General features: G+C 37.3%; 1 long non-coding RNA gene and 2 pseudogenes across 1 annotated transcript; 1 reads left to right on the top strand and 2 right to left on the bottom strand.

Annotated features, from left to right (window-relative positions):
- The first annotated feature begins 18,351 nt into the window (after positions 1-18,351).
- On the top strand, positions 18,352-18,756 carry LOC122292884 (annotated as a pseudogene).
- Positions 18,757-30,725: 11,969 nt separating this feature from the next.
- On the bottom strand, positions 30,726-50,711 carry LOC122291066 (annotated as a pseudogene).
- A 14,640-nt stretch (positions 50,712-65,351) lies between these two features.
- Positions 65,352-67,671, bottom strand: LOC122292689. Its single transcript, XR_006236989.1, has 3 exons — positions 67,232-67,671; positions 65,685-65,772; positions 65,352-65,535 (listed from the first exon to the last, which is right to left on the bottom strand). It is a non-coding gene; the product is annotated as an uncharacterized LOC122292689 (long non-coding RNA).
- Between the last annotated feature and the right edge of the window lie 4,418 nt (positions 67,672-72,089).

The raw sequence follows: 72,089 nt of genomic DNA, 5'->3' as shown, positions 1-72,089 counted from the left end.
AAGCCGGGATGGGGTATTATCCCGGTGGAGCTCCTCTGGTCACTCGGGAGCGGAATAAACTGAGTGATGTCCCCTGAGTTTTCGCTAGACGACGGGAGCGGGGGCTAGGGGTTGCTTGGCTACAAATGCGCCGGGCGCGGAACCGGGCATCGCTCTACGCACCGACTCCGTGGCCCTTCGCTGGTGAGGGCTAGAGGATGCTTGGCTACGAACGTGCGGGGCACGGAACTGGGCATCGCTCGTTAGGTGTCACATGCGTGGTGGTACTCTGCGGTGTGGCACTGGAGCCAGGGTGTGCGGATGACCCCTAGGGGAGGTCATGGTGCATACGGTTAATATGGATAATGGTTTGAGTCGGATAAAGGCCAAATGTGACTTGTGGCGTGTTTTTCGGAAAGGATGTGTTTTTGGGCCAAATGAGTTTTTGGCGTGTGTGGAAAATTATGTTTTTTGGGTTTTGTGCATCGGGCATGCTTCATGCATTTTGTTTGAGTTTTATATATTTTTATCTGGTAGTGTTTGGGTTTTACTTACCTGCGGTACCATTTTTGGTTCCGTAGCTTTTGGTGCAGAGTTGGAGGACGAAGAGGAGGAGGCTGAGCCCGAGGATGCGGCTCCGCCGGGTTGCTGATGCTATGCTTATTATTTGGTTTAAAACTGTACTTGTGTTTTTGTAATATTTTATCTATGTATGTTTTAAACAGATTGTATTATGTTGAGAAAAATTCTGGTACTTAGTTATGACTTTCGTTATCTGCTGCGTGTTTCTTTGTACACTTATGTTGCCTTGCACACACTTGGCACCCGTCGTTAGGGTGGTGACCCGGGTTGTCACCATCCGGACGTCTCGATTTCCCCGTGTCAGTGCGTGGGGATTTGGGGGCGTCACAACAATTCCCACCAAATCACACGTGTGGGTCGAGGCTGCCACAAAGCCAGTGAAGTTTTTTCTTTTCCTTTTTCTTCCTCCACCAGTACGACTGCCATTAACTCTAATTGGTGGCATAGTGTAGCAGGGAGCTTAAAACTGCTCATTGCATATGTTGGAATAGATAAGACCATAGCTTTAATTAAGACCTCCTTACCAAATTGAGAAAAAACATTTTCCATACTCTATGCCTTATCTTACAGAAAGCTTGTATTTTTTATTTCCCAATCATAGGAGGTGCCCTAGGTACTTTGCATACTGAGTTGCTTGATTGACTCCCCATAAGGACATAATATCCTTTTGCATCTTCTTACTAAACACCATTGATGTCTTGTCCATATTAATCATTCGGCCTGAAGCCATCTCATCCTAGTGCAGTAGGCCTTGTAAACTTCTGCTTATCTCTGGATTAGCACGATGAAAAATCTCTCGACAATCATCAGTAAATAGCAGGTGATTAATTCTAGCAGCACCCCTACACACTTGAATGCCTGATATGGTTCTTGACATCTCAGCCTTTTTTAGTAATCCAATAAAGCCCTTAGTGCATATTAGAAATAAATAGGGGGACAAATGGTTACCTTGTCTTAACCCACGAGTTAGAATAATATTTCCTATTGGTTCTCCATTAATCAAAATAGAAAAGCATGACCAACCTTACCCAACTGGAATCAAACCATATTCTATCTATCACAACTTTAGTAAAACCCCCATTCAAAAATATCATAAGCCTTACTCATATCCAGTTTTAGAGACATGAACCTCTTTTTCCCCTTCCTTTTGTTCTCATATAATGAATCAATTCATAAGAGATCAATACATTGTCATAAATTAATCGACCAGGTACAAAAGCACTTCGAGAAATAGAAATCACATGAGGCAACATCATCTTCAATCTATTGGCAATCACCTTTGAGATAAGCTTATAGATAATATTACACAAGCTAATTGGTCTATAATTAGTCACTCGTAATGGTGTTTTCTTCTTTGGAACTAAAATGATAAATGTATGATTAATACCTCAAGGCAACTAACCAGAATTTAAAGCTTTAAGGACAATAACTGAAATAGACCTTCCAATAATTGTCCAATATTTCTGAAAGAACACAGGAGACATACCATCTAGGCCCGGGGCTTTGGTGGGGTGCATCTACATTAAAGCCTTGTAAACCTCCTCCTCAGTATATACTTTTGTTAGGCCTTCATTCATAGTCTCAGTAACCCTCCTTTCTACATTTTGAAGAACATCCATTGAGTTCCTCTGAGTTGAGCCTGAACAAAGATATCAGAAATAATACAAGATAAGGGATAAATGTATGATTAATACTCATAGGCAACTCACCAAAATTTAGAGCTTTTAGGAAAACATATGAAATAGACCTTCCAATAATTGTCCAATATTTTTGAAAGAACACAGGAGACATACCATCTAGGCTTGGGGCTTTGGTGGGGTGGATCTACATTAAAACCCTGTAAACCTCCTCATTATATACTTTTGTTAGGCCTTCATTCATAGTCTCAGTAACCCTTCTTTCTACATTTTGAAGAAACTCCATCGAGTCCCTCTGAGTTGAGCCTGAACAGAGATCTTTGAAATAATACAAGTCTATGGATACTGTTCCCCCCCTCCCCACTTTCCACCTGTTCTTGCCAAACACCTCTGTCATCTTGCAACTTATGGATATTGTTCTTTCTCCTTCTCTGAGATGCTTTTGAATGAAATAACTTTGTATTCTGGTCACACTTAGCTATTAGAGAAGAATTTTGTATTCGATTAGTGGTATTAGAGAAGAACTTATCGAATGATTAGTGGTATTATATATGTGTGTCAGGTGTTAGGGTACTCTCATTGAATTACCTATAGTCCAACTTTAGCTAAAATTGAGCGAATATGCCCCTTAAAACTCGCACATTGAATTAGGCATATGTATAAAAATTTGACAATTAACTACAGTAGCTAAACAAATATGTTGAACTACAGTAACTTAGCTAAAGGCTTATATTATTTCTCACTCCTTTCAAATTCGTAGGAAAAAACTCCCTATTTTTCCTCCCATTTCACTCAACCTTCTCCCCATTCTCTCTCTCACTCCTGTAACTGTCTCCCCATTTTGATCTCTCACTCTCAAAATCGCTCTCCCGATTCTCTCTCTCACTCCCGAAATCACTCTTCCAATTTTTATTTTAATTCTCGAAACCCCTCCCTACCGAACCATCTTCACCATGCCCTCTCCACTACTGAGCCCTCGTGAAGCCTCTCTTTCTCGATGATAACTCTCCCCCTTGATGATAGCTTGCTTGTTAATTTCTGTACTTTATCTCTTCTCCTAACTGTCTTCCCTTTTCTGTCATCATTTGCTCTTATTCAGATGGTTATTTTCTTAATTATTTTCTGTAAAATTTGTTGATTTTTCTTAGTGTTGAGCATAGTTATTTTTTTTATTTGTGATTTAATGGAGACAAGCATGCTGATTTGGTTATTGTTGATTTTTTTTTTGTTTGAAAAAATAGTAAGAGATTTTATTGTTGATTTGGATTTTGTTGATTTTTTATTTTTTTTCTTCATTTCGTTTGTGATTTTATTATTGAATCATTTGTTGTTATTTAAGTGTTCCAGAGCTCGTTAGAACTAGGAAATGAACTACAAATGTTAATGAACAGATTCACCATTTACACATGGAGTAGATGTATGCATTAGAAAAGTAAAAATAGATGGTTGGAAAGAGGGATAGTGATATGATTTATTGGAGATAACAAGCAATGTAAGTATAGAGAGCATGAACCGATAATTCGAAGCATATAGGGCCATGGTTTTAGAAAATGGGATGTTGACCATTCAGAAAACAAGTATTTTTGGTCGGTTTGCAAATTCCATTAAGCCTTACAAACTATATACCTTGGATTCATCCTTGCATATTAGCACAGTTTGGTTGGCCTCCTAGCTCTAGGATTGATATAGACCTTACTTAAGCTTCTCAACAATCTTAAGTTGATTGTCTTGCTTTCTTGATCATAGCTTGGACATCTACACTTCCTAGAAACAAAAATAATTGAATCATTTCGTGACATTCTACAGAGAATTTGTCTGCATAATTTTATCCTCTGAGTATTACATTTTTTTTTTTTTTGAAATGGCATACCTGGTAGGGTCATCAACAGTGATCACCATCTCAATCTTAATATATTTCTCTTGGTTGCTTTTGTATAGTGGTTGGGGTTACTTGCTATTTTTCACCATATACTTTGTTTTGCTGTTTTGATGAACCTATACTTCGTTGGACACCTTTTGAACTTTTTATGAACTTTTGATGGCTGGATAGATTATGTAGTGACTAGACAAATTATGAACTTTTGTTTGATAGATAATGTAGTATCTGGGCAAATTATGTAGTGGCTAGACACATGTATGAACTTTTGATGAACATATTATATGATGGCTTGACAAATGTATGAACTTTTGATGGCTGGACAGATTAAGAGTGCAAGGTTGTAATGATTTGCTACTGATAAATTATGAAAATGAGTTGGTGTTGAGAAATTATGCAAGGCGTCTAATGTTTTGTATTTGAATATGAAGTTAATTTTGGTTGATAGATGGATTTTTTGTATTTTGACATAGAGATGGTTGGAAATTATGAAAATGAAAATAAAAAGTATTTTAAAAATAATTAAATAATGCATTAAAAAGTATATACAAAATTTTTAAAAAATAATATTATTTTTTTGTTATAGAGAGTAAGATAACTAGTCCAATGTGAAATACAAGTTTTGAGTGATTAGGCATAAGGCAGAAATAGCATATTAGCCATACTTTGCGTAACTTTCGAGTTACACGATCGAGAGATCTCCCGTTACACCTCTCGCCAAGAGTTGTGTAGTTGAAAGATTCCCCCACCACACTTTTCTTGCCAAGGTAATGTGGTCGAGGGATTCTCCCACTACCTTAACTTTAAAGTTACATGCTTGTGGTGATCTTCTATTACACCTGTTGCTAAGAGTTGCATAGTCGAGGAACTCTCTTCCCATGCTCTTCTCACCAAGGTAATTTGGTTGAGGGACTCTCCAATGGACCTAATTCTAAGGTTACATGGTTGAGGGACCTCCCACATAACCTCACACCATCCTAATCAAAAGAAGGAAATAAGTAAAGGACGAGAGAAGGAACAATATATTTCAATAGGAAATAAGTATTTCACATAGCAATTTGTTCATTGTTCTTTTGTTAGCCATGGGAACAAACAAACTACTACCTTACTTCCAAAAAAAGGGAACCATGCGTACTCCATGTTGTGTAGTGATGCACTGTGAGGCATGCATTGTAGTGATGTGTGTCTTAGTGTCGATGGAAGAGAGACTTCACGTGAGTGTACTCTGTGCAATGTCATGATACACCAGATGGCATGTCACGAAGGGTTGGATGGCTTAGCGGAGAAGCATGGATTGTATGGTGTAGCGTCGAAATTGTATAATAGTGTCCCAGAGCAGTAGTGATGTGGCCTTTGGTCCGAGGTAACAGGTGTTACCTTGTGGTTGAATTGTGGTTGAAAATATGTGTGAAGTGGTGAAAGGGTATCAGAAAGTGCAACGGAAGCATGATAGGTGTTGTGCCGTAACTTGAGAATTTATCTCGAGCTACGTGAAGTGACAGAGGTGCATTCTGGATGCAATCCTCTTGTTAAGTATTGTGATGAACTTGTATAGGGCTAAGAAGTAGGAAGAGTCCCATCGACCGAGTCTGAGCAAGTTGGTATCGAAGTATAGAGTTCGTTTATATAAGCGGGCGTCCATTGGAATTATAAGTTATTCTTAGGTGATAAAAGGGGATGAGATATAGGTGTCTTTGGTGAGACACGTGTACCAGACTCGTTCACCATATATAATGGGTAAGCTTTCCTCATCATGGTTACATGGTGTTTTAGCCCCAGAGTTAGCTTAAAGTCATGTAGCCGAACTGGTTGGTAATAAGAATTTAGTATGTGCTAGGATACGTGAAGGTAGTAACGGGGAAGTTGTCTAAAGTTAGAACGCATGAATCTGTTAGTTGGAATCATGCGTCAGAATGTGGAAATAGAAGAATGAAACAAAGGTCTTAGTGTCTTAACACTACAAAAAAAGGCTAAATTGGCGGCGTTTATAAGCACGGCGTTTGTTTATGCGCCAGTAGATATATAAATTTTCCGGCGAATAATTTTTCCGCCAGTAAATTATTGAACTTCCTGGCGTTTAAATTTTTACGTCGGTAATAATTTATGGTGTTGGCGGCGTATATAACAACGCCGCCAATATAGTAATGATGCGCCGGGACATTAATGGCGTTGGCGGCGTTTATATTGTTACGCTGGAAATAATATTTTTTTTTGTTGGCGTTTAAACAAATGCCAATAATTTATTAATTATACGCCGTTATATTAACCGTGTTTGTCGGCGTTTCTAATATACCGGCGGTAATAACATATAACATCAGCGGCGTTTCACAAAATGCCTACAATTGATAGAGTTTACGCCGACAAAGTATTGAGTTTTTCAACGTTTATATCGTTTAAATAAATGCTGGCCATTGGTTAATTTTACGCCGGCGTTTATATTGTTACGCCGGAAATAATTATATACATTGGTGGCGCTTATAAAATGTCAAAATTTGATCAATGAAACGCCGGTAAAACTATTATAGATTTATTGGTAATAAAATAAATAAAATAAAATAAAATAAAATAACTTATTTAAATGATACGAAAATACACCCAAAAATTGTGCAAGTCTCGTACAATATTTCTTTTGAAAACAATAGAGTCTATTATTTAAAATTTAATCTTTTAATATGGATCTTATATTTATTCTTTTTTTAAAAAAAGTGTGTGTTGCTTGCAAACTTTATGACAAGATATGTTAAACATCATACTAAGATTCACAACTTCCAACAAGAGTAGTAAAAATAATGCATAATCCAACACTTCTCCTTTAATTTCATAATTCATCCTAATTCCAACTTAACAAAACATAGCAAACGTCGATATATGGCATAACCATAAATATAGTCTCAATTAAGGAAAGTTGTGAATACCACCAAAACAAAGCAAATGTCGATATATTGCAAATACCATAAATATAGTCTCAATTATAGTCTCACTTATAATCCCGACCCTCAATCATCGTCCTCTTCATTCTCTTCCTCTTCTTCATCTTCCTCTTGATCTTCTTCCTCTTCAGAATTTTCCTCTTCTTCATCTTTCTCTTCCTCTTCATTCTCTTTTCGATTTTGTCCTGAAGCCTGAATATAAATTCAAATGAGGGTCCAAAAATTTCAATAGAAGGTTGATTTATATCGACTAAACATATGTGAGGTGCTCACCTGTGCATGCACGAATGTGTTTACTAAGTTCCGTAATTCAGCTAATTCGTTACGCATTTTCTCAAACTCTTCCTTTGATACACCATCTTCTTGGTTTGAAGTCGGTAGTGAATGTTGACAAGTTTGCTTTGTAGGGGTTGGCCCAAAACCCAAACCACGCACACGTCCAGGCCGTTCTGGTCCCATGACTTTTGAATAAACATCATCTGATGCCCAAGTCATGGTTCCTCCAGACCCCATGTCTATAGAATTCGTGTCCTGTGTTAAAAGTTCCTCCATCTCAACCTGTAATAGATAATAAAAAATACACATTATTCTTCATTTATAAATCCTTTAAAATTAAAAAAGTTATAAATTTGAAAATAAACATACCACTTTCTTCCTCGTGTTATCATTGTAGTGTGTGCCATCCTTTTTCTTATGGGTCTTGACAAACAATTGGGCTCGACTTGGCATTGCCCCAGTTGATTTTTTCTACGTCCAATATTTTAGATTAAACACATATATCGAAAACAAAGAACTAACAAATATTCAACAATAAATAAATATTAAATAAATAAATACCATATCATGGGCATATCTTGCTAAACTTTTTGATCCTCCACTATGAACAACCACCTGCTTCTTACGACACTCTTTGTTTTTATTACATTTGGACTGCAACATGTAAAATATTATGAGAATTATAATTAAAATAACTAGTTGGTTGACTTTATAAATCTATAATAGAAATACACGCATTGTTACCATATATTCTGGATCAAACCAGAGATTGGCCAACTCTGCTAGTTGCTCTAAGTCCACCATATCGGGACTTGCCCTTGCCACAACTTGTGCTGCAGAGGTGTCTTTTTCATTAAGTAGCTTTTTCTTCAATTCATGCTTATAGTCTTTCCATTTCTTTCCCAAGTCCTTTAGTATCCATTTTTTGAATACATCCAATTTGTCATCAGGAACTTTAAACTTGCCCTACAGTCAAAATAAATTTACACGAGTAACTAGCTTTCTAACAAAATTTTCAGAATATACCTATTTAAATAATAATAATATTTAAATATGAAAAATCATATATACCTTTATAAGACCCCACGCTTCCTCCTTTATGGTTTTAGGTACTGACCTCCAATCTTTGTAAATTATCGGAACCAACTTATTACTTCTCGCTATCAGACCACCAAACCTTACCACCTTTGAGTCTTGCTTTTTGATGGGCTGACCAAGATTGTTGAGCTCCATTTCAATTCTCTCCCCTTCTGGAAGATGCCAAATGTCATGAATAGAGTGCAATAATCTCTTTACTCGATCTCCATTACTATCTGCAAAAATAGATTTAGTTACAGTGTTAGTATTTCGTAAATCTGCAGTCATTGTGAAATAAATAATAAGTAAGAAAAACAAAAACATACCGACGATGATGAGAAAGCGATCTCCATTGTCAAAACACATATCGACATTTTCTGCTTCCGAACTAGGTGCTATTGGTACAGATGTGCATGGCTCGGTCTCTCTGCTCATCTCCATGTGTGTGGATAGTTGGCCTCCCATTTGACTCGATGTGGAAGGTTGGGTCCCTTGCTGGTAAGATGGTAATGGTTGGGAAGGACAATCTATAGAAGGTTGGGTCCCTTGCTGTGAAGATAATGATGGTTCTATAGGAGATTGGGTCCCTTGCTGTGAAGATAATGATGGTTGGGAAGGACAATCTATAGAAGGTGGTGACTCCACCATCCTATCAACGGAAAGGGGTGGCCCATCGACAGAGGGTAATGAATGGGCTGCCCTATCAGATTGTGGCTCACTATGGACAGCTTGTAGTCTTGTAGATTGTCTTCGCAACTGTGGTATGGACATCTTTGCCTTCTTTTTTGGACCCATTGTACCTATACAAAAACAAATTTACATATATGCAAATCAAACGAAATAATAATATTTAGAGCATGATAATAACATAATAATATATTTCTTACTCAACACTATTGGGGAGTTTCGATCGTCATTCCGTCTATATCATTTCGTGTCCACACAACATCGTCAATACCGGGTTCAATAGCTTCATGGTTGGAAGTGTTAATACAATATTCGTTGACTAAATATTCATCCTCATCATCGTCAGTCACTTCCTCTTCACCAGTGTCATACACGTCTCTTGGTTTTGTCTTAACAACCACAACCCAATTTGGGCATCTTTCATCTGCCACATAAAATACTTGAGATACTTGGGAAGATAAAACAAACGGATCATCAGTTATCCGACTACCAGTGTGTACTAAATGAGAAAAATTTACAAGAGTAAAGCCAAACTCGTCCACCTTCAAACCTCTACCCCGAGCAACGTCTGCCCAATCACATTTGAATAACACATATCGAGACCCATCATAATACATAACCTCAATTATGCGTGTTAATTGGCCATACCAAGCAGGGCCATCTTGATCATTACATACACTAACACCACAATTCTGAGTTTTCTTCCCATTTTCATAATTCCTAGTGCGAAATTTTGTGCCATTAATGACAAATCGCTTAAATTCTTTGGCAACTTGCATGGGACCTTTAGAATGCATTACGACTTTATGGCCCAATTCACTTCTTCCATTGTCATCCATTTTCATTACCTGAAAGGTTGGATTATTAGCATTGATTAAAATGACGAAAAAAAGCTACAGAGGCATAATAAAATTGGTCTTAGGTGTAATCCTTACATAGTCTTGGAACCAATTACAAAATTGGTCTTCGTGCCTCTTCTGTAATTCATCATTCGATAAATGATTCCCATCAACTGTATTCCGTATTATTTCCAAGTGCATCCTATATATGTTCATGACATCACAAATGTATGTTATAATTACACAATATGAATGAAACATAATTTGATTCGTACGTATTAAGCATTGCAACTCACATGCGGAATGGAGTGAAATCGTCAGAGTTGAAGAGAATATAGCGATGTGCTTGGGTCCACGATGTAAAATCGAGTCGGACGTCAATTACTTTCCCTTTAGAATCATCCAGGTTTCTAGACGGTCTATTGAAAACCGTTTGAGCGGATTCTAAATAACGAGAACAAAACGTCAATAATTCCTCCAACAAATACCCTTCAGCAATGGAACCTTCTGGTGCAGCTTTGTTACGCACATGAAAAGTGTAGGTACCTACCACATAAATCATTAGATGACTTTTACTATTTTTTTTTTTAAAAACAAATCTCATTCAACTGATATTTATGTGTTTTTAATTCAATAACTATAGCATACCTTTCAACGGGATACATCCATCGATAATGAACAGGTCCTCCAAGCTTACATTCTGCAACTAAATGTATAGTCAAGTGCACCATAACCGTGAAAAATGATGGCGGAAACATCATTTCTAATTGGCACAATATGTAAGGTATTCTAGATTCCAATCGGTCCAAATCTTCAAGCCGCAATGTTTTGGAACAAATTCCCCTGAAGAATCCAGATAGCTCGATTAATGGTTCTATTACCTTCTTAGATAATGACCCACGTAATGCAATTGGCAGGAGTTGTTGCATCAGTATGTGGCAATCATGACTCTTCATGCCCACTATAGTACGGTGTTAAAGCTTGACACAACGTGAAACATTTGAAGAATAACCATCTGGTACTTTTACATTTTGTATAACCTTCAACAAGTCTTCTTTCTCTTTGTTACTCATTGTGAAAATAGCTGGAGGCAAATATGTCTTCTCTGCAGCTGTTATAACCGGATGAAGTTGTGGTCTCAAACCCATCTCTTGTAAGTCAAGGCGTGCCTTTATGCCATCCTTTGATTTTGTATCAATATTCAACAGTGTGCCGACAATGTTATCCACCACATTTTTTTCTATGTGCATCACATCAAGATTATGACGCAATAAATTATCTTTCCAGTAAGGCAAACTAAAGAAAATACTACATTTCTTCCATGAGTGTTCCTTAACATTAGTCGACCCCACAACTCTTTTTCTTTTACGATCTGTTCTATCATTGCAATTTAAATCATCTAACTGTTCCAAAATTTCATCAGGTGTTGGCATAGTAGGTGAAGGATCAATTTCTCGTGTCCCATCAAATGTTTTTGCCATCATTCTCCACCTATGATCACTTGGCAAGAATCGTCTATGCCCCATATAGGAAAACTTTTTTCCATGTTTCAGCCATCTAGATCGTGTGTTACCCATACAACAAGGACATGCTAAACGACCTTTCGTACTCCACCCAGACAAATCACCATACGCAGGGAAATCATTTATCGTCCACATTAAAACCGCCCGCATTGTGAAGATCTCTTTGGAGCAAACATCATAGGTTGGAGCTCCAACCTCCCATAATTCCTTTAATTCTGATATTAGAGGCTATAAGTATACATCTATATTCATTGAAGGTGATGATGGTCCCGGTATAATCAACGATAGCATGAAACTTGATCGTTTCATGCACATCCAAGGAGGTAAATTGTAAGGTACCAACATAACCGGCCAAGTACTATAGGAAATGCTCATGTTTCCAAAAGGATTAAAGCCATCTGCAGATAAACCAAGCCTAACATTGCGGGGGTCAGACGCAAAATCATCATGTTGTGAATCAAACGTCTTCCAAGCCATGCCATCTGCTAGATGCCTTAGTACCCCATCATTACTGCGGCCTATAGCATGCCATTTCATTTGTGAAGAAGTCTTCGATGACATAAAAAGCCTTTGCAACCTTGTCTTTAACGGAAACCACCGTAATATTTTAGCTGGACTTCTTTTACCTTTTCTAGACCTATCATCCATAGACTCTTTTTGCTTCCATTTTGACGCTCCGCATACCACGCATGTTTCCAGATTCTCATTGTCCTTCCAAAATAACATACAACCATTGGGACATACTAAGATCTTCTCGTATCCAAGACCTAACTCATTCATGTACTTCTTCGCCTCGTACGTATTTTTAGGAAATGATGCTCCTGGTGGGAGCAACTCATTCACAAATTCAAGTAGTTCTGTGAATATGCTATTACTCAATCCACCCAAACACTTCATATTCCAGAGACGTACAATAGCACTAAACTTAGTATGTTTTGTGCACCCTTCATATAATGGTTCATCAGCATCTTTCAACATATTGTAAAATTTATTAACTCTTTCGCTAGAACCTTGTCGATTTTCATTTTGCACTCCAGCCTCTCCAGCATCCACACCTATTTCAGGCCCACCCTCCACTATTTCAGGATCAAACATGGGGAAAACATCATGTAACATGGTTGTCATCCCACCAGAGCCTTCATTTATTTGCTCATTATTATTTTGGGCATCAGTAGCATGGTAAGATGCCTCCCCTATTCTCTCCCCATGAGCATGCCAAATGGTGTAACCTTGAGAAATTCCATAGCTAATCAAATGATCATATACCATGTGGGGCATGAACATCTTACGTAATCCACATTTTCTACATGGGCAACAAATCGGCGAATCTGTATCACAATGCTCGCATGCAAACTTCAAAAAGTCATTGACACCATCGACATACTCTTGTGTATGTCGAGGTTTTTTCATCCAACTTCTATCCATAGCTTAACTATATAATAAATATGAAAACAAAATAGAATCAAAATGCAAGATCATCAATAATTTTAAACTTCGATTATAAATAGAATAAATTATAATACATGTTGAGATACGGATTGGGAGATGGTTTAATTAAACGATGGTGATGGTTTAAAGGCCTATAATAATTTCCTTCTAGAAGTAAGGTGTACTACATGGAGCCGACAACAAACAAATTAACAAGCACCAAAAGTTAACAATTTGAGAGACAAAGATTTCTCCCTCAACATGTATTAATGTTCTACTGTATTAAGACAAGAATATTATAAACATAATTTCTTTGGATTTTTCAGTTGCTTTCTTTGGATTTGGAGTCTCTAATTAATCAAGGCATGGTGGGCTTATCACATAAGCAGAAATTAGTAGAGGAAGCTCTTATTCACTCATATGAAATTGCACTTGGTGGTGGGCGTTTTATATCTATGGTATTGCAAATGATGTTAAATCTATAAATCTCATTAAAGTGACAAACTTTCATCTTTACAATTCCAACATGAGCAAATGTTATTCATGTTGAAATTCGAAGTAAGATGCTTTCTCTCCTCTACTCCCCAAACCCTCACATAAATAACCTTATAAGATGGTTAATCTTATGGTTGGCACTGGAGCAGTGTCTGTATACCAAACTCTGTTATTACCATTAGCAATGAAATAAGTCCCACTTTAAAAAGTGCCTTGTGGAACCCCCCATCTCCATAAATCAGACATTTTTTACAACTACACAACAAAGACAACAACTCATGTCCGAAAGAAAGCAGATTCATGAAACAAATACGAAAATCTAAAACTTAGAATATAGACATTATTGCTTTGTGCCCAATTGTGCTATGTCCTTGATCTAATCGCTAAAGCTAAAAAAAAGCCATTAAGGATTAAACCATTAGCATTAACACAAGAAGACAGGCCGCCCCGACAACCATTTGCTCTTACTCGTTCTATTCCTCTGTTTTCATGGAAACCAAACAAAAGAAAATCTACCAATCATACTTAAATAACTATATCAGTGATAATAGTTTGTAGCTAGGGAACTTGTAAATAAAATGGGAAACCATCAACTGTGTTGAGAAACCATCAACTTCTAAATAAAAACGCAATAAATTTGGTACTGACCTGTACGTATATGGCGCCCTCTACTACAGCCTCTGTATTACCGTGTACCATGGCTTTCGATATGCACAATATGGAGTGCTCTGTTTTGAACCTACAAAACAGAGCCTGTCTTCTATCAATCGATGGACACTGTGACAGAGAAATTGCACTTGGTTTGAGCGGGTTTCCGTGTGGGGACGTTGTTCTGTGGAGGATAAGATGTGATCAGGCCGGGCGATGTGAAGGGACGCTCTGTTGAGCCGTTGCTCTGTCGGAACGTAATGCACGAGAGAAGTGTACGTGTGGCGGCAACCCTAGCCATGTTAATTATGGGGAAGATCAAACGGCAAGATATTCCAGCGCTGGTGGTGGAAAAAAATAATAATCAACATGCAATAAATTAAATACCCGACATGGCTATAAATAATTATTGAGAAAATACTTTGATCATTGGAATGTGACGTTTATGGGTGCAGATCCTTGAAGATTTAAGTATGCGTGAGATAATTAACTATGGAATGTTAAATCTATTTAAGAATCTCTTTATTTTCTATAAGTAGAGCTTAGTTGACTTTATTATAAGGATTTATTTCCTGTCATTAGTTATTGGCTTAATTTAGTTTTAGACAAATAAATGGTTCTAGTAAATTTGAGTGAATTATATTTCATATATTAAGGTTTAGTGGTCAAGTTGTTTCAAGAAAGATTTCAATCGAACTACATTTTATTATTTAAAACTAGGAGTTAAGAGTTTCTTTAAGGTCTAGTGATCAAGTTCTATATATTTGTTGTCGAAGATCTTAAGCAATTTCTTAATCATTTGATTTTCAAGCATTAGCCTTGTACAAGCATTTTCATAAGTGATATAGTATTAGTATAGTGATTTATATAATAATTTATATATAGACTTAAATTATATTACTAATAGAATTAGAGTACGTATTAGTATAAGACCGTAAAGTATAAATTGTAATTAATATACATTATATACTAATGTATATTAGTATTACTAATGTACTAATATAGTCATTAAAATGAATATATTGAGAATTTATTAATTAAGGGATAAAATGTTATTAATATATATATTATATTTGCTGTCGAAGATCTTAAGAAATTTCTTGATCATTCGATCTACAAGCGTTAGCCTTGTACTCTGGCTAGGCTGCCACAATTTGATTGGCATTATAGTATCGTGTTGAAAAGTTTGTGTTGGTAGTATGTTTATATCATTAATAGTTTAGTATTACTATATCACTATAATTAATAGTATCATAGTTATTGAGGGAAAAATGAGCGTGTTGGCATATTCTTGTGAAAACCTGTGTAAAATAGTGTTGTAACAAGTGTTGTTGCGGAAGGCTTGAAGTGGGCTGGAAGTGTGCTCATTATTGGTCAAAAGAAGCGACTTCGCTCGACCCTCGCTCGACAGAGCGCTCGAGCGAACTCAGGCAGATTCAACCGCTCGACCATTGCTCGACATACGGCTCGAGCAAACTCTGGCAGATTCAACCGCTCGACCATCGCTCGACATACGGCTCGAGCGAACTCAGGCAGATTCAACTGCTCGACCCTCGCTCGACACTGAGCTCAAGCGAACCCAGGCAGAGTGTGTCGCTCGACCCTCGCTCGACACTGAGCTCGAGCGAACTCAGGCAGAGTCGACCGCTCGATACTCGCTCGACATGGCGCTCGAGTGAACTCAGGCAGATTTCGGCGCTCGACCTTCGCTCGACACTTCGCTCGAGCCAATGTTCCAGATCACTTACAATGTAGGGTTTTGAACGCCTCATTTGATGGGAACTATAAATAGAACATGTTAGCTTCTGTTCTATGTGTAGAGAATCAGAGCAAAAACCCTAAGGGCCTCCAAGAACATCTTAGAGCAATCTCTCCCCCATTTGATTGATTCTTTCTTGGAAAAACATTTCTCCACCACAACATACACAAAAATCAACTTTTACTTGAGTCCATTGAAGTGGACATTTTTGTTGGCCGGAAGAGTCCGGAGCTGCCGTTGATGCAGAGATCGAGAGGTTCTCGTGGGAAGCTATAGGAAGGTCGGAGTTCCGACACTACATGCGTGTAGAGATCGAGTGGGTCACTCGTGGTGTTGCAAGCCAAGTTTAGCTACTACAAAGGTTTTGTGAGTGTTCTAAATTGGTTGTAACAAACTAAAGTTTCTATAGTGGATTTGAGGTGGTGTCTTACACCCGGAGTGGTTTTAGATTTTGAAGAGGTTCTTCAAATGAGTTTCCACTCCGTGAACAAAATCATGTGTTGATTATTTGTGTTATTTGTTTCATTTATTATCTGCTTGTTTGATTAATTTTCAAAAGGCCATAAAAATTAGACTACACCTATTCACCCCCCCTCTAGGTGTAGTGTTGTGTAGAACCACTGCTTTTTCAATAGTGATATAGTATTAGCACTACAAAGAATATGGCTTTTTACATCGATTTTTTATATGTGGCAAAGAATTGGATGCAAATGTGTAGTAATTGCTTCGAGTTCCGGATGGATGCACATTAACAGCATGAGTTTTATAAAACCATGTGAGATGTTTTCGCTCGACCCTCGCTCAACAGGGCGCTCGAGTGAACTCAGACAGAGTTGAACGCTCGACCCTCGCTCGACATGGCGCTCGAGCGAACTCAGACAGAGTTGAACGCTCGACACTCGCTCAACACTGCGCTCGAGCGAAATCAGACAGAGTTGAACGCTCGACACTCGCTCGACACTGCGCTCGAGCGAAATCAAACAGAGTTGAACGCTCGACACTCGCTCGACACTGCGCTCGAGCTAACTTAGGCAGATTGGAATGCTCGACTTTCGCTCGACACTGAGCTCGAGCGAACTCAAGCAGAATGTCTAATATAAGCATAAAGTATATTACTTATAATGGTATTAGATTGTTAGTATAAGGCCATACAGTATAAATTGTAATTAATATACATTATATACTAATTAATATACATTAGTAACTAATATAATTATCAAGAAGAATATATTGAAAATTTATTAAACAATAAAATGTTATTAATATATATGTTATATTTAAAGCATATGATTAAATAAATATTCATGTTTAAGATTATAATAAATTAATAATTGTCTTATATATATTTTTTATATTAACATAAAATTATAATAACATTATCTTTTATATAACATAATTATATATATTATATAATATAATTTATAAAAAATATTATATTAACATCTCAATTATACATAAGATTGGAATATTTAGATCAAAGAGTAATAAGCAAGCATAATATTATAAGTTGGCGCCTTCAGCCCACCTCAAATATTCGTACATACCCACACATATAATTTCCCTCAAAATATGGTCAAAACAAAAACTAAGTTGGCGCCCTAAACGTTCCTCAAATTTTCATAAAATTTAAATTTCCCTCCCACGGCTTACACACTGCAGACGTTCTGCTTTCCAACTTATAAGTACATCTTATTCCTTCTTTTTGCTTCTAGGGCTTCAGAGTATCAACCAACAATTTTACCATCACCACACACACGCCGTCAACCAAGGAGATGCAGCCCAATGTAGTCGAGTCCTCTCCTGCACAACGGAAGTCCCTCCAACCAACGCCACCACCTTTCGCACTTGGAAAGATGCATCGGAAGCCACAGAGATGCCAATTCAAGAACCAGCAACCACCTACATATAAGTACCGAACCAGCCTCTGTTTTAAGCAAGAAGAACAGAGCATTATTCTCCAAACCGAGGGCCATGTCTTGCTGCAGTTGGGCCATGTGTTTCTGCATATAAGCATAAAAAATCTTCTTTGTTATTCTCATGGCATTGTTTCTGTGTATGCTTTCTCTATTTCAAAAGCTATGGAACATTTTAAAAAATTTAACCGTTTTAACTTACAGAGAGCAATGAGTATTACTCCATCCATGGCACATCAAGTGATACAGGTACCAGGTTGCCATATTTCTATTAGTCTATGCATCTTGATCTAGTTCTAGATAGCGAGTTCATTTCCATCAACACTTTTTTTTTTAAAGATTTTTTTTTTTTTTTCCGTTTGGACCTAGATTCACTGCTAACAAATGTCTCCGTAGTGACTTTTCAGGTTCTTAGATCTGGGATATATTACGAATATGTGGTGGCTCCATATAAGGCTGGTGCACGGTTGGCATATCTGTGCAGACTTGAAGCTGAAAAGGGTGGTATCATTTCTGTGATTACCAAATATAGTGATCTAATAGCATATGGTTTCCAAGCTGTAAGAACTACCCATAAATTTTTTGACATTATGCAGATGGAGGTCTACTGCGCGCTTCCTGAAAACATTAGTGAATATGGTGTTTTAAGCAATGTGCACAGATTGGTAAGGGTTTGAAGAAGTAGTTTACACAGAAGCCAAGATGTAGAACGAAGAGGGGCTTATTACCGAGCTTTACATTCCTAGGAAATGCATATTTACAAACAGGTTGATTACTTCAAAGGACCATGCTTCCGTTTAGATCAACGTCGGGCATTTGGATGAGAATGGCGTGTACAACGGCCATTTTTCCACCTTTGTTCTCTGTGGATTTGTTCGAGCTCAGGGAGATGTTGACAGTGGGCTTGATCGCCTTTGGCAGAAAAAGAAAGTTGAAGTTCGTCAACAGTAGAGTAATGGAGAGAGAATCTAGTTCATTATCGTGTTTGAAATACTGTTCTTAGGTCGATGCAATGTGGTCTAAGGATTTTGACTCCTTTCATTAGTTTTATGAATATTGAAATTACTTTATGATCTTTCACGTGTGGCTGTTTGAATTGTGGATATGGCATAAAATCTAATATACCTTTTACAAAAAAAAAAAAGCAATGTGCACATTGTACTAATTTTTAAATACTGTTAATTAATGCAATGCGGCTGTAACGTATTCGTAATGGCGTTTATATTGATGTCGTTAATTTAAAAAATATGTCGGCAATGAATTAGTGGCAGCGTTTAAAAACTTTATGGTGGCGTTTAGATAAACGCCGTTAATAAATTCAATATGCTGTCAATGTACTATTAGTGACATTTAAATAAATGCCACTAATTTATATGATGCGTTGGCAACGTAATGGGGCGGCGTTTAAATAAATGCCATTAATAAATTCGCCAAATTACTAGTAGCGGCATTTATCGTAACGCTGCTATTTTAAAAAAGTGGTGGCGATCATATAAACGCCGTTAACAAATTTAATGTGCCACTGCCAATGTACTATTAGTGGCATTTAAATAAATGCCAGTAATTTATATGACTCGTTGGCAACGTAATGGGGCGGCGTTTAAATAAATGCCGTTAATAAATTCGCCAAATTACTAGTAGCGGCATTTATCGTAACGCTACTATTTTAAAAAGTGGTGGCGGTCATATAAACGCCGTTAACAAATTCAATGTTCCGCCGCTAATGTACTATTAGTGGCATTTAAATAAATGCCGCCAAAGTTGCATGCTGCGTCGGTAATGTAGTAGCAGCGGCGTTTAAGGTAACGCCGCTAGTATATGCAAGGGATGGCAACGATAAATTGGCGGCGTTTCCAGAAACGCTGTTAATGTGGGTATTGTGGTGGCGTTTCAAAAAATGACGCTAAATTGATACAAACGCCACTAATGGGATTTACAAATACTGGCGTTTGCGCAAACGCCGGAACAATGAAAATAGCGACCCTCCAGTACTGGCGGACAGTTATGCCGTTAGAAAAACGCCGCGAATTAAGTAGCGGCGTTTTTTGGGATAGTTGCCGGCGTATAACCAACGCCGCCAATTTAGCCTTTTTTTGTAGTGTAACCCTAAGGTGAATCATAGAGGTTCACTTTAAGGAATAAGACCCCGAAAGTTTTAGAATAGTAAATGGCACGTAAGAGCCCAGGAATGGATGGAGAGTGTTCCAAGTGAAGCATAGTTCTATTTTAGAATAGTTACTTATGCATTAGATAGATGATGACATAAGGTTATATGTATGCATGTAGGTTGCCATATGACATGCACACGAATGGACTACATGGATTGAGTATGGCATGAAGCTCAGGTAAGTATTGCGTTCATACTATTCTAGAATTTTCTTATATGTAAACAAAGATGAAAATGAAATATTTTCTCTAAAAGGAAGACAAAACTTTTTCTCCACAAGATGCACTTTAAGAAGAAAAAGAAAATGAAGCTTAAGTTTTCAAGTATAAGTATGTAGCGGTCCTCCTTGGCAGTCCCTTTTCATACACCCAAAGTATGTACAATTATGCAGGTGAATGGATGCTATAAGCGGTGTGTATTGTATGTATGTTTACGAAAGGAAAACGAATTGAAGGTTTAAAAGATGCAAGAATGGACGCTTATAAAATGAAAAGAAAGACTTTTAGGAAAATAACTATTTCTAAAACAAGTTTTATAAAAAGAAAGGAAACTATTTTCTTTTGAAGAAACTTGTTTTAAAACTACTTTTACAAAAAGAAAGAAAACTATTTCTTTTAAATGACTCTATGAACTGAAGAACTGTAAGGACCATAAGAACAACAAAGAATTGTAAGAACCGTAAGAAAGGACTATAAAGGACTGAATGGACTGAGAAAGAAAGAAAATAACTGTAAAGGAATGAATGGACTAAATGGATGATGTATGAAAATATGTAATGTCCATATGAATGGAAAAGGAAAAGGTACCAATGGACTGGACTGAGTAGAGTGTAATGCCTTGTAAGTAGTACTGGTAGTGCACCCAGTGCTGCACCCTAACAGAATGGATTCTCAACCCATGCCACATGCGGAATCATGTCCAAAAGACTGATAACCCCAGCACACGGGGCGTAATAGCGTGCTACACAGCCAATGAAAGTGATAAAAAAGAAACAATGCATGTTAAGAAAGAATGCATGTATGTATGAAAAGACGTATGCATGAATGTACGTAGGTAAGAAAAGATGAATGCATGAATGTATGTAAAAAGATGTATGTATGAAAAGACTCTTTAAGAAAAGAAGGTAGCGATGCGTGGGGAATTTTTTTAAGAAAAGAAAGCATGTTTTTAAAGAAAAACCCTACCTCGCAACATTTTAAAATGAAAAGAATGTCTATACATGCTATGTGTGATATGTATGTATGGAATGATAAATGCATAACCGAAAACCTATGTTATTATATTTTAACTGTATGAAGTAATGCTCACGAGTCATCGACTCATTTTAGTTTTTGTGTGTGCCCTACCAAGGACAAGATGAGCATGACAAGTCAGGATGGGTATAGCCCAAGGGGAAGAGCACGAAAGCCTAGTCAAGATATTTTGTAAGAAAAACTTTAATTATAAAATTTAATGTTTTCCGTTGTAATCTTTTAATTAAGAAAAATTAATTTTATTTATAACATGTAGTGTTTTGTATCTTGGCATGAAAGGAAAAGAAATTTTAAAATGAACTGTAATTCTAGTCGAATTTTATTAAAATCATTTCGAAAAGGACCCACCACAAGGATAGGCGTTACACAGGTTGTTGAAGAAAATAAGGAGATAAAGAACCATGTATCCAAGATGATGAGCTACGAGTGTGAATGAGCATGGCAAGTTCCCTTCTCAAACTCAATCCACACTCCAAGGTCAACAAATGGCACAAGAAAATTTGAAGGATGTCAATCCATTATGACACAAAGTGGCAAATCCTTACACATCCCAACAACTGATAAGTTAGGGGAGGTTGAAGAGGATCAAAGCAATAGTGATGCAGAGCTGACCAAGGAAGCAGAGGTAATAAAGAGCCCAGTTAAGGTGCCATTTCCTCAAGCTTTAAAACTAAATAAGCGAACTGTGGATCCTAGCAATGAAATCTTGGAGAACCTCAAGCAGGTAAAAACTACCCTCGCTCTTTTGCATGTTATTAAGTAAGTTCCTATTTATGCAAAAGTTCTTAAAGATTTGTGTACATTTAAGAGGAAGCACCATGTTGAGAAAACAACATTTCTGACAGAGCAAGTTAGTGGTCTAATTGAGTAGCGAATTCCTCCTAAGTATAAGGATCCTGGTTGTTCAACAATTGCATGTAGTAATGGAAATCGTGAGTTTGGGCAAGCCTTGGTAAATTTAGGAGCTAGTGTTAATTTGATGTCTTATTTCATTTATTTGCAGCTTGGTTTAGGTGAAATTAAGCCTACTTTTGTTGTACTTCAGTTGACTAATCTTTCAGTTAAGAAACTGAGAGGGATAGTCGAGGATGTTTTGATCCAAATTGACAAATTTTGTTATCCTATTGATTTCTTAATTTTGGACGCTAAGTCAATTGTTGAGTCTAACTCTAAGGTTCCTCTCATATTTGGTAGACCTTTCCTTGCTACGACTAATGCACTTATAAATTGAAGGAATGAGTTGATGAAACTATCTTTTAGAAACATGACCATAGAGGTCAACATTTTCCATATTGAGAAACAGTCAATAGATTATGAGTGCCGCTAAACATACATGATTGACGCACTCATAGACAAGGGAGTTCACACAACTCATGATTTTGATCCCCTTGAATATTCCCTTATTAATTCTAAGTTTCATATTATTAGTGATTAATCTGATATTGTTGATATTTGTTCTATTTTTTATAAAACTCAAGATTATGGAACATGGGTATGGCAATAGAAATTTAAGGAGTTGTCTAAGAAAGGTGAAAAACAGATTCCTTCAAGTATGGAAGCATCAAGAGTGAAATTGAAACCTTTGTCTAAGTCTAAAATCTATAAGGTTAAAATGAAAGCTTTTCATGATAAAAATATTTTTAGAATGACGTTTATGCCTAATGACCGAATACACTTATATGATTCTAGACTTCATAAACATCTAGGAAAACTTCGGTCTAGGGACTAATCCCTTTGTAGTAAAACATGCTTTTGAAAATACGGCAGTAGAAATAGAGGATCCTAAAAATGGTCGGATCTTTAAAGTAAATGGTCAACACCTTAAAACATTGATTGATAGGCAAGTTCCAGAAGTGGAAGACACTCCACTTGTGGATCTGGTCTATCAACCTTGACCACACCACCCATGTATGTTTTTTTTTTTTTATTTGTTTTGTTTCATTTTCATTTTCTCTTATTTTCTTTCTTTTCCTTTTTGTTTGCTATTGTTTTCTTTGTTTTTGTTTGCATGATAGTTTCATTTCATCATTTTAGGTTACCATCTTTGGTGCTTAGCGAGCTACCCATGTCACTCATCAGGTGTATTCTACTATTTTTAGTTACTCCCCATTCAATTTTGACTTTTAAATATTGAGGACAATGTTTCATTTAAGTTGGGGGTGGTGGTGCAAATTCATTATTTAAAATACTTGTTAGAACTCTGTGACATATTTTATGTATCAATTTTTTGCATCACATGTGAATCCTTTTCACATGTGTACTCATTCTTCTTCATAGTCATCTTCGTGAATTCACCAAGCCCACCATAATCATTTTTTATTGAAGCATTCATAGAGCCCCTAATGCACTCATCCATGTTTTATGGTAAGATGGTGGTTCAACACATGTAGCTAGAAAACTTTTTTACTTAAGTATTAATGTGAGTTTGGAGAGGATTGAGAAACTACAAATTCAGTAAATTGTGATAAGCGTTTATTGATCTGTTGAATTGTGCACTTCTTTTGAGAATATTATTACATGGTTTGTGGTAAGAATATGGATATATTTGAGATTTGACAAAAGGTCAACTTAGAATCAACATTTGAGCCTTTTAAGCTAACCCTTTCCATTAGACCCTTAGTAGGCAACTTTGAGCCAATAAACATATGTAGCTTTTACTTTTCATATGCCCACATCATTCATGCCTCTCCACATTGGAGTATATCTTATATACTGATTTTTCTACCCTTTTTACTTCCAAGTGTATACTAGGTGTGGAATTTACATTTTCTTTCTTTTGTTTTATCATTTTCAATTAAAAACAGAAAAAGAAAAAATGAGAAGAGTACAAGTTGCAAAGTATTCAATTGAGTAAGATTAAAAGAAAAAGTCGAGGTTGGGTAGAAATGTCATGGCAAGAATACCAAAGTAGCGTATGTTTCTTCATCAACTTGTTAAAAGAAAAGGAGAAGAGGAAGAAGAAGGAAACTCATTATTATTTGATGATCTGAAAAGTTGGAGAGTACATCAAGTGAGAAGTATGGTCTACTGAGATATTTAGTAAGATTCTCTTTGTATGTACTTGGAAGGTTTTGAATCATTTTCATATAGCTCCGAACCCAAGCCATGTTACAACCTTTTGTGTTAACCGTTCTGATCCTAAGTAAGCTTTTGGAAAGAGTAGTGGAATTCTCATTTATTAGTGTTTCTATCATAAGATTAATGTTTGCTTGTTGCTTGTATATAATTGCCTAATTCCCCATGAGAGTGTGTGTACACCTATTGTCAACTCCAAGAGAGAATCCTCACATGAAACACTTTTATACCCATGAGTTATGAGGTTGAATCTTTTGCTAGAGATGTTCTTGATGTTGCATGTGCCAAGGCCTTTGGTTAGATAGATATAGTTTGAAACACACACATACTCTATGGATTGTTATAGGTGGATTGCTTGTGATAGGGTTATTGAATTCCTAAGATTGCTATGATATATGAATCTAGAAAGTGTGACTTGGTGGCCTTTGTATGTGATTTTCTTTAGTCTCTTTCATTGTTTTGGCATGAAAATTGCACTCTAAATATTCTATTATTGGATTAAAATGTAAAAATGTGAATAGAAATAATAGAAATTAATGAATATTCTTGAATTGAGTTTCTATTTACTTTGGGATACTCCTAAGCAGATTTTTATGTTTAATTTCAGAGTTTATAAAAGTGCATGTCAAAGCCTAGTCAAATTCAAAGGAGAGCTTTCATGGGGTTTGAGAGTAATTTGGATCAAGAAAAAAAATCATAAATGGAAACTGCAAGAAGTCCAAGTCCAAAATTTGCCAGGAGATAGCCTGGACATACTTCAGTATTTTGACCATAACTTTCTATTCACATATCATATCAATGTAATTCTTGATGTGTTAGAAAGCTATCTTAAAGGGATATAAATTTATCTCTATTAAAGATTACCAAATTCCAAATCCTAAACCCCATAAGTGGCTACCAAGATTAGTCCTACGGGAATTATGAAGACAGTAGGGTTTCTTTTCTACCCTATATAAGCTAGCACAAAATAGGGGAGGAGGAGAGGGACAAAAGCGGATTTGAAGAGAGGAGAAAATCATTTCCATAGCCATCGTTTGTTGTCCATTATATTTATGTGTAACTAAATTCTCAAGTAGGGTTAGGGACGAACTTGCATATTAGATGGTATTTTTCATTTATGTATTTGATTTTTAATTACTGAAATTTTTTGTTTTATCATTTTTAATTCATTGTTGATGTTTTCTTCTCCGAATAATCATAAAATTTATTTTGTTTATGGATTCAGTCCTCATTTTTCTATTGAATGGATTAGTTCTTTGATTATGTTTGGATCAATTATTTATCTAAATTGATTTAGTTCTTTGTTGTAATATCACTCCCTAAGTATATTGTCATCATTGAATTTTCTCAATAGGGATAATAATTTACGTATTTTAATAGTTATGAATGATTTTTCAAAAGATTACATTTGGTTTAATTTTGGTTTATAAATCTATACCTTCTGATTGGAAATTTTGGAAATTGAGTTCTCAATTGAGTTATTAAATGAATTAAGAATAATTAAAATATTAAATTTGTGCAAGGGATTCCTGACGCTCTACTATTCGTCAAATTTGAGTACTTCTTTTATTAGTAACTTTGGTTCACTTCAATTTGCATTTAAAATTAATCTTTTGTCCAATCATTTAATATTTTTCTTTCATTCTTTTGCTCATTCTGCTATTCTTTTAATTTGTCTCTCTATAGAATGACACCCAAAAGCTGTGCTACAACTACTACGTTATTCTTTGGGCATTATCACCATGCTGTTCCAATCTCTAATCCATCAAAACTATTGCACAACACTCTTGGATTCTAATTCTTTATTACCTCATAGATTTGGTTATGTTATCCACCATTGATACCTAAGCTTCGACTTCCAAGTCTTACCATACACCACACATGGTGACCCAACAATCTCTCAAGTTAAATAATAATGTTCATAATTTTTCCAACTGAACGCTCGATCTCTAAAGAAAAGTAAAGCCTCAAAAATTTAAATTCCTATGTGGCCTCAAGTCACAATTAATTCCTGAAGATAGTCACAACAATTATTGCCAACCATCAATCCGTTGAGTACTTCGACTGCACACTCCAACCAACTCACCAAAAACTCATGACTACTAAGATCTCTTGAATTTAATACTAGCGTCTCGACTCCTCTTCAACACCTACCAAAGCCACTTCTTCCAAGCCAAAAATGAGACTAGGACCTGTACTCTTCGAAATCCTTATAGACTCACCACTACGACCCATCAATCTCATGCACTATTAGCCAAAACCAATAATCATTCAAACGTACAAGTGATCCATTACTACTATTTCCATCATCTGGACTTGTATCCTCAAATCAACAAGAATGATTTCTGAATCTACTCAACTTATATCCTTAAATCAGCAACTAGCTATTGCTTAAAGTTTTGTATCAAGAATGACCTTAAACATGCTAATAATCCATTCCCAAAAGTCTACGGAACATATAGCCTCAAATTCAATCGTATTTAATACCAACACATAATCTACTATTTCCAACACACTGATGGACCTATATCTTTAGAATCAATAAAAATCATCTCGTAAAATCTGCTACTACAACCTCAAGTTAATAAGAAACTTGTTTCATAAAATCTATAGGGCTTCAATTCTTAGATGAACTTCTCATAAATTTATCCTTGAAGTTTGTTGAACTTACACCCTCCCATTCTATAAACTCATTTCATAAACTCTATGAAATCTTAGACTTCAAGTATCCTAAATAATTCAAGCTATTCCCCTCCTCAGCATGACTTCAGTTCCTACTCCTAAGAGTTTGTCGAGACCATGTCGATCCCTTCGAACCTTGATATTATAAAGCAAACCAAGTTGATAAAAATTCAAGCCTACTACACTAAGTATTCACACCTAACAACGACATTCTCGATCGTACCATCTTACTACCATAACGTAACCATTAACGCACTTTTCAACTTCGGAAAAAACAATCAAAATAGAATAGAGTAAAATAAATTCCATAAATAAACTAACAAACAATAAAACAAATAAATAAAATAAAATAAAATAACTTACAATAAAAATAAATAAACGACGCAGTGGATATGTTAAAGTCATTAACTAAGCACTAGAATTGTTAAATACAAATTTGTTTAAATACAAGCATTTCAAAAATATTACAGTTGTCCAGTAAAAACATAATAAAGTCCCAATATAAGATCCAAAAGCAGGAAACAAATTTTGATATAAAAGCAAGTGGCATCAAATCATTCCTCCAGCGAAGCCACCTCCTCAGGCTTAGCCTCCTCGACATCTGCATCAAAATTTAAGGTACCAAGAGATGGTACCGTAGATAAGTAATAATCTAAACAGCCCACAAGATAAAACTATATTCATACAATAACAATATGCATCCACATGATGACATATGCACAAGGTCCAAAAATTATTTTCCCAAAAAATGAATATTTACGCACACTAAAATCCCATTTTGGCCGAAAACATTTCCATTAAAACATCTGCCACTTTTCCAAAAAATGGCCCAACATAAATTCTACCATTTTTCCATAGAAATGGTCCTCATATCCTTTAACCAAATCTCGTCATTTTCTCATAAAACTGCTAACATAGAAAATCCACCTTTTTTTAAGAAAATAGTTCTCATAAATCCAATTTATCAAAACCGGTCATTTTTCCAAAAAATGGTCCAAATATCCAATTTTATCGTATGCACTATGATCTCCCCTAAGGATCATCCGCACACTCTAGTTCTCTTTGCCACATCGCAGGTAACAACCACGCATATTACTTCATAACGAGTGATACCTAGCTTCATACCCAGAGCATACCATGACCAGATATCCTCTAGCCCCCACCAGCATAGGGGCCACGAAGTCGACATGACAACGTTATCCTATCGTCCGAGCTTGTTGTTGTCTAATGACAACCCAGGGGACGTAACTCAGTATTTTCCACTCCCAAGTGATCAAAGGAGCTCCACCGAGATAATGCCTCATCTCGGCTTAGGGTCCTGACACACACGCACCCCGAAAATTCATTTACATTTGAAAACCCAGTTTTCATTTCCAGCACATGAACATGCACGCAATTATGTGAAAACCTAGTTTTCCTTTATAAACATGAATATGCGTGCACTTATGAGACACAAATATCCAACAATCGACAAAATCGCAACCTCTACCATTCACACAAACAACTCCGTTCACTAATCCAACTAATCCCCAACTACATGGACTCAATTTGGCACAAGCAACCAACTCACAAAATATTTGTAAATGTAAAATATATTTAAATCTTAAAATTTATTTCGAAAATACTTACAATGATGAAAGGCACTCTAGAAGATCAAAGGTCGTGCAAAAAATGGCAGAGCAACAGCCAATTTGAGTTTTCCAAGCAACGGCAGTGGGTCTCAAAAACTCAACTTTTGAACGGGAACAGACAATGACTTGGGATGGCTAGGGAAAGGCTGAGGGGTGTTGGCGAAGCTAATGGTGGTGGTGGTTGGTCGTTGGTGGCAGTGTGGGCAGCCTTTGGAGGCCAAAAAGCATAAATATAAAATGTAGCTCAAGGGGCTTCAAGGGTGGCAGATCAGGGATGAGGAAGAGTGGGTTAGGTAGTTGGGAGGGTTGGTGGTGAAGAGATGGTGGCCAACGTTGGCATGATGACATTGGGAACACTACGACTGCACTGCTTGAAGCTGTGCGTGGAGGTGCTTGGGTGTGCTAGAGGGGCTAAAAACTGGGGGTTAAGGTCACCGGATGGCCATGCAAAACCCACAACCCGAATGGGTTTTGCACGGCCAGCGAAGAGAGAGAGAGAGAGAGAGAGAGAGAGAGAGAGAGAGAGTTGGGAAGGGAAGTTAGGGAGGGGGAGATTGCCAGAGGTGGTGGAGCTGATGGGTTGGGCAGTGAGGTCCAGTGGTGCATGAAGGCAACTCTGGGTGGAAAGAGGACTCACAGAGGATAAGAGAAAAGGGAGAGGGATTACGTGGGAGGCAGGGGAAAAAGGAGAAGAAGAAGAAGAAAAAAAAAAAAAAACAAGAAAGAAGAAAAGGAGAAAAAGGAAAGGAAAAAGAAAAAAGGAAGGGAAAGAAATGAGATCCAGCCTTTCACCTTGGTCTAAAAATTGATCCAATGAAAATGATTTCAAAACAACAAATTTAAATGAAATAACTTAAACGCAGTCACTTAGTAAAGTAAAATAAAATAATAAAATCTAACAATAAACTAATTTAAAATAAAAAAGCATTTTAAATGATGAACAATAATTAACAACAATAAAACACTTTGAATTAATTCCCACAATTAGAAACAATAAAATAATACCACTAAAATAATTATTGTTTATCATCTCTTATTAGTCTTCCTTGTATTTGGATAATTTTACAACCAATACTTTTCATAGATTCAGTCATGCTTTCTTTATGGGATCGTTGAGGTGTTTATGATCTGGTTGTTGATCTTATTGGTGTGATTCTCTGTTGCAGTATTACTTTTAAGTATATATTGTCGTCTTTGAATCTAAGTCTAATAGGATAGCAATTCATGCTTTCAAAAGAAGAGTGGTTTTCAAGAATTACATTTGAACAAATTGGTTATAAAGATATATTTTCCGATTAGAGAGTATGGTGCTCCGATCTCTAATTGAGTATTTAATGAATTTGATATTGATAGAATTATCAAGCTCAAGTAAGGGATTTCTGATGCTTCATTGCTATTAATTCTGGTCAAATCTTTTCATTATTACAATTTGGCTCTTCAATTTATTTCTTTTGAGAAAGGATTTGTCTTACATTGCTACTTTGATTTTTTTTCCTTAAATTTTTAGTTTCTTTATTCCTTCTACTATTTTTTTAATTTGTCTCTCTGTAGAATCGACACCCCAAAGCTGTACTACAACTACTGTGTTATTCTTTGTGCTTAACCGTATATTCTCAAAAATACTTCGCCCCGAGGCAAATGCACATTGTTCATGATAGACCAACTTTTGAATCACCCGAGTCAAACGACTTACAATGATTTTAGAAAAAAATCTTACAAGCCATTGAACACAGACTAATAGGCTGGAATTTATCAAAAAATTCCAGATCAAACACTTGAAAAAATCTCTAGCTGCCTCAACAACATCATCTTTAATAACCTCCCAACAAGAGGTGTAAAATTCTGAACCGAACCCATCAGGCCACGGGCTACTTTGTTTAGGAATAGAAAAAATAGCATCTTTGAATTCTAGTTCAGTCGGTTCCAACCCAGGCATATGATTTTCATCATCAGTAATTGCTTTACTAATAATATCCGATAGTTGACATTACTCCACTTTAGCCTACGTTGAGAGAATTTCTTAAAAAAACTACGCCGCACCAATATGAACATCTTCCATAGTTTCTAAAGTTCCCCCATCCAAAAGGTTCATCTTCCCAATATAACTCTAATTGTGCCTTTGATTTATCACTGAATGAAAGAATTTTGCATTTTTATTGCCTTCCATCATCCATTTTTTCTTTGCAATTTGATCCAACTGGTTGGCCTCCATTTTTTTCCCAAAAATCAATCTCCAATTTAGTCACCAAATAATCAGTTTCCACTTCTTCAGAAAATCCCAACTGCAATTGGTTCTCTAAAAATTCCATTCTCTTCAATGGCTTTCAACTTTGTATCTACACGCCCAAAAATGTTCTTGTTCCAACCTCTCAAGGCTAGCTTAGTTCTCTTAAGTCTGAGCACAAGCTTCCAAAGCCCAGTTTTTGCATCTTGCCGATGCCATGCATCCTTAACACAACTCATAAAATTGTCATGAGAGCACTACATATTTTGAAAGCAAAAAGGCACCAGGCCATAATTCAAAAGAGGCTTATCCAAATTAACCACTATAGGACAATGATCCAAAGATTTCCTATTTAGATATGTTGAATGCGCCAACATAAACTGAGAAGAAAATACATTATTCATGACCACTCTATCCAACTTTGCCCAACTTCGAGATACCCCCTCATGACCATTGCACCATGAAATGGAAGGTCTACCATTGTGAAGATCAACCAATCCACAATTATCCAAACAGTCATTGAATTCTGACATAGAAAGCAGTGGTCTAGGCTAACCACCAATTCTTTCCGAGTCCCTACAGATGGCATTAAAATCACCTAATACCATACATGGATACTCATTAGTTTGCCTATTCTCTAACTCACACGATAGATCTCTTTTCGCCGTATACGAACACTTAGCATAAACAAACATAACAAGCACTCTCTTATTCTCTAGAAATAACCAATGGAAAATAGCTTGAGAAGTGGAAAATAAAACCTGAAAACCATTCGGATCCTTCCAAAAAATCAAAGCTTTCCGCTAGCATCTTCATTAGAACTAAAATAATTAAAATTCAGAAAACTTCCAAGTGTTGCCATACAATTTTCTGCAGCAAAAGGTTAAGCAATAGCACATAGATTAATATTCTTCTTAACAAGCAATGATCTCAATCTTTTCTTCAAACTACCCAATCCTCTAACATTCCAATAAAAAATGTTGTCTATCATAAATTCAATTTTTGGGACCGGGTGTGAACCCTTTGAGACTTCCTCACAATTTTACCTATACCATCTTTATCTCTTCTAATATTCGAGCAAGGATCCCTTTTAGAACCTATGCCTTCTCTTTTCCTTTCATACCAATGATCTCACCCTCTTCCTGATTGGACTAGAAACCCCAGAGCTGCCTCGCCTTTATGATTTCCAACCATATTCTCAGGTAGAGAAACTTCTGAATTGGTCAATTTACTAGCTATAATTGGAGAGTTTACTACCTGCATATTTAAAGAATCCAGAACCACCACATTTTCTTCATCACACCAAACTTCCTCACAATCTTCATCCTCACTTTCCTCTTCATTATCAACATCATTTTGTTCATCCGAGATAGGCGATTCGATCGCACTCTCATCAAGCTTTTTATTTTGACCATCTGTGTTCTGTTCAATCAAAATAGATACTCCCACAATATTTCCATCTACCTAACCCTTTTCCGGAACAATTTCTTCAATAATTGGCAAATTTTCCTTTGCCGTGACTTTGAGAATTTCTTCCACTGCCTCCCCTTTTGAGCCCGAAGTCTCCCCCATTGTTTTGATTATTTTTGGTTGCTATATTATTTTATCCTTCAACTTCCCATCTTCCTTCCTCCATTTGCCAACTCTATAAACTACTACTATGTGGCCTTGTCTGAAACACTTCATGCAATAGAAACTCGGTTTCTCATATTTGGCATCTTGCCAAAAACATTTTGTTGGTGAGACAACAATCAGAAATCCTTCAACAGGTTCCATCATCAAGTCCACTTCCCCACAGATTCTTGCACCCATTACCCTTCTTCGGTTCAAAGTCGCATTCTCCGTTCCAACATAAGTCCAAAATGTGTAGCAAAAATTTGCAAGCAGTCTAGTCTATACATATGCATTGGTAAACCAGGTAAATAAATCCATTGAGGAGCTAATGGAGATTCTTTGTGCAAATTGAAATCTTTTGTCCACTGGAACATCTGAAAACCATTCCCTTCCATAGTTCTTCCTTCAAGTGCCCATCCATGCACGAAGTCACGTTCATTTTTCATTTGGATTAATACATGATAATCATCCATAAACTTAATTGTCAGAATCTCTGTCAAACCCCACTTCTTCACCACATTCAATCTAATAATCTCAATGGAGGGCAGAACAAGCATAAACTTCATGACAATAGCAAAATTAAAATCTTCCACCAATTTCACCATCTCAGGTTTTGAAAAAATAAAGCCCAAATCACTATCTATTTCCCATGAAAAAGGCATAGGTATCTCAAAATTTGAATTGTCCACCTGCTTGGAAAACGCTTATGAATACGAAAGAGCCCCAGAAACACCGATTTCGGCATTCCCTGCCAAAGGCAAAGCCATCAGAGGGGCAGAGGGTGCCGTGGAGGCTAACCATAGGAGTTGATTGTGAGTCAAAACACCAAGAATAGTAATTTTGAGAATCATGCAACTACCAAAATAGAAATCACCAAAATCGCCCTCTCAAAAATTAAATATTTGGAAAAACATTTTTTTTTATCTCTTTTCTCCCTTTCTTTCTTTACATTTAGGGAGGGGGTTTTTGAATCCAACACCTCCATTTTGGAGGCTTGGGGGTTATGCCAATCAGGCCATGGGTTATGCCAATCAAGCCATAGGCCTTTGGCAGAAATGTGCTTTTGATCTTATATATTCTATAAATTCTAGTTTACCCATAATTCTCCATTTAGTTATGGCTTCTCGATAATGTGATGCCTCCAACTCCTATGTACAGACAAGCAGAAATCGAAGCGTCGAGATGATGACAACACGGGTCAAACACCCCAATGACAAGTGCTAAGTCTGTGCACATGCAACACGTGTAAGACAAAAAACGCAGTGGATAAGTTAAAGTCAATCAACGAAGTACCAGATTTACTAAATACAAATTCACTTAAATACAGGCATTTCAAAAAGTAATACAGTTGACCAATAAAAACACAATAAAGCCAAAATACAATAACCAAAGGCGAGAAATAAATCTCAATACATGAGAAAGTGATCCTCGATCACTCCTCTGATGGAGCTGCGTCTTCAAACTTTACTTCATCATCTGCATCAAAATCTACGGTATCGCAGGGTGTCAAATACCGTTAGATTGTGAATCTCAATAAGTAATAAACTAAACAATCAAAGAGATGAAAATACATTCATGCAATAACAATTATACATGCATATGATGAAATATGCATCAGACCCAAAAATTATCCTTTCCCAAAAACAGTTATTTCCAACACATGCCAAAATGCTATTTTGGCCCAAAAATCAAGTTCATTAAAAATAACCTCTGCCATTTTCCCATAAAATGGCCCAGTATAAAAATTCATCAATTTTCCATAAAATTGTTCACATAAATCCATTTATCAAAACCAAATATCTAACTTTAAACCATATGCACCATGATCTCCCCTAGGGATCAACCGCACACCTTGGCTCCCTTCATCACACCAAAGGTAATGATCGTGCATGTGACTTCGTAACGAATGATGCCCCATTCAGTGACCAGCGTAGTTATGGCCAAGCATCCTCTAGCCCCCGCCAGCAGAGGGGTCACAGATTCGACACGAGAGCGTTACCATCCCGTCCAATCCCATTGTCGCCCAACGACAACCCAGGAGATGCCAATCGGTATATTATGCTCCTAAGTGACTAGAGGATCTCCACCGAGATAATGTTCCATCTCGGCTTGGGCTCGTGATGTGTGCACACCCAAAAATCATCTTACACATGAAACCTAGTTTTCATTTATGCACATGAACTTGCATGCCATAATGCAATGAATAACATGACACAGTGTTCACAAACCACAACCCAACACAATCCAGATTTACAACAACTCCATCTTCCAGTGCAATCGACCCTGAAACTCCTCGGACTCAACGTCTAGCACAACCAACTAGATTACAAAATATTGCTAATGTAAAATATATTTAAATCTAATAAAAGTCTTCAGAAAATTATTTAAATTGTTGAAAGGCAAAATATGGAAGATCATGGCTAGAAAATGAAGCCACGGATTTAGACAAAAAAATAGGGGCACTGTAAGAACAAAATCAATAAGAAACACTAAATGCAACCTACGGTTTGGGATGAAATCAAGGACACAATTGGAGGCCAGAACACCCAAGAATTTCAAGGATTTAACCACAAGCTAGAACACTAAAATACTAAAGTAAAAAGAGAGGAAAAACTTAGATTCAAGGCTCAACTATGGAACAAAAATAGAGCATCAATTTTGGGTCCAAAACAAGGCACGATTTGTGGGGAAAATCAAAGGGAAAAGCAAGGGTTTTTACACCACATTAACAAGGAATACATAAGAAAAGAAGAAAAGGAAGGAGGCGCACATAGAGCTTTGGCTAGACCTACAAAAATGGTGAGGATCACATGAAATAAAATGTAAAGAAAAGAAGAGAGAGGGCTTGGTTTGCAGCAAAAAAAAAAAAAGAAGAAAAAAATCAAAGAGATTAAAATGTAAACTAACCAAATGAAGATGGTGGAAGAGAACGCAGCACAAAGGAGGAAGAAGAAGACAGTTGCAGTAAGGAAATTTCCAAACGAAGATCAAGGCAAACGGCGTAGCAGCAGGGGAAAAGAAAAAAGAGATGAAGCCCTAAGGGCTCCTAGTCCAAAATGACGTCGTATTAGGGGGAATAAGGGGCTAGGCCTGAAATTTGAAGGAATTTGGCCCAAAACAAGGGAAAATCTCACTAAAACAAAAGCCCAATCCGAAAATAAGGATCTAAGAAATAAAAAAGGCACAATTAAAAGAAATAAAAGCGAAGTAAAAATACTACAACTAAACGTTAATAAAATAAAATAATTAAACCCCAACAATAAGATAATTTGGACTAGAGAGTAAGTTTTAAATGCAAAACAAAATTGATATCAAGAAAGCACATAAAGATAAATTGCACAACTTATAAATTATAAAATAATCCAACGAGAAACACATTTTATTTAAAACAAGACAACCACTATTTACAATAATTTAAATTATCATTCAATAAAAATACACGTAAATATGGGGTATCACATCCTCCCCCTTAAAATACTCGAAATTTGTCAAGGTCAAATATTAACGCTAAAGCAAGTCTTAAGATTCGACTGAGAGCAGGTTTAGGAAACCTATCGCCAGTAACGCAAACAAATACGGATATTGTCCTCTCATGTCCACTTCTCCCAAGAGAAATCTTGAGCTAACAAATCTCCTCATGCCACTTTCACCAAAGGTATCAACTTCAACCTTAGCTCTTTCCAATCCACAATCTGCATCAGGGCAACTTCATAAGTAAGATCTAGCTGTAGCTGATTGCGCTCTAGGTCGACAAAACGTGGCTCTTGTTATCCAAAACTCTTGTTCAGCGATGATACATGGAAAACATCATGAACTTCTCCAAAATAATCCAGCAATGTAAATCTATAAGCAACAGGCCCAATCTTCTCCAAAATCCAAAAAGGGCCAACATACCTCAGACTAAGTTTTCCTTTCTTACCAAAACGCTTAACACCTTTCATGGGAGAGACTTTGAGATAAATCCAATCAACTTCCTCAAAAGATAAGTCTCTTCTCCTCATATCTACAAAGCTTTCCTAACGTTTTTGCGCTGCCGCCATTTTATCCCTTATAACCCGAACCTGATCTTTCATTTCTTAGATTATCTCAGGCCCAATTAACTTACTCTCTCAAATTTCATCCCAACACAACGGTGATCTGCACTTCCTCCCATAAATAGCTTTATACGGCACCATCTGAATGGATGTATGAAAATTGTTGTTATAAGCAAATTCTATAAGTGGCAAATGATTTTCCCAATTTCCCTGGAATTTCATAACACAAGCCTATAACATGTCCTCAAGAGTCTTAATAGTGCGCTCCGATTGACCATCGATTTGAGGATGATACGCGTACTAAACTTCAATTTAGTGCCTAAAGCTGCTAGCAAACTCTTCCAAAAGTTTTTAGTTATGATGAGATGAAATAGTTTGTTAAAAAAAATTTTGTTTGGATAGTGAGATGAGATGAAATAGTTTTTAATTTTTAGAATTTAAAAAAGGTGTGGGTCCCACTATTTAAATTTTCAGACGAATTGTGTATTGTTTAAGCACTATTCACATATTGTTCATTATCAGCTTTTACTGTTTATGCACTGTTTACATACTGTTCATTGTTTATTACTGTTTATTTAAGTGAATGTTTTCAAAATTTAAAAATGAAATATAATATATATGAATAGGAAAAACTAGTGTACAATATAGACGAGATGAAAATATTTCATCATCGATATGGTGTATCCAAACTGGTCCTAAGTTTGAATTTTTTTATTTTTATTTTTTATTTTTGAAGGCTAAGTTTGAGTTATGAGTGAGAAAATAATTTCTTTTATATTTTTTATAAATTTATAATGTTTTTCTTTCGCTGTGCTGTAATTTAAATGACTTGTTTATAAAATTTTGAAAAACTCTACTTTCAGTCGTCAAATGTAAGCGCCATGTAACGCGGGCTAACATGGCAAAAAAATACCCAAACGCACCGTTTTGTCCCCAGTTTTCATCCTCCCCAACCTTGAAGCCGAAGACGACTGGATGCAGCGTCTCCCTCCCTCGAAGCCTCCCTCCCCCACTTTGCATTTCTTCTTTCCTTTCCTTCCCAACCTTGAAGCCGAAGACGACTAGAAGCAGCGTCTCCCCTCCCTCGAAGCCTCCATCCCTTCATCAGCCTCCCTTGGTCTTCCCCATGAAATCGACGACCCGTACAGCTCTACCTCCCCCTCTTCTTCCCCACACGACAACCCGTACGTCTCACCTCCCTCACCCAGAGGAAGAACAAATTCCACATCCAACCGAGAAACTCAAAATAGATGCTCTATTCCGACAAACAAAATTGAATAAACATATGAAAAAAAAAAAAAAATTCCCCCCACACAACCATTGTCTTCCTTTCATGAGAGAAAAAACCCAAAACAGAGGACTAAAGATATTACAATCTTCTTCAACTTATATCTACATTAATAGCTCTAACAACAGAAATTTCACATCCAACCGAGAAATCCAACAATAAAAAATTGATTCCGATGAACACAAATAGAGAAAGAGATCTAAATCCAGGAAAAAAAAAAAAAAAACTAGCTTTGCAAACATCTTCAATGGAACAACAATAAAGATTGAACACCCAGATCTACATCCAGGAAATAAGAAATAAAAAGAAATAAATAAATAAAATATTTCCACATAGCCGTCATCTTCGTTTACCTTTGTTGTTGTTGTTAGTGTTTGTCACGCAGAGAAGAGGGGCACGGTGAGGGTATCAGGCTGGGAAAAAAAAATAGAGAGAAAGAGAAATAGATAGAGGAGACGGAGAAATTTGGGCGGGGAGAGAAAGAGATCAAAGAAAGAGAAAAAGAAAATGAGAAATGGGGAGAGAGAAGGACGACATAGTGGAGAAGAGAGGAAACGGGAAGACGAAGGAGATGATGTAATTGAGCTGACGTGGCATAATATATTAAAAGACTTCCTCGCAGTTGCATCTCTCGACTGTGTCTAGCAGAATTGTAAAATTTTATATTAATTCATGATTCGGTCGGCCGGCTGTCACATCTCAGACTGCTGGGATATTGCTGTTAACTGATCTCATCTTTTGAAAAAAAAAAAGACATTAAGGCTGGCTTACAAAATTTGATGCCCTGCTCACAACCACTGTACCCTCCTTTGGTACATGTAAAAAGTGAGCTTATTTACTATCGATCATGAGTCGGCATGATCGTACTCGACCGGGGTTTAACAAGAAACGGATGCACTCACTCCAACATGGGAAATTCCACTATCTATGAAGCAAATTATACGTCGTTGCTAGGTGAAACTCCGTCCATCCTCTCGAATCGAGCGTGAGAGGCTAATTCCTGAAAAGCCTCCACGATTTTCTCAGTGCATCGCACAATGTCAATTAGAACTAATCCGACTGCAGCAGTTGGTATAATCTCTCGGAGATTGGCATTTTCCCAAAGGGAAGTGTTGAGCATGGACTTGAGATTCTCGGCTGCAATTTTTGAGTTTGCAATATGGAAATTAACTGTTGTTGACCGTCTCATTTTTTTGATCGCTGATGCTAATTCTTTCAGTGCTTTCCCAGATTCTGACAAATCCGTATGCATGGCTCTTGAATTTCTCTTCGGAACTCGGTGGGTGTCTGTTAGGATGGCAAAACATAGGTCAGTGAAGAAATTCAGACTCGGAATAGAAGAGGAAAAAAGGTCTGATATAAATGCAAGATCGAGTCTCGGTCATTCGTAGAAAACTCTTATTTACGTAATAACTTTGGCTGTCAAAGAGGGAACTATCTGCTTAGGAAATGGGTATTTCTGACTTACTTGGATCTCAAAGTACTTGAGGTAGCCGTTGAGGTCTTCAAGTTTGTAGGCACCCTGCCGAGTCGAGGTTCCAACTTTAAGGTAACGATTCCAAGGATGACGGAACCCTAAACGATAGTGCCAAAGTTTCCATCTCGCTAAATTGGCCTGAAAATCCAAAAATTACAATGATACAAACTCGGAAAGATTGAATCAATTGGCCGTGGAAATTAATTCAAGTAAGACCGTTTGTTTTTCTTTGCTGGAGACAAATTTAAGAACTTGAGGTTGACAAGTTATACCCGCACGTACCATAGTTTCTTCCTTGTCTTTAGAAGTCAGAACGCTTTTATACCCGTGAAGAAATGATTTTTCATCCGTGGAATGCCCTTCCTCTGACAATCTGAAGTATTCCCTACCAAATCCTGTAACTTTGAATAGGTCAAGAATTGATGCTAACAATAAAACAAGGCATAAGGCATATTCATAACACGAAGAAAACAAAAAATTAGAAGTATGATATATATGACAGGCTTGTAAAGTTTGTTTGGTTGTGGTTTGGAAGAATACCTTCTAAGAAATTCCCAAGCTTTTCCAGATTGTTAGCTATTTTGTTCTGCAGAGTCTCTCCAATCCAAACAGGCCATAGACAGATGCATACAATGATAGCAATAAAGCTACCAATGATGATTGTGTATAGCCTCTCGTAGGCCATCTCTAGAACCTCATCATCTTGGTAACTCGATACAGATACCAAGCAGAAAGTCAATATGAATATCATCAGTCCATAGTCGTATCTTGCCTTCAGTGCAGGAAAGAATCGCATAAATGTTACCGTTGCAACTGCATGCACATCACATGTCTCAACCATGAAATTAACCAGTTTGGATGATTGTGAAGGAAATATTAATAATAATTTTAACACGACGATGGACTATGTATTTACCTATTATAAAGACTAAGATTCCAAGTACTATGGGTTGTCCCATCCCATCGAAGAGAGTTGCCACCTGATCAACTCCGAGAGCTAGTGCACTAGCGGACAACGTTGCTAGCATCCTGTTTAGGCCTTTCCCCAATGTTGCTCCTATAAATGATGGCAAAGAAGAGTTCAGCATCAGAATTTCAAGCTTCCAATTCAGAATTTTTTGAGCAGTAATTAGTTTCTCTTTAGTTTTTAAATTCATATAAATGCGACAAGAATTTTGGTAGATATATAACTCTCACGCTTACCAACTGAAAACTCGAAGACTAGAACGACGGTTAAAACCGCCCATATTCCATTCTCACCAAAACGGTCGAAGAGCGGTCGGACATAATAGAACAAGGAAACCAACGTGATGGCCACTCCTACTCTGAGTGAATGGACTATTCTTCGGGGATCATCTTGTCCAAGTTTCTTCATGTTATTTGCAACCTCGACTGCCATAGCCCATAACTTTACAGGCAAGGCCTTGAGACATTCCCATGCAGGAGTGAAATGTGTTGAGAGCTGTTCTGATACAGAGATGATTATAAATAAAGGAGAGACCAAATTTAACGTGGTTCGGCAATTGCCTACGTCCACAGCTGCTATAATTTTACTATGAAATAATTTTTACAAAAAACTCTCTCTACTCACCCACTCTCTTTCTCTCTTCTTTCTCTCCCACACTCTGTCTGCACACACGCAGCACACACTCTCTGTTTTCTCTCTACACTTCTCTGCTGCACACACCCACAATTGAGCTTCTCTCCTATTTATAGGAGAGAGCAGCCTACAATATTTTTCGGTGCAGCCTACAATATTTTTCGGTGTAGTGTTTTACGGAAGAGTCTGAGGCGTCACTTGCTGTAGACATTGTGCATGTCTGCAAGTGACGCCTAATATGCCAAAGAGAGAAATGGTGGACGACTCACCTGTTTTCTCTTTTTATTTTCTTTTTGTCTCCATCCGCAACAATCTCCCACTCGGAGACAAATGAGTCTACATATCTTCATAGCAATCATCACAGCAACTTCAAGTCATGCCTTTAAGTACGAAGTCCAACTGAAGCTATACACAGCTTCAGTTTGTCAGCAGTAACTACTTTTGTGAACATGTCTGCTGGGTTTTCTGTTCCTCGAATCTTCTCAAGTATCAGCTGTCCACTATCGAGAAGAGATCGGATAAAATGGTATCGCAACTGTATGTGTTTTGTTCTGGAATGAAAGGCTGGATTCTTTGCAAGAAAAATAACACTCTGACTATCACTGTGCAAAATACATTTTTCATTATTCTTTCCCAATTCCTCCAAGAATGACTGCAACCAAACCATTTCCTTCCCTGCTTCAGTTATAGCAACGTATTCTGCTTCTGTAGTTGAGAGAGCAACAATCTTCTGTAACTTAGAAGCCCACGATACAGCTATACCACCCAGCGTATACACAAATCCAGTAGTACTTTTTCTGCTGTCAACATCACCTGCTAAATCAGCATCTACATATCCCTGTAGTTGCTTTTGTAAAGCATAATGACGTATCTGAAGAGCCTTGTAGATATCTTAAAATCCACTTGACTGCTTCCCAATGCTGCTTTCCTGGATTACTCATGTACCTGCTTACAGCTCCCACTGCTTGTGCAATATCTGGCCTTGTACAGACCATGGCGTACATAAGACTACCAATAGCAGATGCATAGGGTATTCTGTTCATGCATTCTTGCTCTTCCTCCGTCTTTGGCGACTGATCCTTAGTTAGTCGAAAGTGACTAGCTAAGGGTGTGCTCACTGGTTTCGCCTTGTCCATGTTAAACCTTCTGAGCACCTTCTTTACATACTCCTCCTGCGAGAGCTTAAGAGAATCATTAGTCCTGTCTCTAATAATTCTCATACCAAGGATTTGTTTTGCAGCACCCAAATCCTTCATCTCAAACCGCTTTGACAACTGCTTCTTCAGTTTATTGATCTCCTCGATGCTTAACCCTGCAATGAGCATATCATCCATATACAACAGTAGGATAATATAAGAGTTGTCAAAGTTCTTCATATAGCAACAATGGTCAGCCTGTAGTCTTGTAAATCCATTACTGCACATGAAGTTGTCAAACTTCCGGTACCATTGCCGTGAAGCTTGTTTTAGGCCATACAAGCTCTTATTCAGTTTGCAAACTAGATTCTCTTTTCCCTTCACTGAGAATCGTTGTGGCTGGTGCATATAGATGTCTTCCTCCAAATCACCATGAAGGAATGCAGTCTTCACATTTAACTGCTCAAGATGTAGATTCTCTACAGCCACAATTGCCAACACTAGCCTGATCGTGGTTAATTTTACAACTGGAGAGAAAATATCTATGTAGTCGACACCTTCCTTTTGTTGAAACCCCTTCACGACCATTCTGGCTTTGTAGCGCTTGCTACCATTGTGTTCTTCCTTAATTCTGTACACTCATTTATTGTGCAGAGCCTTCTTGCCTTTTGGAAGCTTAGTTAGCTCCCATGTCTGATTTGACATCAGTGACTCCATCTCATCTTGCATGCCTTTCTCCCATTTGATCGAATCTTCAATTTGTAGAGCTTCATCATAACTTTCCAGTTCACCACTATCTGTTAGCAAGATGTAGTGTAGAGATGGTGAGAACCGCTGTGGTGGCCTGATTGTCCTTGAAGATCTTTGAATAACAGTGAGTGGTGTACGTTGTTCGATCTGTGTATCATTATTTTCTTGATCCTCGTTCTGATCAGTGTTGGCTCGAGTAACATCAAAATCAACAACCTCAGGTTTCTTTGGCTGTTCCTCAGGTTCAGCTTGTGACTTAGCTTTGTACAGAATCTACTCATTAAATATCACATTTCTACTTCTGATGATTTTGCGATTTTTATCATCCCAAAATCGATAGCCAAATTCTTCATCACCATAACCGATGAAAAAACATTTTCTAGATTTGGCTTCTAACTTGTTACGATCAGTAGAATCTATGTGAACATATGATAAACAGCCAAAAACTTTCAAATGGGAAAGATTTACCTTCTTTCCGCTCCAGACTTCCTCTGGTAGATCAAACTTTAAGAGAACTGAAGGTCCCCAATTAATCAAATAGGCTGCAGTGTTAACTGCATCAGCCCAAAAACATTCAGGCAATCTTGAATTCAGCCTCATGCTTCTAGCACATTCGTTGAGAGTTCTGTTCATGCATTCAGCTACGCCATTGTGCTGCGGTGTCTCGGGAATAGTCTTCTGAAATCTAATCCCATTTGCAGCATAGAATTCTTTGAACCCTCCGTCGATGTACTCTCCTCCATTGTCTGACCTCAGACATTTTAACTTCAAGCCTGTTTCATTTTCAACTATGGCTCTCCACTTCTTGAAAGTATCAAATGTGTCAGATTTATTTTTCAAAAAATAAACCCATACTTTCCTACTTGAGTCATCAATAAAGGAAACATAGTACCATGATCCTCCAAGAGAAGCGACTGAGGATGGCCCCCACAAATCTGTGTGCACCAACTCCAACTTTGTAGATTTTGGAATTCTACCATTTTTCAGGAAACTAACTTTTTTCTGTTTCCCAAAAATGCAACCTTCACACATGTTGAAATCAGTTGATTCCAACTTTGGTAATTTTCCCTTGGATAATAGTACTTTCATTCCTTTCTCACTCATGTGACCAAACCTTTGATGCCATAGGTTGGCATTTGCATCAACAATTGCAACAGTATCTCTAATACTTGAAGTCATGTATAGAGTACCTGTTTTTGTGCCTCGAGCTACTACCATAGCTCCTTTTGTTATCTTCCACGTGCCACCGGTAAATAGTACCGAATGCCCATCAGCATCAAGTTGTCTTATAGAAATCAGATTCCTCATGAGCTTGGGAACATGTCGCACCTTCTGTAGCAACCATGCACTTCCATTGGGCAGATTGATTGGTACATCTCCCATGCATTCGATTTCCAACGCTTCACCATCTGCTAAGTATACCTTCCCGAAATCACCAGTGACATAATTCTGCATGATTTCTCGGTGTGCCGTAGTGTGGAATGAGTCTCTTGAATCTAACACCCAAGATTCAATTTGGTTGTCGACTGAAAGGAGTAAGGCATCTCGGAGATCCTTTGTTGTGGCATTAGCAGAATCATGCTCATTCTTATTCTTTGCTTCCTTGCAATTATTTTTGAAGTGGCCAATCTTGCCACAATTCCAGCACTGTACTTGTTTTCCAGACCTAGATTTACTTCTGCCTCTTCGGGACTTTGACCTGCCCCGATTTGAACTTCCACTAGTTCCTCTACCTCTCGTCTCGAGGTTTAAGGCAGAACTGGAAGTTGATGCTTCTCCTGTATCTCTTCTGCGAACTTTCTCGCTAAGAATATGGTCCCGAATATCTTGATACTTCATCTTTGTTTTGCCATAAGAATTGCTAACAGCTGTTCTCATGGCCTCCCAGCTTTTTGGCAATTGAGCTAGAGCAATCAGTGCACGTACTTTATCATCAAATTCAATCCCCACTGAAGCTAATTGATTGATGATGGTGTTGAACTCATTCAGATGCTGAATAACTAGAGTTCGTTCTGCCATTCTCAAGTAGAATAGCTTGTACATCAAATGCACTTTGTTATTGGCTGATGGCTGCTTGTACATGTCTAATTGAGCTTTCATCAAATCTGCCGTGGTTTTTTCCTTTCCCACATTGTGTGCAACTGATCTTGACAGTGTTAGTCGAATGACTCCCAACACTTGTCTATCAAGGAAATTCCAATCTTCATTGCTAATGTCATCTGGCTTTCTTCCTAGGAATGGAAGATGTAGTTTCTTCCCATAGAGATAATCCTCTATCTGCATTCTCCAGTAGGCAAAGTCTGTACTGTTAAATTTCTCGATACCAACACCTTTAGCTTCTTCTGCAGCCATAACTTTACAAATGAGTTCAAATTCAAACAAACAAAGATCACCGTTGCGTCCGAAACACTCAAATTAGCTGGAAACGAGTCCGGAATGATCCAAATAGTTTGTCAGCACTATTTGATCGTCGCGATGGAACTCCAATTGGCGTGATCTAGCCCAAAATGATCTGCAACACGTGGATGGTTCAGATCTAATGTACTGATGTCGAATCTCAAAATTTCGACCTTACGGATGAGTCTGGAATGATCCAAATAGTTGGAAAGCACTATTTGATCGTTGAAATCGGACTCTGAATGGCTTAGATCTAGCCGAAAACAGATCTGAACAACAGACGGTTCTGATCTGTCTGGCACGTGGGATACACGCGCTGCACAGAGTGTGGGCGGCGCGTGGGCGCGTGTATTACACGCGCTACAGCACTGTGTGCGCATGGGAGAGAGTGAGGCGCATGTGACACAAGCGCCGAACCTCTGTAGGGCGCGTAGGGGAGCGTGGAGGCGTGTCCTTCACGCATCTTCAACCTCTGGAGCATGTGAGGGCACGTGGGCATGTGTGGAGCACGCGTCTTCAACCTCCGGAGCACGTGGGGGCACGTGGGTTGCAGCAGATGCACGCTCCGATCTTCTAGGGGCGCGTGTAGGCTCGTCCGACCTCCATTTTTTATTCCGTTTGTAGCAACGGATTCGTCTCGATGCGAGGAACACCGTGGAGTTGTCAAAAATTTATTTTGAACAACTTGAATTTTCAGACAGCTCGAACCAGTGCTCTGATACCAGTTGTTAAGAGCTGTTCTGACACAGAGATGATTATAAATAAATGAGAGACGAAATTTAACATGGTTCGGTAATTTCCTACGTCCACAGCTGTTATAATTTCACTATGAAATAATTTTTACAAAAAACTCTCTCTGCTCACCCACTCTCTTTCTCTCTTCTTTCTCTCCCACACTCTGTCTGCACACATGCAACACACACTCTCTGTTTTCTCTCTACACTTCTCTGCTGCAGACACCCACAATTGAGCTCTCTCCTATTTATAGGAGAGAGCAGCCTACAATATTTTTCGGTGCAACCTACAATATTTTTTGGTGCAGTGTTTTACGGAAGAGTCTGAGGCGTCACTTGCTGCAGACACTGTGCATGTCTGCAAGTGACGCCTAATATGCCAAAGAGAGAAACGGTGGATGACTCACCTGTTTTCTCTTTTTATTTTCTTTTTGTCTCCATCTGCAACAAAATGTCCAACATTTTCAAAATTTATAGAAGCAATATCCATTGCTCTGGGTTGAAACGAAAGATTACAGAAGTGGAGAGATAATATAATACAAGAAGATCCCTACAAGAGTAACAAAAGCTATATATCTGATGCGTGGCGAGAGTGTTTTATTGAAAGCCAAACCAGAACTCTCTAATATATATGTAGAACCCTTGTTCAGAAAAATACTGCATATGACAATTTTTATGAACTGTCTAAGTGATTGAACGAGAGAGAGAGATAGAGACAGAGAGAGATAGAGGGGTTGGGAGGTGAACCTTGAGCTGGCAGGTGGTTCTGACTGTGATTGGAGAGGGAGGGACTTCTCCAATTTATAAGTGAGAAACACTGTTTGTGACTATACAACATGTCACAAATTTCATGTACATGACAGCCCGAAAAAAAAGAGGGTGGAGATCATGAATCAGTTGGCTGTTGATTCTGACTGAGTATAAGGAGGGGACTACTTGGGCCCACTGACATACCAACTTTTATTTTCTTTGGATTTCCAAATGTGAAGGTTATTTGTGTGTTCCAGGAATATGCTATCAAATCCAAATAAGTGAACTCAGTTTTTAAGAAACCGTAAGGCTTGGTTTGGATACTAAATCCTCTAATTTAATCTTATCTCATTTTAATATTTAAATATTACAAATATATATATTTTTTAATTTCAAATATTTAACTTTTTCATCTAATGATTACAAGTTTTCTAAATTTCTAAACAAAAAATAAAAAATCAACTTTTCCAAATTCTAAAAGAAAATTTATATTAAAAATTATATTCTAATAATATTTTAATTTTATAATATTTTTCTTCAATTATTTCTCTCTCCTTTCTCAAAATCTAAAATATATTAACTTAAACATTTCACTATTATTTATAAATCATCTTATCCCATCTCACAATACAAGCAAGCCTTCAAGTCTTTCCAAACCTTATCAGCTGGTATATTTGTGAGAGACGACAATTGGTTTATAAAGGTCAGACGTTTAAATAGTGTTTGGGTGTGAAACCCTGCAATAAAAACATACAGCCAATCCATGACCTCCATGCATGCATGCAACGCAGCCTAGTCCACAGCGTTCCTTTAAAAAAAGGGTTGATTAAATCCGACGCTAGGGTTTTGATCATGAAATGGACACAAAACTTTACTGTATATATCAGACTTAGGAAAAAAAAAAAAAAAAGACAAGAAAGAAGTTCTTGTTTCTCTTTAAGTTTAGTTGAAACATCTATCCAATGTAAAACCTTCCAAATAATTCTCAGACTTGGAGATCATTACAGCATGCCATTAGAATTATTGATCCCAATAGTCTGTCACATCTGTCTCGTCACTACAAGAAATCGGGGATATTCCGGCGATTTAATAATCGCTGCAAAATATTTCGTTGGCAAAAGTATGTTTTACCGGCGAGTTAAAAATCCCCGCGAAATTCATGATCTAATAATACCATTTACTAGTCGGGGCTTATAATAACTATTGCAACGATTATAAAATCGCTGCTATATTACAATATACTTTTCCCATCGCCTAAACTACGTCACTTTACCTCTATCTTTGGGCGCGAAGTATTATTTTTCATCCTCGTCCCGCGTCCCCCCCCTGCAACCACCAAAACCCACCCCCCGATTCCCTACGGCCTGCTCCTTCGTTCTCCACAGCCGAGTAAAACATACTGTCCTTCTCCAAAAGACCACTGACGCCATATGCTTACCTATTTCAGCCGAAGGAAATCTCCAGCAATTTAGCCACACCACCCCCACGCCATTTTCTTCCCACGGAGGTTGAACCAGAGTCCATACGGCTGAAAGCTTCAGGTTCCATTCTTCGTCTCTCTCTGTCTCTCTCTCTCTCTCTCTCTCTCTCTCACACACACACACTATCTCTCTCTCTCTCACTCGTGAAAACCCTCTGATTTTGTAATCCTAGGGCATTCAGTTGTTTCCCCTTCTCTATCTCCACCGAAGATTGAATGGGAAAGTTGGTGCTGCAGGGCTTGTGAAGTGCTTGGAGTTCTGAGTTTCCGACCACTGGTAAGCACCTTCTCCTTCCCTGCTTCTCACCACACACCCACGTTCACTTCAAGTTATAATTTTTGGAGAAGGATCCTTTTCGTTCGGTATTAGACAACTGATTTTTTGCTTCCTAATTGAACTATAGTTTTAAAATTTGGACTTGGATGTAAAATGGTTAGCTCTATATTCCATTCTGAAACCCCCAATTGCAGTTCAATAATGATGCAAATGGTAGCCGACCTGCCAAGATAGATATAACTGGCTTTAGTGATTTTAAATTAAATGCTGCTGGGCTGTTCTCTGGTATTTAGTTTATCTGATTTTTTAATCGCTATGGAAAATTAAAAATTGAACTGTTTCTTAGTTTTTGGCCTATGCAGCGAGTTGCTTAGGGTTTTTATTTGAAATCTGTGCTTCTCCAATTTCTGTATATAAGAGTCCCTGACATTTCTGAGTTCTCATCTGTTCCTTTGTATGGTTTATACTTTATTTGTTGCATGGATGATTTGTGTTTTATTGGTTTGTTTCTGTTAAAGTACCCTGTGGGGCTGGTTTGATGTTGGTGGTTTGTGGTGATCATTTTCCCTAGCCTTCAGACAGTTTTTAATTTGTATTGTGTTAAGTATTCTTTTTTTCACTTAAATAGGTATGTGATTTTAATTTTGACAAGTATAAAAGAGATAGTATAAGAGAACTCCTCTACATGATTTCTGATGGGACTATTCCATACAAATCAGGGTTATCTCTTCCCTCAACAGTTTAAACTTTTGGGCGAGTTATCTTTTAAGGGATATCAACATTTGTAATGTTTTTCTTTAGTTCTGTTTCTGCTTTAGATTGTACTTAGGTTTATTCTCTTGTATACTACCCGTGTACTTGGGCTATGCCTATTTACTATGAATAAAATCCATAATATCTATCAAAAAACATAAATAACCTATGTGTTAGTTAGCTGGGAAATGTAACCCTTGTACGTGGGTCCCAAGTATATAGTGGTTCGGATGCCTAGTGTTTTTGACGGCTGTTACGTGGAAGGAATCTAGTGGCTTTTGTCTCTATATATGTTAGCGACAATGGGACAATACCAGCCCATGATGACAGTCTTTTCAACTCGTCCATGATCATTTGGGTCAAGAACCAAAATTCTGTCTATTAAATCATATCTAAATTGAATACATATCGATCCAAATATATATATATATATATTAATTCATGAACCAAATATTTGTTTTTCATGATTACTACTAATTTGGATGATCTCCTTATCATTTAGAGATTTATTTGGTCAATTTTTCATTAATGTACATGTGTATCACACAAGTAGTACTCATGTGACGTTATATGCAATATTCTATACAGGTGAAAATATAACCTATTCAATAGTGACTATTTCATGCATTTCGATTATTTAAATATCATATATATACACTATATATGTTGCAAGATAATCCCCAATATTATCTATATATCATGAATCTCAAAAGCGAATTTAAGATAATTGAGGGAAAAAACACACAATAATTAACTCGAAACGATATGGATGTAATGCGGGGGAAATATTGAATTATGAGTTTTTGATACAAAGAAAGGAGAGGGCTATGTACTAAAACTCATGTAAGAGGGCTATGCCTATTTACTATGAATAAAATCCATAATATCTATCAAAAAACATAAAAAACCTATGTGTTAGTTAGCTGGAAAATGTTCAACAGAGTTTTTTCCAGCTAGACATTTTTGGATGCCATATGAGTTTTGGAAAACGGATGACAAATTACCCTTTTGATTGCTCTATATTCATGATCACTAATATGATGTAGAAGAGTCTTTGAATCATTTATAAGAACTTAGATCAGCAAAAGAGTACTCACTTTTGCATCATGCATTTAGAAGCCACAGTTTAGTTTTTTTCAAATAGGCGAATATGGCATAGCATTTTTTGTGTTTTTTTGTTAAGAGTAGGTTACACATTTATTACTTGCAGATATCGCTTGCTTTAAGTACTCTATCAAGCGTTTGTAATACTGTAAATAGTTACAGTATCCACATTTCACGAGTTTTGAGTAAAAAACTACCGGGCTAAAGTAAATCTCTTTGCTAAATTTTAGTGCACATGTATTAAAATATGTATTAAATAAAGTATTAAAAATGATTAATTTTTATTCTCTTATATACTTATTATAAACTAAAGTAAAAGTGCAAAACTGACAACTCCATTTTTGGATCAAGATGTATGGGGGTTCTTCCTTTAACTTGTTTAATTGAACATGCATATGATTGTTAAATCTATTCTTCCCAAACATTTTATACCCACACCAAAAGAATAGATCATACATCAAAGCTATTTAAATTGACCAACTTTATGAATAAGTTTAGAGAAAAAAGATGTGATGCATATCGCTAACATCAATTCACCTGTAATAAAGGAACTTCCTCGATTGGCAGTTCCGCTCCAAGGTCTCCACGAGCAACCATTGCCTGCAAACTAGTCAAGAAAACTAGTTCTGTTGCCATAGGAAGGATGATATGTCTTTGAAGGTCACAAAAAGATTCTTTCAGATCCTTAATATGTTTCCTCTTATCAAAAAAAAAAAAAAAAAAGATTTGTCCAAAAGATTGCTAATTTACAAACAGTGAGTACAAGCATGTTATTTTTATGGTTTCCTTTTTTTTTTTCTTCTGGGGGGGCGGGTGTGGTGACCATAAATTCTGTCCTGATTTCTTTTGTACTTATATAATCATCTGTTTTTAATTCTTTGAGAATATTAAGCAGGCAATGAACTTAATGTAAAACTTCCCACAGCAGTTTTTAGTGAGATTAGGGATCACCTGTCATAACACTTCTTAACTTTTAACAACTGCGAAACACCTGCAGTATAATATGTTTTACTACTAATCTTGTTTTAATAATTGGTTGCTTAGGCCCTGTCTCTTTCTTGGAAATAATTGTGTGTTTCAATTTGCATTTGGTTTGAATTTGTAGCAGATTGCCATTGTGCAGCAATAGCTTGTCTAACATCACGCACATCCTGCCGCGACTGTTGTTGCTAAATAGGTAACTATGATTTTGTATTTTTGGCCTACTTTCTGTCTTGATTTGCTGTGAGTGGCAGAAAAGTACAAGAACTTAGATCGCTGAAATCCTAGATGCATAAACCAGTGGACTTGGTATGGACTTTTTGGTTTTAAAGACTACCATGTATAATGCGAATAATCCAAAATTTCAATACTATTTGTGTCATCCGTTTGTCTTCCATGTTTAAAACAGTATTTTGACTCTTACATATAGAGCTAAAACATTAACGACCAATTCTATGTTTACACTTATATATATGGCCTGTTTAAAACAGCTTGTTTTTCTCCTATGAATTCTTTGTACAATGTGGGATCTGATTATTTATATGTTGATTATAATATCACATATAAATAATATATATATGTTATAACTAGTGTGTGTTTTATATAGAATTATTCAAATTTACTTTTAAAAATTAAAAGAATAGAACATCATATCCTAGTATTTTAGATTGTTTAAAGTTAATTTATCTTTTTACTCGTTTTGGGATCTCAGATAACAAAATTTAGTCTTTTGTTATAAAAATTTAATTGAATGGAAATATAGATTTTATTTTATTTATTTTTATTAATAAACAAAAGACTCAATATACTTTTGTTTATCTATATGCCCTTCTTCCCTGATCATTCCAAAAAAAGGGCAAAAATCTGAATTACTTTCCTAGACTTTTTTTTATTTTAATTTTTGGTCATATTCAGTTAAATAAATTATCAACAATTATTCAAATTTAAGATGGATGAGACTGAGAAAAGAGTTACCTTAAATTGAGAGTCATAATAATAAAATCATTATTTATTTATTAAATAATAATAAATTATTATTTAATTTATATTTTAATAATAACTTGGATTCATTAAATCTTATAGAGTTATTTCAAACTACCAATCAACTTCAAGTATTTTTCTTATTTATATTATATTAAAATCAATTCTTCTAAAGTCAGTCGCATAGAAACACATTTAATTATTAAAGAAATCCTCAATTCTCCTAATTTTGGCCCGAGTCCGGCTCAAATGCATGGACTGTCGCGTCGTGGTGGGTGTCAGCTTCGTAACATATAATATATTAAATTAGGGAGACAAAGGTGTCGGTTGTAAGATTTGAGAGCTTTTTTTTATGTATTTTTTTTAATTTCCAAACAACCTATCTAATTAGTGATAAGGTATTCAAAATAAGTTAATTAGGTGTAGCACCTACGTACAATAATAATCCACTTTAAATTAATTTTAGATGAAATTAATTAAGTTGTTGTCAACTTGATCATTCATTAATTAATTTCCATTAAAAACAGAAGGAAAGTTGCAGCATTAGTAGCAGTAATTACTTAAGACCTTGAGTGAACTGATGTGAATAGATATAGGGATTTGGGGAGAGATAAATGTTCCCATGATCGATGGGGGTACTGGAGGGCCTGAGGCAGGTAGCTGGCCCTGCTGTACGTACTTAAAATCGTGGGGAATCAGACAATGACTGCCCCTTTGCTTTGCTTGCTTGCTTGCTTGCTTTATTTGATGTGATCAGAGTCCAAAGTCTGGGCACAAAGCATTAAAAATAGTGCAGAAGTAAAAACCAGCAAGTAAAAATAACATTTATCGTTGGAGAAGAGGAGGAGAGGTCCCCTTCTATAATGCAGCAGTGTATAGATATAGATATATAGGCCGGCCTCCCTAAGTACTTAAAGCTTAAGCTTTTTGTCCTTGTCTATGCAAGGTACATGATCATCAGCTAGACAGCTACATCCATCTTTTATAGCTGAAAGCTATTGTGTTTGTGGGTGATGTTCCCTAGGAGGTTGGAAGAAGGCCCATCCTCATGAGTCATGCAACCACGAACCAATGAATACTAGAAATCATGGATTGATATACCAGTTATCCCCCGAAAATGCTTAGAGTACTTAAAGTTAAACATTTATACTCCATTCATGAGGTCCACGCTATGTTCGTTTAGGGATCCAATTGGTAACTAAATTTAATCACTCAATCAAGATTGTGATACCATGTGATCAGAGGCTTCTCTTATTACTTGATGTCTAATGTACAACTCAAATTTCCTCACTCATTCCACTAACTCAACTGTGGACTCTATGATACTTGTAACATACACACCTTTCTCATATGAGCAAGGCTTTCAACAGATACACATGCTAGACATATGAAGGATGAATTGAACATTTCTTCATGTTCAAATTTCATGTACTATACCCGTCATGCAATTGCATGATGTTCCCAAAGGTCATATATTTTGCATAAATTTTGACATTGCCTTGTCAAACGTGACTTCATCAACTACCTGGTAATCATGGGCGCTGTTTGTCTAACTCTATTCCTCACCCACTTTTTTTAGATGGACAAAAGTTGGATGAATGAGCCCGATAGACTATTATCACCTGCATACGCCGAAGGGGTTAAAAATTTCCTGACACAAGCCCAAATTCATGCAAGTGGACGGGATCGCATTCGGTGTCCTTGCCGTACATGCCTTAACAATCTGTGGCTTCCTATATTTGAGGTGGAAACCCATTTGTTCATGAAAGGGATCAATCCAAATTACACACAATGGATATTTCATGGGGAGGAGGATACAACACAATACGTCAGTGACGACGATATCTCGAATGAGGATATACCCGAAGATGATTACATTGATGACATGCAGCAGATGTTGGATGACATGCGTGCAGGCACCTTTGTTGATGTGCCACAAGAGAACACTGGATCATCAAATAGGCCACCAATTCCTGAAGATTCACCAGCAACGTCTTTTGACAAGCTACTGGAGGATGCCCGACGTCCTCTTTTCGACGGGTGTACAACATTTACAAAGTTGTCTTTCATTGTGAAGTTATTACACATCAAATCAATCGGTGGATGGTCAATTAAATCATTTGACATGCTCCTTGATCTGTTGCGGTCTTCCTTTCCTGATGCGCTCTTACCACAATCATATGAGGAGTCAAAGTCTTTGGAGCGCGGGTTGGGTTTCAATTACCATAAAATCCATGCGTGCCCCAACGACTGCATCTTATTCTGGAAGGAATATGCCACGCTTAATGAATGTCCCGTATGTAAGGCTTCGAGGTGGATGCCAAATACACACGGATCACGCGTCATACCTCAAAAAGTGTTGCGCCATTTTCCGTTGAAACCGAGATTGCAGCGTCTTTTTATGTCTGCGAAGATAGCAGGTGATATGAGATGGCATAAAGAGCATCGGGCAATAGAAGATAGTAGTATGAGACATCCGGCTGACTCTGAGTCTTGGAAGAAATTTGATGAACATCATAGTTGGTTCGCTGCAGATCCTCGTAATGTTAGGCTCGGATTAGCAAGTGACGGCTTCACTCCCTTCAACAACTTGGCTAAACCTCATAGCATTTGGCCTGTGATCCTTGTCCCGTATAACTTGCCGCCATGGTCATGCATGAAAGACCAATTCTTTATAACATCTCTGATTATTCCAGGGCCAAGGTCACCAGGGAATGAGATCGATGTTTACTTGCAACCGTTGCTGGATGAGTTGCTTGAACTCTGGGAATATGGGGTACCCACATATGATGCCTCAAGTAAGGAGACGTTTACGCTGCATGCTGCATTGTTGTGGACAATCAATGACTTTCCTGCCTACGGGAATCTCTCTGGCTGGTCAACAAAGGGAAAATTAGCTTGTCCGTCTTGTAATGCTGACACGGACTCCAATTGGTTGAAATATGGCCGAAAACATTGTTATATGGGACACCGACGTTTCTTACAGCCAGATCACATGTGGAGAAGGAGGAAATGGTTGTTCAACGGTAAAGAAGATCATCGCATGCCACCAAGGGATTTGGGAGGCGGCGATATTCTAACTCAATTGCAAATGATTGGGGATGTGACGTTTGGCAAATCTCTTAGGAAGAGAAAACGTACTGCCGAAGAGCTGAATTGGACAAAGTGCAGCATATTCTACACGTTACCTTACTGGTCAACACTTCGACTTCGGCATAATTTAGATGTTATGCATATTGAGAAGAATATTGCCGAGAACGTCTTATTCACTTTAATGAACAGTTCAGGAAAAACTAAGGATAATATCAATTCAAGGCGTGACCTGGAGTTATTGGGCTATAGAAAAGAATTACATTTGAGGCGTGAAGGTGATCATGTAACAATGCCGCATGCACTGTACACATTACATGGAGATGAAAGGAAGAAGTTATGTGAGTGGCTACGCGATATCAAATTTCCAGACGGGTTCTCTTCCAATATGTCGAACTGTGTTTCTACACGTGATAGCAAAATCACTGGGTTGAAAAGCCACGACTGTCATGTTTTCCTTCAAAGACTACTCCCAATTGCTGCAGGGGGGTTTTTAAGAAGTGACATTGCCTTGACTTTGATTGAACTTAGCACTTTCTTCAAAGAGTTGTGCGCTCGCACACTGGATGTGAATCGCCTATCCCAGCTCCAAACTGATATAGTCACCATTTTATGCAAACTGGAGATGATATTCCCTCCCTCCTTTTTCGATGTCATGGTCCATCTAGCTGTCCATTTGCCCCACGAGGCTATACTTGGAGGTCCAGTACAATATAGGTGGATGTACCCATTTGAGAGATATCTAGGCAAATTCAAGCGGTATGTTAAGAATAAGGCCCGACCAGAAGGTTCAATAGCCGAGGCCTACATTCACACTGAATGCCTGACATTTTGCTCCATATACCTCCAAGATGTTGAGACGAAGTTCAATCGAGCTGACCGCAACATTGATGCTGATGAAGAGGAAACTATAGATGGATTCCGAGTTTTTAACCAGAAAGTTCGTCCTTTGGGTATAGCTTCCAATGTGCAATTAGAAGAGAAACTCTTTAAGGCAGCCATATGGTATGTGCTCAACAATTGTCCGGAGATTGGACCCTATATACAGTAAGCATCAATCTCTTTTAGATCAAAATCTACTTCCATCTCAAACTTAACAAGTTTTTATATATGCATGCCCATAACGCTTGTTGAACTGTGTTGCGATTATGTGCTCCAAATTCAGGGAACACTACGAGAAATGTAGGGTGCAACACCCAAACAGCATCGTGAGCACTTGTCAAACCGAGTTTGCAACTTGGTTCAAGCACTGTGTAAGTTCTCCTCCATACTTATCTATGTTGACATCATCCGTTTATTTGACATGTTTTGGAATTATGAAAATAATAAAAACTTGTAAATCTTCAACAATATTGCTATAGATCCAGGAAAATCGTACCAAGAACCCACTTGATGTGTCAGCTGATCTGTATGCGTTGGCTTGCGGGCCTGACCGTTGGGTTGCATCATATGATGCATGCATAATAAATGGAAAGCGGTTTCATACAAAGGGTCGTGAACTTCGCCAGCGTACACAAAATTCTGGGGTTTTGGTAACTGGGGACGAGGCCACAAATAATGCAGACTTTTACGGTTGTCTTAAAAATATCATAGAGTTACGCTACATGGAGTGGCGACGGGTGTACCTATTTGAATGTGATTGGTTTGACGTTGGTGATCGAAAACGAGGGGTACGGGTGGACAACCATATGATTAGTGTCAACTTGAGCAGGACTTGGTATAAGGATGAACCGTTCGTGTTGGCAAGTCAGGCTGATCAATGTTTCTACATAAGAGATTTAAGAGTGAAAGGGAATTGGGGTGTTGTGCAGAACTATACAAATAGGAATGTATACAACATTCCGTCCATGTCGAGGAGTAACGCAGATATTAATGATGGCGAATCAAGTACCCATGAGGCCGATCAAGAAAATGAGTCATCATATTATTATGAACCAGTGCAGTGTGATAACTCTGATCCAGTGTCAACTCCACTGGATCGGCTTGATATACCACCTAGCCATATTGATGCACGGGAAGTCATGCATGTGGATGGTCAATGCATAGATTCATCAGACTTTATTAATGATGACATGATGAATTCTGGCTCTGAAGATGCGTGTAGTGAGGGGGAATATTCAGATGAGGAGGACCTATCCACAGACGATGATGTTGGGTCAGATTAATAAAATATGCCAGGAACTTCTTTGCATTAAGGTTGGTACCACAGATTGTGACATTAAGTATTCAATACCTTTTGTGATATGTTGGTTTTTTTTTTTTTCCATATTATATACTTTTTGATTTCTTTGACTGAACTAATATGTAGAATATCACTTCGATGTTTTTATATTCTTATTTGCTGTAAAATTGTTTGACTTATGATGTGTATTTCTATGATTGATGCTTATTCAGGTGAGGGGAAAACAATACTACGTCACATTAAGGGAAAACCACTGCACAGACAAGTTTTGGTCGGAATTGCTTTCTCCTACTAGACCAATTTATCATGCAATCCCATCTTCAAGCTGGCGGCATGAGGAGCGCTATTAATTATCAAGGTATATAATTTATACTAATCTCTTCATGGCCTTTGTAATTATATGTGTATCATAGTGCAAGGGTTAGTCTACTAACATACTGTTGAAATTGGTAGATAATTGATCTTATTTCGAACCACTCTCGTATTACAACTAAATTTTTTCACGGAATGGACCTAACGTTTGTTAAAATTATTTTGTAATAATACACACGCAGGTGACTGAGCCGGACCCAGTTCTAGAGGCGGAGGGAGGCTGCGAGGTATTCGGGCTAGGCGCCATGTACCGTACTCGGCTCGCCACAACCGACCAAGGGGAGCGAAAATTGCCTCATATCACAGCCCGGAGGAGTGTAATCCTGGCTCGTCGGATGACTCCACACAGCCCCCAAGTCCCCCACCATCTACCAACCCAATCCCCACACCAGCGCCTACTCGGGAAGCCTCACCAGTGCGCGAACAATCACCTCCTAGAGAAGACGCGAGATTGGAGGACGCCAGTATACCACAAACTGGTATATTGACTTTTTCGATATATATTGAATGCATTGACAAAATATGTGTTTGGTATAATTATGTTTCTTTGACATTACATATACTAATCTAGTGAGTTTTTCAATATAGTTGCGGACGCCCCCACAGAACCTAAAGTAACGCAGCAACAAAGAAAACGATTTCGCGGGCCCGCTAGATGCATCGAGTTTGAGAAGGTGAGAAAGTACGGGAAAATACTTTTAAAGATAAATGATGGTGAGACTGCCCCGTGTTGTGAGCATGCTTCTATGTTCACGACACGAGTATCCTGGATTGTTAAACAATATTGTGACATGAGTTATGCGCGCTGGACCGATGTCCCAGAAGCCATGAAAGAGGAGCTCATTGATCGTGTTCGGGTAAGTGATATCAATTCGATATCATATGAGGAGTTTGAAGTGGTTTATATGTCTCATAATCGTAATATTAATACTAGTTTGCTCTGAATTGTAGTCTGACTTCGTGCTCGACTGGGAACGGGAAAACCACCGATTGACGGTGACAAAGGCACTTCGTAAGCGCTTCAACTCCTTCCATCATGATTTGCACAAGATTTACCAATCATTTGAAAGCCATGAAGAGGCGTTAGCTAGTGGGACAAGCTTGGTGGACCCTCTTGTATAGGTCAAGTTGTGTGGAAGGTGGGGCAGTGATGCATTTAAGGTATATATTAACCAACTCAAATTTCTGTAATAAATCCTTCCATTAGTATGTCTAAAGAGGCAAATATAGTGGCTGTTCAACATAGCTAACCAAAAAACGTGTGCATTGCAGAAAATTTCATCTCAAAACCGGGAGAACAGGAAGAAGCAGGCAATTAATCACACATCAGGACGTAAATCATTCGTCCGAATCCTTGAGCAAAAGGTATGAGAATGCCTCCCAACTGACCATGTTCATTTTAATAATCGTTGATCGCATTCCAAACCCATATTTTCTATAAAAACGTTCCTCTACATGTGAATCCATTTTCCTTTGCATTTTTGTGATATAATTACCAGCAAGTTGGGTAGTGGTTGATTAACACGATGTGCTATTTGTAATTCCATGCACATTGTTAAACAATAAACTTATGTTTCTACCTCGAAAAACTTCTTATACGTGTTGCTCATCTTCTGTAGCGCGCTGAGAATGGAAATTTGGTTGACTTCTATAAAGAGACGCGCTGGTCGAAGAAGAAGAACAAGTTTGTGACAGATGCTACAGAAGAAACACACGTGAGTAGCTTACATACAGTCCATCTCCCTACAATGTTAATTTATTTTTGACAATAATAAATGAGTAATTTTTTAGGAAGAACTTATGTTAATAATCGTTGTTCTGTGCATGTCCAGAAGGAGATGACAGGTAGGTTGGATGGCCTAGAACCAGAGCAACGTCATGATGAGGTAGCAGTGACTGTCTTCAGGGAGGTCCTTGGCCATCGACCTGGATATGCGCGAGGACTCGGGGAGATGGTCATTCCCGAGTCAAGTAGACAACGTGACCAACTTAAGATGCAATGCTACCTGTCTGAGATTGAAAGACACAAGAAAGACTCTGAACAACATAAGAAAGATGCTGAAGCGTATAAGAGTCAGCTGGATGAAATGAGATCAGAGATGCGGGCTCTTAGGGCGCATCAGATGCAGACTGATAGATTGCTTCAGGAGTTCTTTAAGGATCATCCTTTATTCACTGAGTCGTATCGACAGACTCAGTGTAACAATTCCCCCGACCCATAAGGGGGGTGACATGCTCCTTGGTTTTTTGTACTGGATTGGGTGGTTTTTTGTTAGACAATATCACAACTGGGCAATACATATATATATATATCTATATAAATATATCCATCTCAATATATATAGATATTACTATATCTATATAAATATAACCTGAAAGGAATTGACAGTTTGAGTTATGGAGGTATGATTTCTGTCCTCTGAATTTTTAACACCTAATTTTTGCTTAGTGCAGTTTGGGGGGTTTCAACTTTTGAGGTTTGAAGTGGTGGTGTTTTATTGCTACATTTGGCAGGGGAAATTGGAACAAATTAGATCTGTTTTTACGAGGCTGACACCTTGCATCATATGGTTCCAACAAAATGATGAAAAAAAGGGAGTAACACTTTTGTAAAAGCTTGAAAGTGTGAGGGAAGCTGTTGGAAAACGTGCATGGTAAGTGGGTTTGGTTGTATGTTTCTTCATGTAAATGGGGGAAAACGAAAAGTTACTTTTTCTAAGTTCGTTGGGCTTGTTACCATAAAGTTTATATTTAATTTGGAGTTGTTCATTGATCTCTACCTGTTTTGTAATGAGACCCAGTTCTATTTACGTAGAGGTTGAGATGAGAAGCAAGGAGGACGCGTACAATCTTCCATTTCAGACTTAATCAAGACTGAACAGAGTTTGGAGGAGAGAGTTCCAAATGAATCAGATAAGCTGGAATGGTATTTCTGTATTTACATTTTTAGCTCCCAGCTGATACTATTATGTTTCTAGATCTCATTTATTGTCTTCAAGTATATCATACCGTTATATATAAATGTAAGTTATATTACATATTATCTTAAATAACGGAACTAGTAGCTTCCATAGGGTTTTGGTCAAAAGGAGGATGTTTCAATTGCAACAACAAGGCATTGCAAGATGAAAGAGCATTGAAATTCAAAATTATGTACAAGAAGGGAAGTATGCATTTATATGTCTTGAGGTTGCCAGTGGCAACCCATACTCTCTGTTAATGATATTCAACAGAGATCAACCATTTGTGCATTAGACAGGTTTTATATAGGTTTTTTCCCCTCTATTATTTCACAAATATCTTGCTTCTTTCTCCATCTTAGGACTGAAGAAACCCAACAAGTGTTGTAGGTTTATTTAAAGTAAAATAAACCTATTCCACGGCAGTTAGAGATTTACTAACACCATCGCTAAGATGGTACTCATTAAAGTCACTTGTCAACTTAATCCCGTCTCCTTCGGACATATTAACATATTAACAGAAACCAGACCTGAAAATTAGTTATGAGCGCCCTATATTTTAGATACTAGACTAACTTGTTTATTTGGTTTGAATTGCCATGCATTATGCACATGGGGAATAGAGTGAAGGTAAGATCCATAACCAATTCTAATGTCGCTTTTATTGTTATTTATCATTGTATGTTTTACTACTAAAACATGTTTATGGATCTGAATGGCTTCATTCAAAATAGGGGCAAGAGGTTGCCTAGGAACAACCTTTTTAAATATGTGGCTGCAAAAAACGTGTAACTAAATTTAAGTAGAGTTAATGCTTATCTAGAATATGAGAATGTGGCAGAGTATTTAAGGAAGCCCCGTGGAATCAGATTTATAATCATAGCAGGTTATACACTTTTCCTTAGCTTTCAAGCGTGTGTTGTAGGTTGTATCGTGCCAAGTGTTTAGTTCTTTCAGATAATGATCGTTGGATGAGTCTCATGTATCAACTATTTAGGCAATGAATACTTCCTTTGTTGGTGTTTTACAGTTTTAAAGGCTAAAAGCATTGGGACTGAATGATGAAGCTCTTCGACATGTCCCAAATAATGATGGTAAGCTTCATTAACACTGATTGCATACAAGAAGTGATTAAGTTCTGTTACAGTACCCTCACTGCAGTAGTATAACTTAATGACAGGTTGTGGTGCACCTGTCATAATGGAAGGGGACAAAAAGCTGGTCATGCCAATATCTCAACTTAATTGCTGAGTGCTGATTTTGCTGCTGACTTAACATATTGGGTTATTTTGACAATCAGGGTTATTTTGACAACCATCGATACACACCTTGCTCATGCCATTCTTTTCAGATTCTGCCTGGGGAGTGAGTTAACAAATTGAATCAACATTTTGCTTATTTAAATTGAGTCTTGTTTCATCAGATTTTTGGCCGAGATTGTTTAAATTGAGTCTTGTTTCATCATCCAAATGCTAGGATCAGTTTCTTATTTGGCCGAGATTCTTCCTCAAACCGCTTATTATAGTATGAGATGAAGGGCACTCTATGGCTTCTGACTTTTTTGTCACTTTCTGTCCAAGTCTTAAATCGCCCGACAGTAAGATTTATATGTACAAATGTTAGTAAGTTATTAGTCTCACCATTAACAACAAATAAATCTCATCTCTGCAAGACTTAATACACTCTCAACAGCATGCCATAATTAGTTAGTTTACCTTGTGCCTCTATGATTAATACTAAATCCACTGCATTTATATTTTCTTAAACTATCTCAATTTCTGATGGGACTGTTGTCAATTTCTGAACCCTTGTGGATATCTCATGTTATTTTCAGGTGATATGGCCAACCACCTTTATGGGCTGACCGTTGTGGGAGCGGCGTTATCTTGGTGTTCACCACCTTTCTTTGTAAAAGTCATCTTGTGAAAATTGGATGTTTTAATTGGTTGAAAAGTCCTGAACTAATATGAGATGTTTTACTGGTAGTTGTTGGTTTTAGTGAGAGTAGAGTCATCTAGAAATAACTTATACTAGTGATATTTATCTTTTGAGTAATTAGTAGCTCAGTTTGTAATTGATATGATACGTATAATGCACCACCCAATGTAAAAAGATATTATATGATTGTTGGTCAATTCATTTGATGCATATGAGTAAATTTTTAATTGAATAGAAATGGTTAGCTCAATTTTTGTTTAAGTATGGAAAATTAAATGATCATGTCTATCAGGTGCTATTGGATGAATGGAGAAAGTATAAATGAGACCTAGTAACCCATTAAGAATATTGGGTTACTAGGTTATATAAAATTCGATTTTCAGGTTTCTCCAGCGATTTTTTAATCGCCGTCAATAATTTTAAAAAACCATTTAATACGATAGATTACCATTAGAAAATCCTATTGCAGCGATTTTTAGTCGCTGGAAAACCATATGGCAGCGAGTCATATGCTATTGAAACAGAAAACTATATAGCAGCGATTAACAAACCGCTGCCATATCATATAGCAGCGAATTTTTTATCGCTGCCATATAATTTGAAAAGTAGAAATGGATTTAGCAGCGATTAAGACAGCGCTGTCATATCATATAGCAGCGATTTTAGGATCGCTGGGATAACATTTTGAGCCGGCAATGTATATAGCAGCGATTAAGGAACCGCTGCTATATAATTTGGCAGCGATTTTTCTATCGCTGCTATATGATTTTGGAAATTGAAACGTATATGGCAGCGATTACGTCAGCGCTGCAAAATCATATAGCAGCGGTTTTTTAATCGCTGCCATATATTTTTGAAATAGGAAAACTATATAGCAGCGATTAAAAAAACCGCTGCCTTACGATTTGGCAGCGATTTTTCTATCGCTGCCATATGATTTGGAAATGGTTACGTATTTGGCAGCGATTACAAAAGCGCTGCAAACTCAGTTGCCAGCGATGTATGTATCGCTGCCATATGTTTTGTAACCATGGACAGTATATGGCAGCAACTATGGAAGCGCTGCTAATTAATTTGGCAGCGATTTAGTAATCGCTGGAATAGAATTTGACGCTATTCACAGTATATGCCAGCGATACAAAACTCGCTGCGAAATATTCATTTTTTCACGGCGATTTTCTTTATTCACCGTGATATAGGTAAAGTGGAAGAATAATACCGGCGAATGAGCGGCGATTAGGTAATCGCTGGAATATAACTATAGCGGGGATTTAAGTCTATTTGCCGGCGATTTTACAACGCCGGGAAAAGGCAAATCTGTTGTAGTGCGTCTCTTTCTCCCGTGGTACTTGATGACTCTGTTCTATGCTTCAATATTTGATAGTTCCTTGACTTTTGCAGCTTCATATATCACAACTTTTTTTTTTTTTTCATATATCACAACTTGTGTCTTGCTTTAGCGGTCGAATGTTGAACTTTGGGGCCACCGGCCATCTCCTTCATTAGAATCTAATTATTCTTAATCTTATTCTTATTCTTTTCTTTACGTATTTAATTTTTTATTGTTTATTAGAAGGCTGTAGAAAGCCTTTAAAGTCTTAAGGCCAAACCGACTTCCTAAATCTTATAATATTTTGATCTATTTGTTGGTCAAGTTTCAAATGATAAGCAGATATGGACGTACGGTCCTACTGAGCCTGCAATATTCTCGCATGATGGGATGGTAAATGTGTATGAGGATTACAAAGGTGGCGCGAGTTTTCGTCCTTTCCGGGGAGAGATAAGTAGAATTATTGGGCACAGAGCAGGATGGTCAATTGACCATTTTTGACTTTGCGCTTCTGATTTATTGTTTCAATTATATCGATCGACCAGCAATATTGGCAGTACTAGTTGCTATAGGACGAAGAAATGCAAACGTGGTGCAATTTGGATGTTTTTGGAAGTATTTGAAATCATCAAGAGGGTACTTGGTGTCAAATTTAGAAAATATTCAAACCTCACTACAAGATATATTGGTTTAATTTCTCCAAGGAGGGGATTCGTGGCAAAAAGTCATGTTTTTGTGGGAAAAATCTTTTTTCCACCAATTTGGCCCGTGGGGAGCTCGTGGCGTAAAACTCGCTGCAAAAAGTATTATTGCCCACAAAAGGTTTAAGTCATGGGCAATACCTATGTTTTCCCACAACACATCTCGTGGCAAGAGCCGATGAAGCTTGTCGCAAAAGCACATCTATTTTCGTTTATGTGAGAATAGGAGCAAATACCACGAGAGGTACTGGTGGGTATTAGTACTACCCACTACAATATTTGTGGGGAAAAACTTCTACCGGCAAAAAAATAGTATTTGCCGCTAGTATTCTTCGTGGAAAATGCTAAAAGAATATAGAAAAAAAAAATACAAACCGTAAAACCAAAAACAAATGAGACTAAGCCAAAAATGATCATAAAAAATTGTCTAATATAAGCTCAAAAATTATATACAAACCAACGTAACCATGAAATGCAATAAACCACCATCCATTAAAATTCAATACATAACAACCACCATGTACACCAATGAAATGCAATAAAACCACTTTGAACATAGTCTATCCAGCTATTAATATCAATCTACAAATGTTCTTTCAAGCTTCATACACACTAACAATAATCCCAACCAACATATCACTTCAATATTTACTACCAATTCACATCATTCCACTTCACACTTCCATATATATAACTCAAAATCTTGTATTGCAAGACATATCAACATGCTTGCTGCCCATGTAATCCAATCCAACACAAATGTAGATATTTTATTCAAATAACACTTGAGTTTTTGAAATGTGTTCATTACATACAACATAAAGACATTGGCCTTAACTGAAATTCAAAGACTTAAATGAGCTTTGTCAGCTTTCAGCTCACCAAGAAGCAAAATCATAGAGGATCACCATATCAATTGAACTACCTATGGAAAGTCCTCAAAAAAGTTAAAGGCTAAATTTATTCAATGCCAATAATTTAATATGACAACCAAAAGGCAAAAAAAAAGAGATGAAAGAAGTGCATGACGACTACGCAAATGGCAAAAGTCTATGAATCTGGCAAAAATCTTACCACAAATATGACAAGCAAAATGAATGTTGTTTGGTCAACAAAATTTCTTTTTCTGAAAAGTTATATGTGTGTCTTCTACTTTCCTTTCCTGCAATCAGATAATAAGGTACAAAAATTAAACCACACCAATCAAAACTTAAAAATATATAAATGAAAATGCAAGACTAACCAACTCATAAGGCACAAATAAATGCAATAGCAGAGACTAGAGAGTAACAAAACCTGGAATTTATTAAGGACTATCACTGTAGCAATAGACTAGCCCAAACCTTTTGAAATAAGATGCTAAATCAGTAGGAACTTCTTAAGTATATAAGAGAAAAGCGATACTACTCTTTATCTTAGATCTTCTTGATCTTGTTATCCTTGATCACACTAACTGATCGTGCGACACATTTAAGTTAGTTTCACATGTTTATCGCTTAAATTTATATATATATTTAAATAGTACCGCATCATCGCACAAACCTTTATGACTAGAAATAATATACCTAAGATAAAGAAATGCATTTCTCATAGTAAAAAGGAATATTATCTGATCAAGTACCTTGTTTGGATTAGGAATAGAGCAAAGTGGGAGGTGGGTCATGATTTCTTGGTAAGAACATTCATCCTTCTTTGTAAGTTGTAGTGCTCCATCGAGGACAAAAACCTTGCCATAGGCTGATGACTGCATTGATCAATAATAATTATTAAGGATATTAAAATACAAGATATATAGTAGCACACATGCATGCATGCTGCTTTTGCATTATTACACAAATGATCAACTCAAAAATTGGTATTTAATTCTCACAATAAAATAAATATATATATACAAGATATATACCTGGAAAACCATCATACTTTGGTATTTGGACGATCCTTGAAACAAAATTTTCTCCACTTTTAGAAAGTGTGCTTGTCCTACAATATATATATTATATATTATGGTCCATTATAGTGCAAGTAGTGGAACAAAAAAGATTCAAAGCGGAATTAATAGCTTGGCAACCTTTGCGTTGAACTGAGTAGATGATCATGATAGATCAACACGCATGCGCAAGATCATTTACATGTCAAGATCATCATCTTTACCAAATTATGAGTGCATCCTTATTGAATCCAAAAATAAAGAACAACCAAAATAATAATAATAACATACTTTGTTTTCTTAAAGTTGTAGTGTCCATTGATTTCTTTTTCCTGAGATGTCCAAAGTCAAAAATGTACTGCAATTAATTAGAAAAATCATTAAAAAAGATACTACTATAAAGATCTAGTTAAGGTAAATTAACGATGAAAATGGTCTAACTGATGATTAACTGTATATAATGTGTGTGTGTGTGTGTGTGTGTGTGTGTAAGAAAAGAAGAAGTTTTAACTTATAATAAGCTGTCTGAATTCGGCTGATAAAATTAGTCAGAAAGAGATCAACTAAATGTATCCAAAAACAAAGATATATATATAAAAGCTAATGCATAGGGAGAAATTTGAGTCTGATCATCACATATATGCATATAATAAATTCTCAGAACTTCATGATCAATGAAAGTGAAACTGATCACCTGGCCAAATTGGACAATGCTCTGCAAACCAACCAGGAATCCGTGGTTGTTTAAGATCATGATCATGATCTTAAAGCTTCTATGCTGTCCGATAATACTTGATGATGATGATCAGAAAACTGGTGAGCAGCAGAGACTCCATTTTCACCATTACAAACCACAAGAACTCCATCTTCTTTTGGCAACTTTGGGTACAAATCCATAGAGATTGAGGTAGAAACATGAATGGTAGTTGCTTCCATCTTGAGCTTGGTTTGCACATGAGTTCTCTTGGTATCTGCCATCTATATCTAATATGCTTGCATGCTTAATTTGTTTTATGGTTTGCCTTTTTATATGGCATTTACCTATTCTCCTTTCTCTCAGTCGAATTAATTATATATATATATATATATTATTCTATTGCTTATTAAATTGACAAAAAGAAAGCTACATCTGCTACCCAACATAAACATGAACTCACTCTGTATAACAAAATCAAACCTCCATATACGAATGAAAGCAACAGTAAATGATAACAAAGTTAAGAACCATCTACAATAAGGTTCCAATTAAAGCCATGATACCAAAACTTAAGGCTGCAAAGCAAAATAGAATAGCCAAAAATCCCAAATAAAGGCCATCTAAACTGTCAACGTATATGATAGATATTATTCACACATGGGTATGCACATATTTGGTTCCATTTTGCAAAATATAAGTACCATCAATGATGCTACCAGGTTAATTTCTAAGTTCTTTTCCCTTCCTCCAAACTACCAGAGATTACTGCCCTCCTCAGTGTGCATTTCTTTGATTAGATGTGAATTAAATATTTCACAGTTGCTAGAGCTACCAAAATTCCAAAATCATAGCAGCTAGAGAAGGTTTCCTTTGAGAAAATTTTTATAGCTTAGACAAAGGTTTGTAACAAAACTACCCACCCTCTTTTCCTACCCAAATCCTGGGGCAGCACAAATATGACAAATGATGATACTTTCACTACCTCCCGAGGAGGTTGAGCAACCCCATATTAACAAAATTAGATAAAACTCACTTTCATGAACTCTCGGATGTATATCACCCAAAAGAACATTCGACAAAGCTCCCAAAACCTCAAATCAATTCTAAATCAATATCTAAAAAATTGATCCAAACCCATCCTTCAACATAAAAAAAGTCCCTAATGTAGATAAAAAAAAATAAAAAAAAATAAAAAAAAGCACTGCAATTCATAACAGATTCACAATCAATAATGGAGAATATCCAAAAATAAGTGAACTTTCCTAAACACGCAAGAACTCCAAAAATTCAAAAAATAGTACTATGCTCTGATAAAATGCTTCCAATCCATATACCTAAATCGGGAGGGGCAAATTTGAAAAACACAAACCCATTCATTGAGAAGCAGCCCCTCGTCCACACTCTGGTCAAGATCCCCCACATACGACGATGGAACCGAGAGAGAGAGAGAGAGAGAGAGAGAGAGAGAGAGAGAGAGAGAGAGAGAGATAATTAGGGTGAAATAGAGAGTGAGAGAAACAGAGAGAGAGAGAGAGAGAGAGAGAGAGAGACGCAAACCCAAAGAGACGAAGATAGAGAAAGAAATATGGGAGGATTAGAGACTCACCTCCTCGGCGAGGTGGCGACAGCACACCAGCAAGCACGGCTTAGGCAGGGCGGCAGCAAACCCATCCTTCAACCAGAGAGGGAGTATCAAGCGGGGGGAAAAGAAAAAAGGGGGAGAAGGAAAAACGAGCGGATATCGGGCTGGGGAAAAAAGAAATAAGGGGAAAGTGTTGTAATACTTAAAAGTATTTGCGGCAACATAAAGTGGCCGCAAAAATTCATTTTTTCGCTGCAAAAAATCGCTTTTACCACAACTTCTTACTCGTCGGACGTAATTTAGTAGAAAATAACAACTTTTTTTCACACGGACCCTTTCGGTGTCATAAGCTAAGTATTTGCCACGAATGTAAAGCTTGGGATAAAACTTTCATGAGAAAAAGCTAAATGTCTTGTAGTGCCTTTTATTTCTAGAATCTGACTTTCACACTAAGGATCGTTACATATATATAGCTACACTGTGCTAGGCTATTTATGGAAACTATACATGTAAGGAAATGATATACTAATTACAAGAATTACGGGATAATTACAAGAATCAAGTACTTGCTGATTTTGTGCTCTAAGCATGGAAATTATCTATCAATACGCCCCCTCAAGTTGGCGCATAGAGATCCGTAATGCCCAACTTGCGGAGAAAATGGTGGAAGAGGTCCCGGCCTAAGGCTTTGGTGAAGATGTCGGCAACTTGCTCATGAGAGGAAGTATGAACAGCGGTAAGGAGACCAGATCAGATTTTATCACAAACGAAGTGACAATCAATCTCAATATGTTTGGTGTGTTCATGAAATACAGGATTGTGAGCGATGTGTAGAGCTGATTGATTGTCACAATATAAGCTGAAAGGCTCGTGATGAGGAATTCTGAGATCAGTGAGGAGCTGTTTCAGCCAAGTGAGTTCGCAAGTGGTGACGGCCATGGCACGATATTCAGCTTCAGCAAAAGAACGAGCCACTATCGTCTGTTTCTTTGTACGCCAGGAAATAAGGCTAGGTCCTAGCTGGATGAAGTAGCCTGTGGTGGAGCGGCGAGTGGTGGGGCAGCTGGCCCAATCTGAATCAGTGTAAGCAGTAATATGCAAATTGTTAGAGGAAGAGAAAAAAGTGCCTTGGCCTGGACTGCTTTTAATATAACGAAGAACACGAGTGGCGGCTTGCGTGTGAGGAGCACGGGGAGCATGCATAAACTGACTGAGAATATTCACTGCAAAAACAATATCAGGGCAGGTTATAGTCAAGTAGATGAGACGACCAACAAGTCGTCGATAGACACAAGGATCAGAAAGAAGAGTTCCATCGTGATTGGTGAGCTTCAAATTTTGTTCTATGGGAAAGGGAGCGCTGCGAGCACCAAGTTGTCCACTATCAACTAGAATATCAAGGGCATATTTTCGTTGATCGAGAAATATGCCTTTAGGTGAGCGAGCAACATCAAGACCAAGAAAATATTTGAGAGGACCAAGATCTTTGGTTTTGAAATGTGTAGAGAGAATATCTTTGAAGAGCTGAATATGGGAGATATCATTTCCAGCAACCAGAATATCATCATCATAGAAGAGAACAATAGTAATACTAGTGGAAGTGACCAAGGTGAATAAGGAATGATCGGCCTGAGATTGCGAAAAACCTGCATCAAGAAGTACAGTTTAGAAAACCAGTTGCGCGAAGCTTGTTTGAGTCCATAGAGGGATTTGCGGAGACGCTAGACATGAGTCTCCTCTTTGGGACAATAACCGAGAGGTGGTGTCATGTAAACTTCTTCATCAAGATCACCATGCAAGAATGCGTTGTCGACGTCAAGTTGATGGATGATCCATTGTTGAGTAGCAGCAACAACCAATAAGCACCGCACAGTAGTAATCTTGGCAACAGGAGCAAAAGTCTCATAATAGTCAAGTCCTTGAACTTGAGTATAGCCTTTTGTGACTAGTTGGGCTTTGTATCTTTCAACGGAACCATCAGCCTTAAGCTTGATTTTAAATACCCATTTGTAGCCAATGGGTTTCTTGCCAGGGGTAGTGGCTCAAGAGTCCAAGTGGAATTAGCCTCAAGGGCATTAAGTTCAGTAGACATAGCATCACGTTAGTGGGAATGGCGAAGTGCAGTGGAATAACAGGAAGGTTCAACAGAAGTAGTGAGAGCAGTTAAAAAATTAAGGTGAGAAGATGAGAAATGAGAATAAGAAAGAAAAGCAGATAAGGGGTGAGCGGTACCTGAGGTCTGTAAAGCAGGTGAGGATGCCGTGGGCTCTGTGTGTATAGTCAGGCAGACATAATCTTGAAGATAGACAAGTCGAGTAATGGTGCGACAACGACGAAGAGAAGGGGGAGGAGGAGATGGGTCAGAAGTAATAGAAGGAGTGTGGGGAATGGAGGGAAAGAGAGGCTCAGGGACAGGAAGAGGTACGACAGGTCAAGAGGTATGAGTAAGATCAGGAATGTCTTGAAAAGGAAATTGGTGTTCATGGAAGGTAACATCTTGGGAATAAAAGGTGACTTGGGTGTCGAGATTATAAAGTTTGTATGCTTTGTGATTGCTAGGGTAGCCAAGAAAAACACATTTAGAGGCACGAGGTGAAAATTTTTCGCGGGAAGCATGGAGAGTTTGAGCATAACAGAGACAACCAAAAATGCGAAGATGATCATAGGTAGGTGAAATGTTGAAGAGAATTTCAAAGGGGGATTTATTATCAAGAATACGACTTGGGGTATGATTGATAAGATAGGCAGCAGTGAGGACACATTCACCCCAAAAAGTCAAAGTAAGTGAGCTTGAAAACAGAGAGTACGAGCAACATTCAGAAGATGTCAGTGTTTATGTTCCGCAACTCCATTTTGTTGCAGAGTTTCAACACAAGTATGTTCATGAATGATACCGTGATCATGGAGGTAATTTTGAAATTTGTGGGAAAGAAATTCTTGACCATTATCAGTTCTAATTATTTTAATCATAGATTTGAACTGATTTTGGATAAGTGCAAAAAAATGCATGAGATGAGTATAAGCTTTAGATTTATATTGCATGAGATAGATCCAAGTAGTGTGGAAAAAATCATCAACGATTGTAAGAAAATAATGAGCACCACAAAGTGAAGAAGTATGATATCCGCCCCATATATCGCAAAAAATATGATTAAAGGCAAAAGTGCTTTTATTAACTGGAGAAGAAAAAGGAAGTCTAGTGTGCTTAGAACGAGCACAAACATCACAATCAAAAAGAATACAAGGATTAATGAAAAGATTAGGAATATCTAA

Source organism: Carya illinoinensis, chromosome 13 (assembly GCF_018687715.1).
Source record: "Carya illinoinensis cultivar Pawnee chromosome 13, C.illinoinensisPawnee_v1, whole genome shotgun sequence".
In the NCBI taxonomy this organism is placed as follows: Eukaryota; Viridiplantae; Streptophyta; class Magnoliopsida; order Fagales; family Juglandaceae; genus Carya; species Carya illinoinensis.
The sequence above is the reverse complement of the archived record's forward strand: the minus strand, read 5'-3'. Positions and strand labels throughout refer to the sequence as shown.